General features: G+C 48.0%; 1 protein-coding gene and 1 pseudogene across 1 annotated transcript; both read left to right on the forward strand.

Annotated features, from left to right (window-relative positions):
• Nucleotides 1-12854: 12854 nt before the first annotated feature.
• Nucleotides 12855-37679, forward strand: LOC123130738 (alpha-glucosidase 2). The gene is made up of 23 exons (XM_044550559.1): nt 12855-13078; nt 13184-13448; nt 14469-14537; nt 14637-14774; nt 14855-14972; nt 15797-15879; nt 17896-17991; nt 18715-18883; nt 18967-19109; nt 19228-19314; nt 19419-19604; nt 27261-27428; nt 29319-29439; nt 29719-29788; nt 30062-30149; nt 30237-30357; nt 32557-32750; nt 32838-32946; nt 33046-33201; nt 36237-36339; nt 36460-36633; nt 36968-37113; nt 37228-37679. Exons 1-23 carry the CDS (start codon nt 12954-12956, stop codon nt 37419-37421), a joined length of 3123 nt encoding a protein of 1040 aa, XP_044406494.1. The 5' UTR covers nt 12855-12953; the 3' UTR covers nt 37422-37679.
• On the forward strand, nt 33386-35877 carry LOC123130749 (uncharacterized; annotated as a pseudogene).
• Nucleotides 37680-72089: the final 34410 nt, after the last annotated feature.

Below are 72089 nucleotides of genomic sequence, written 5' to 3' on the forward strand. Positions count from 1 at the left end.
CGGAACTCCGGCAAAAGGCGACGAGGCTGCGGCGCGGGCACGCGCCCGTGGGCGGCGGCGGCGGCAACCGGGCCCGTGCGGGCCCGCGATGGGCTCCGCGGGCCGACGCGGTGGGAGGCGGCGCGCTGGACAGGTGGCACGCCGTGGGTGGAGGAGAGCGGCGGCGGGGCGACGTGGCGGCTTCTGATTTGGTGGAGTGAGGTGGCGCGAGGGGGCGGACATGTCCGGTGCAGCACGGACGCGTCCGGTGGCGCGGGGAGGAGTGGATCTAGGGTTTAGACTGCGAAATGATCCGAAATTTCGGGGAGGGGTGCTCTTTTATAGATAGAGGGAGCTAGGAAGCTCCAAATGAGGTGCGGTTTTCGGCCACGCGATCGTGATCGAACGACCAAGATGATGGAGCAGAGTTAGGTGGGTTTTGGGCCAAATTGGAGGGGTGTTGGGCTGCAACACACACGAGGCCTTCTCGGTCCCTCGGTTAACCGTTGGAGTATCAAACGAAGTCCAAATGGTACGAAACTTGACAGGCGGTCTACCGGTAGTAAACCAAGGCCGCTTGACAAGTCTTGGCCCAATCCGGAAATGTTTAATCCCCACACAAGAAAGAAAGGTAGAAATGATCACCGGAGGAGAACGAAGCGCCGGAATGCAAAACGGACAACGGGGAAAATGCTCGGATGCATGAGACGAACACGTATGCAAATGAAATACACATGATGACATGATATGCAATGCATGACACACAAGCAATGACTAGGCAACACCAGCGAATATCTGCACGACACCTGGCACATCGGTCTCGGGGCGTTACAACACTCCACCACTACGAGAGGATCTCGTCCCGAGATCTAGAATGGCACCGGAGGGAAAACGAAAGGGAAAGAGAAGCGGTAAAACTAAATTGCTTCTTTGACCAATGAGTGAAACCAAAGAACCTTGCTAGGTTGAACAAATTCGAGAAAAGAATACAACGAAGGTGAACAAGGTCGAAAACACTCTGTTAGCAAATAGGGACAAAGAACATTTGCGAAAAACCTTGAGGTTGAAGGGAAGATATATATTGAAAACACGCCGGTTAAGGAAGTGGATCAAGGAAGACCAAATTCGAACAGCACTCCGGTTGAAAAGTGATACAAGACTAGATAAGATGAAAAGAACTTGAGCAGAGGACACGACACTCTGGTTAAATGGATAAGCACGAAAAGAACATGATCTTTGACAAAACGAGATGATGGGTTGAAAAGATGAACATCACAATGCCTCCGGAACAAAAGTAAGAATGGAATGGAGTGAACGAAGGGAAACAAGGTCTCGAGGTAGCATGCTTACAACAAAAGCTAGAATGGAGTTGTTGGAAAACCAACAACGAAAAGAATAAGCTTGATATGGTCTTATGGAATACATCTCAAATTATGAGGTGACAACCTGCCACTCACGGGAAAAGAATTGTATTGATATAGACAAGGAGACGAGAAAATATTTCACCGGGAGGGTAAAAGAAAAACTTGGGTCATTTATAAGCAGCAAAATTAGCAACATTCCTTAGGGAAGGCTATAGGTGAAATATAACCCAAGATAACTCCAAAGAAGAGATTGATGGATTTAAAATGTCTCATTCTTGACAACATGTGAATCATGAAAACATGAACTCAAATTATCAAGAATGACATAATACCACCTCAAACGATACGGTTGAAAGAATTGCACTTCGAAATGCAAGATGAAGAATACTTGAGCTCCTCAAAACAAAACATGTGTTGAGCACCATGTTTATTTTAGAGTATTAGCTTGGCGGGTCATAACTTCGAGAGAAAACCTGAAGAACAATTGAAGAATGAAAGGAATCCTTGATGAACCACCATGTAGAGCCTCCATGAAGAACTCCGGTAATAAAAGGATGATAAAAAGAAAGAGAAGTTGAAACACAAGGTGAAGCCTTGCGATGATTTAGATGGAGCTTCGCGACGAGATAATGCGGAAAACTTAGAACTCCAGAAGAAAGATGAACAACAAGCAGCCAAGAATTTATTCCTCCTGAACAAACTCTGAAGGAAAGGATTAATCACTTGGATGAAACCAGAATAAGAATTATGTTATGCGTATCCTTCACCAATTAAATTGACGACAATCAACGGATTTGGCATACTACTTATTCTCGTAGACAGGATTAAAATAGATATATCAAAACTTGAGAAGGTCTTCAACGAACCACCGGTAGGATTGGAACAACAAATGAATTGATATGATGAACAAGGAAGAGAGATCTTGAAAGAACCACCGTAAGAATTGAAAAGAACGAATAAAAGATAACGAATCACCGGAAGAATTTGCAAATGAACGAGGATGCTTGAGAGGATTTAGATACATGAGAACAAAGAGATCAAGAACTGATTAGAGGATATTCGATAGATGCATCGGCAAGATAGGAGAATGATAACTGACGGCTGAGAATGAATAAACCTGAATTGATGGACTCCGGATGACAAACTGAGAAGACTCTTGAATATCTCCTGATGGGTGAAAAAGATTCTCACAATCGAAAACAATTATGAGAGGATGGCAACAAGCTAGCATCATGAATCTTGAAGAGAATAGAGCAAGATTAAAGAGAAACTCTTCTTCGGTCTTCAAATGACAACGAGAAACACCACCGTGAATTGTTGAGGCACTCCGGAATGAATAATGGAAAGGTTTAGCCAACGATGAAAAGAATTTGAAAGGTTTTAGAGGAGGACATTTGACTGATGGCAATTCATTCTTACGTCACAACTTCGAAAAGAATTTTTGAGGATAGCTCCCGGAGAATTAGAAGAGCCAGGTAAGATCCTGGGAAAAGACCTGTGGGTTAGGGCCCACTCAAAAGAAGCACCGTTGAAATGATTTAAAGAGAGAGATTTTACCGGTTGAATTAAATGACTTGAATAAGATAGGACCTCGAAATAGCTTGAATGGATGCAAAGTGAAAACACAAATCTTCGAAATATCTTCAGCACTCCGGAACAATTAAATAGCGAGAAGTGAATTATTATGAGGTGCACCGGTATGAGAATGTATTTAAAACGAGGAGAAAGATATGATCAACAACGCTTGAATTTAAACCACCGGAGAAGAAAACGAGTGAAGAGTGACGAACTTGAAGCTCCGTTAGAATATACGTGAGAATCACCGGATAAGAATATTGACGGGAAAAGAATGGAGAGATCTCCACCAATAAAATGGATACTTGAATAAGAATCTGGGTCCTTGGAGAAAAACAAAGGGAGGGAGGGTGGGAAAAACAAAGGCAACTTGAAGATGGATGACACAAACAGCGTTGAGAAGAAGTGATAAATGATCTTGCAAATGTTGAAATGAATCGGATCCACTTGAGGAGAGACACACCGGTTGAAAAAGGATTGACAAGACAACTCGATGATCAAGAAGGATTAGTATTCACATAGGAATATGAGAACACCATTTGGAAAAGGTATGGAATCAACATTTGACTTCGAAGCAACTCGAATACCACAACTCAAAACAAAACAAAGGATTGGCTTGCAGAATAAGCCGGAACAAACATATGATAGAGATTTCGTCCGAAGTTTTCGTGGTGGGGCCTACACGGGCTCGATCGTACAGCACCATCATGTACAAGGCAGTGCACATGACATACGAAGCGTCCCCGAGTCGGCATAGCCAAGGACTCTTTAAGACACAACGAGACCACTGTAAAATCGACCGTGAATAGGCGGACCACTAGACGTCGAACCCCAATTTCATATCATACATCCGTCGGAAAGATATCCTAAGAGCTACTTGATTCCCACCTATGAAACTCCCGAAATTTTCCGGTTATGCAATCAGGTGTTGGGGATACAGGGGAAGCATAATATCTCACCCAAACTAGCAAATCCTACATCCAGCTGTATCCATCCTTCAACACATAACCAAGAAACCTTCAGAAATCATCTACCTCAACCTTCGAAAAGCATCCGTTATACAAGTTATGGCGATACTCCCGTACTCACCTCAGTACTGGGTTATCGGGGTTATCTCACCAACAACTGCATAAAAGAGATTTTCGATGTCGGCGTACTAAACTCAGGTATTCCAGAACTGCAACGATAAAATTATGACGACAACACCTCAGAGCTCAACTCCCCGGGACACTTCCACAAAACCCCTGACAGGAGGCACCAAGACAATGCTCTCATCATAAAACCATCGGAACGATTCCAAGATACCCGCGTGATCCTAAAAAAAATTTAGTGAAATTTGAGAAGAGAAGAGTCAAAACTCTACGTCAGGATGCCTTACCAGAGCGATGAAGGAGACTGGGGAGTAAAAAGAATTCCTAAACTCTCCGATATATAATTCCTAAAGGACTCAAAACATTTTTCTAGACACAACTCGGCCGCTAAAAACGATCAATCAGAGGGGGCTCCTAAGGTCGGGGATGGCTCTGATTACCAACTTGTAACACCCTCGATGCGACTATATCTCCCACGTGTCGAGGCACGACTTAGAGGCATAATCGCATTGAAGGCATATGTCGCAAGTGAGGTAATCTTCACACAACCCATGTAATACAATAAGGGAAAGAGATGCATAGTTGGCTTACAATCGCCACTTCACACAATTACATGAATAAAGCATTAGATCATCCAAATACACTCAAGGTCCGACTACGGAACCAAAATAAAAGAAGAACCCCAAATGCGACAAAGGTCCCCGATCGACCCCAACTGGGCTCCACTACTGATCAACTAGAACGGAAACAACATAAAGGACAAGATCTTCATCGAGCTCCTCCTGAGCTTGGTTGCGTCATCTGTACGGACTCAACGGCACCTGCAAGCTGGTTTTGGAAGTATCTGTGAGCCACGGGGACTCAGCAATCTCGCACCCGCGAGATCAAGACTATTTAAGCTTATAGGAAGGATGGAGTAATGAGGTGGAGCTGCAGCAAGCGACTAGCATATATGGTGGCTAACATACGCAAATGAGAGCGAGAAGAGAAGGCAAAGCACGGTCGATAAAAGTATGATCAAGAAGTGATCCTGGACTACCTACGTCAAGCATAACTCCAACACCGTGTTCACTTCCCGGACTCCGCCGGAAAGAGACCATCACGGTTACACACGCGGTTGATGTATTTTAATTAAGGTCAACTTCGGGTTTTCTACAACCGGACGTTAACAAATTCCCATCTGCCCATAACCGCGGGCACGGCTTTCGAAAGTTCAAATCCCTGCAGGGGTGTCCCAACTTAGCCCATGACAAGCTCTCGCGGTCAACGAAGGAATAGACCTCCACCCGAGACATTCCGATCAGACTCGGTATCCCGGTACAACAAGACATTTCGACAGGGTAAAACTAAACCAGCAATACCGCCCGATGCGCCGACATCCTGATAGGAGCTTGACATATCTCGTTCTCAGGGCAACACCGGATGAGCGCTCCGTACAACTAAAACCAACCCTCAAGTTTCCCCAAGGTGGCGCTGCAAAGGACTCTAGTTCGGACCAACACTTAGACAAGCACTGCCCCGGGGGGGTTAAAATAAAGATGACCCTCGGGATGCGCGACTCCCAAGGGAAAAAAGGCTAGGTGGCAAATGGTAAAACCAATGTTGGGCATTGCTGGAAAAGCTTTACTTAAGGCGAACTGTCAAGGGGTTCCCATTATAGCCCAACCGCGTAAGGGACGCAAAATCCGGGAACATAACACCGATATGACGGAAACTAGGGCGGCAAGAGTGGAACAAAACACCAGGCATAAGGCCGAGCCTTCCACCCTTTACCAAGTATATAGATGCATTAATTAAATAAGATATATTGTGATATCCCAACAAGTAAATAAATATCCCAACAAGGAACAACATCTCCATGTTCCAACAAGGAACAAACTTCAATCTTCACCTGCAACTAACAACGCTATAAGAGGGGCTGAGCAAAGCGGTAACATAGCCAATCAACGGTTTGCTAGGACATTGGTGGGTTAGAGGCTGAACATGGCAATTTGGGTGGCTGACAAGCAAGTGGTAGGCATCGTAGCATGGCATAGCAAAAGAGCGAGCAAACTAGCATAGCAAAGATAGTAGTGATTTCGAGGGTATGATCATCTTGCCTGAGATCCCGCAAGGAAGAAGAACGAGTCCATGAAGGAGACAAACGGACGTAGACGAACGGATCCTCACAACCTCGACGTTATCGGAACCAACCCGAAGAAGCAAACACCGGAAAAGAAGCACACAACATAATAAACAACCAACACATCAACATGGCATGATGCACAAACGAGTATGAGGCATGTCCGGTTTAATGAAGCATGACATGGCAAAGTGCACAAGCAGTTTTACAAATTAAGTGGAGATCAATATGCAACGAGTTGCATATTGACGAAACACCACAACAAGTTATTTAGTTTGATCTCGTTTATGTACTCAACAATATTAAATGTTGATTAACATGGCAAGAGGTGAAGCACAACGAAACTACCTATCTAGGCAAGTTTAAATGAGGCCGGAAGTAACGAACAACAATTCCGGTAAATCCCCATAGCATATTTTAGATTTGGTACTGTTCTGCCCTAAACAATATTTTAGAGTTGTTAAACATGCAAATAAAGGTCACCATGATAAACTAGGCAAAATTCTACCCCATCTACATATAAAGTTTATTAAAATCGGAGCTACGGTTATTTAGTTATGAATTAAATCATTTTAGCATGGCATAGGAGTAAATTAATGCAAACAACATTTTTAACATTTCAAACATAGATGAAAGTTGGATATTATTAAACTACACAAAATTCTGAGCAAGTTTCATATATAAAACATTTTAATCCGATGCACGGTTAGTGAGTTATTAAATGCATGAACTAGGGGGACTAAACTGCAAAACTGCTGCTCTCTGGAATAATAGACAAATCGCCGATCTGAAAAAAAAACGACGCGGGCCGAATCTGGGGCAAGCCCATCAGCAGGGAAGGAAAAAAACAACAGGGGGGCGCTGGGGGGGGGGGCTCACCCATGGGCCGTGGCCCATCTGCAGAGGAGCCGGCTTGGGGCACCGGGGCCGGGGAAGCTGGGCTGGCCCACGAAGGAGGAGGAGGCAGGCCGAACGAGGCCGGCTGGAGCTGGGCCGAAGGCGGGGCCCGCGAAGGGTCAACGGAGCCAGGGAGGGAGTGGCTGGATCGGGCTCCTCCCGATCCGTGGCGGCGGCGGCGCTGGGGAACTCCGGCGAGAGGGCTGGATGGCGCGGGGACGCCGGGACGGCCGAGAACGGACGGATCCGGGCACGGGGACCCCGGATCTGGCCGTGGTGGTTGACGACCGCGCTCCTGGAGGTGGGTTCCGGCGTGGTGGAGCTCTCATGGCGGGTATCTCGACGGGGCTCGGCAGGGAGCAAGGTGGTGCGGCGGGGAGGCCAGCGCGGTGCGGCGGTGCCTCTCCGGCGAAGTCAGGTAGGGGAAGCAGTGGCCGGCGGAACTACGGCGAAAGGCGACGAGGCTGCGGCGCGGGCACGCGCCCGTGGGCGGCGGCGGCGGCAACCGGGCCCGTGCGGGCCGGCGATGGGCTCCGCGGGCCGACGCGGTGGGAGGCGGCGCGCTGGACAGGTGGCACGCCGTGGGTGGAGGAGAGCGGCGGCGGGGCGACGTGGCGGCTTCTGATTGGGTGGAGTGAGGTGGCGCGAGGGGGCGGACATGTCCGGTGCAGCACGGACGCGTCCGGTGGCGCGGGGAGGAGTGGATCTAGGGTTTAGACTGCGAAATGATCCGAAATTTCGGGGAGGGGTGCTCTTTTATAGATAGAGGGAGCTAGGAAGTTCCAAATGAGTTGCGGTTTTCGGCCACGCGATCGTGATCGAACGACCGAGATGATGGAGCAGAGTTAGGTGGGTTTTGGGCCAAATTGGAGGGGTGTTGGGCTGCAACACACACGAGGCCTTCTCGGTCCCTCGGTTAACCGTTGGAGTATCAAACGAAGTCCAAATGGTACGAAACTTGACAGGCGGTCTACCGGTAGTAAACCAAGGCCGCTTGACAAGTCTCGGCCCAATCCGGAAATGTTTAATCCCCACACAAGAAAGAAAGGTAGAAATGATCACCGGAGGAGAACGAAGCGCCGGAATGCAAAACGGACAACGGGGAAAATGCTTGGATGCATGAGACGAACACGTATGCAAATGAAATACACATGATGACATGATATACAATGCATGACACACAAGCAATGACAAGGCAACACCAGCGAATATCTGCACGACACCTGGCACATCGGTCTCGGGGCGTTACAGCGTCGTCCCCTTTCTAGGCCTCGCCATCGTCCACCGCCGTGGTGCTCTCGGCATGGCGAGGTCAATATGGTCAACGACCGACTTCCATCGGAAGAGTACTGTACGTGGAGAGGCTGACAGTTGGGTCCAGGGCAGCCGCAAGGAATTGCCTCCTTATTACGTGCAAAACAATTGTTCCTCCACCTGATAGCGGGGACCCACCGGACGGGCCACCTTATTTCATGAAAAAAACGTTTTCCCCTTGACTGCTGGGACCCACCAGCTACATCTTCGCACGCAAGGAAGTGCGTCCGGGCAAAAAAATGATTTTTCCCCCTAACTGCTGGGACCCACCATCTACATCTTCGCACGCAAGGAAGTGTCTGACAGTCGGGACCCACATGGTCGAAGCGTACGTAGCGTTATCATTCTGGTCGTGAACGTGTACATACATACTGGTCGATGTAGAATCGCGCACGTGTCGTAGTAGAGGCGCGCAGGTAGCATGTACATGTACGTACAGCGGCCAGTGTGCAATAAAGTAAATACGGCCACGTACGTACATACGAGCGGGTCTCGAACGCCTACTCGTGCATACGTACGGCCAGGACTAGTGTACATGGCTGGGTCCGAACTGAGAAACTGCGTAGTCGTCGTGTTCATGGGGAGCCAACCGGCTGGGTCGGAACGGAATGCGTCATCGTGTTCATCGGGAGGGCTTGGGCGGAATAACCGATGGAAACGAGGCCTGGCGTACCGCAGAACGGAGGAAACGGACTTGTGTTCGATCGGCCACGGTCGAAACGATCCTGTTCATCGGGAGGGGTCTGGCGTACCGCAAAACGGAGGAAACGGACTTGTGTTGGACCTCCTACGGTCGAAATGGGGTCGTGTTGATCGGGAGGGGTGTGGCGTACCGCAAAACGGAGGAAACAGACTTGTGTTGGAGCACTACGGTTGAAACGGGGGTCATGTTCATCGGGAGGGTGTGGCGTACCGCAAAACGGGACTCCACGGGAAACTGTTCATCTCCACCGTCGACCTCCTCCAGCCTCCACGGGCTACTGTTCATCCACCGTCGACCTCCTCCAGCCTCCATCTGTGACTGTTCATCCATGGGCTCCTGTTCATCCAGCATCCACCGCGTGCTACTCCACCGGCTACTATTCAACGAGCCCTCTCCATGGGCTCCTGTTCAACCACGCCTCCACGGGCTACTATTCGTCCACCCCTCTACCGTTTTACTGTTCATCCAGCCCTCCACGGGGTCATCCTGTTCATCCAGCCCTCCACGGGGCCCGGTTCATCCAGCCCCAACAGGCTCGATCGATCGGGGTCCTGTTCATCCAGAGGCAACACCACGGGGTCCTGTTCATCCACCCCCACCGGGAACTGTTCATCCAAACCTCCCTGCAACGCTCACTGTTCATCCAGAGGCAACATCGATAGACTTCAGTTAGCAGCAGTAGCGAAGGAATCGCTTGATCGGGTTCAGTTAACAACCATCGATCGACCGCTTGGGTTCAGTAATGCGTAGCCTGCAGTGCAATCGCTCGGGTTCAGTACGTAGGTGAACGCCTCACTCGGGTTCAGTTAGAGCCCAATGCCTCGCACCCACGCGCGTGCGTGTACGAGAGAAACACGCAAACCTCCGTGCATCGCTCGGCCCCGACCACCCAACGTAACCGGGAACACCCCGATATTTTCCTCGCCCTCGCTTCTACCATGGTTTTTTCCGTCATGGATGGCCCAAAGAATGTCATGCAACTGCATCTCCGGCCCGCCCAGGACGAAAAGCCCATTTTTTGTCATGATTTTTTGTCATAGAAATAGGAGCCTACCACATCTATGCTGATACCGGGTTTTGTCATAATTATCGTCATAGAAGTGTCATAAGTATGACAGGAAAAAAATTCGTTCGGCCCAAAATGTCATGGATGTGTCTTTTTTTAGTGATTCCTATGGGTAAAAGGGCATTGAGCGGTTAAATTTTTTTACCCATTCAATAGGAGAGTGCATGGAGTAGGCTTATCGGCAATTTAAACGCATAAAATCTTCTTCCTCTCCTTTATATAGGTCGGCCAGAGCTGTCGCTAATGCGGCTTGGCCATTCAACCCCTTTCGCCTATAGCGGGATGCGTCATCCTCCCCGTTGTAGTTCCATAAAGGAGCTATTCGGGATTGAAGTGGTTGGATGCATCTCTTTATTGTGATAGTCATGACTTCTATGATGGAGAGTCCGGAAGGGGTCAATAGCTTGATCTTGTTTACCAAGTTCATCACTTTCGCACTATATTCTTGGGCAGAGGATTTGGGACGCCAATTGTACAACTTCTTCAAGGGGGCGCTGGAAAATTCTGGCAGTCCGCGCCGAACAGGGTCCAGGAGGGGTACATCGTCAATATAGAACCATTCCAAAGACCATTCGACATATCCTTTCTTCGGAGTCCCGACAGGGTAACTGGATCCGCCTATACGCCATACTTCGGCACCGCCCACTTTGAAAATAGACTCGCCGCCCTGATGGCGGGGGACGAGGCAGAAGAACTTTTTCCATAGTTCGAAGTGAGCCTCGCAGCCCAAGAACAGTTCACAGAGAGCGACAAAACCGGAAATATGTAAGATAGAACCTGGTGTAAGGTTGTGTAGCTGGATCCCGTAGTGTTCCAGTAGGCCCCTAAGGAAGGGGTGGATTGGGAATCCCACGCCCTCAAAAGAAACGAGGTGAAACACACCCTCTCTCCTTGACTGGGATTGGAGAAATTCTCTGCCAATGCATCAATACCTATGGTGGCTAGCCCCGCCCGTACGAAGACTAGATCTGGGGGAGGGAGATATCCTTGCGTCTGGAGTCGACTGAGCTGGAGGTGAGATATGGAACAACTCTGCCAGTCCCTCTCTTGAGGGCCATGAGGACGCGAGGAAGAACCAGGGACGCTCGTCATGACTTTTTGTGGCTTGCTCTATTGCTTTTGGGTGCGATGCGAGATGACGGCTTATGAATCTCGCCCCGCTTTATAGGCGCGGTTTGTGCCTGCCAGGAATATTAAAATACAAGGGTCGTTCGCATTCACCCAGGCGCGTGGAAATCGAGGCGATGACAGGGAGGAATCATAAAGACTGGGCGCGAAAGCCAATGCGAGACTATCTTCAATCGGGAGTACAATGGAAGAACCCGTCTTGCAAAGCCGAAGACTCGTGTCCACATACTACATCGACATTGAAGGCAAGTTCGGGGGCTACTGAGTGAGTCCTGGATTCGGGGGTCCTTAGATGCCCGACCTAGGAGTTTGGGTCGGGCTGCATGGGCCGCACAGGATCACGTCGAAGATCATCTACCGTCTCCGGATGGTAATTCTCAACATGTGGACGGCAAGAATAGAGTCCGGAGGTTTCTTTCCCTGATAAACCGACTTTGTACCATCTATAGACCCCCTCCGGTGTGTATATAAACTGGAGGGGTTAGACCGTAGAGGCCAACTTTTTCATCATAACCGGAATCCTCATAGGCTAGCCATCTAGGGTTAGCCAACACGATCTTGAGGTAGATCATCTCTTGTAATTTTCTTATTCGATAATCATAATCAAGCAGGAGTAGGGTTTTACCTCCAGTAAGAGGGCCCGAACCTGGGTAAACATCGTGTCCCCTGGCCTCCTGTTACCATTGATCCTTAGACGCATAGCTTGGGCCCCCCTACCCGAGATCTGCCGGTTTTGACACCGACACCAGTCCTTTGGTGTGACAATATTGGTGCGACATATCTTTCGTCCAATCCAGTGTTCCATGCTCGTACCAAGCACATCGAAGTTGACTATCATTTTGTGAGGGAACGTGTTGCACAAAAGCTTCTTCAACTTTATCTCCTCCAAAGATCAACTTGCTGACATCTTCACGAAGCCACTTCCACAGCCTCAATTCGAAGTTTGTAGACGCAATCTTAACTTGCTTTGCACTTCAGGCCACAATTAACATCGAGGGAGGGTGTTAGACAACGTTTTATATGTAGCTTCTGTATATACCATGTATCTTGTATTTGTACACTTGGTATACCCTTGTATATATGAGATAGCCACATCCCTATTGGGATGTTGTGCAGTTTCCCAAACCCTAAGTCTAATAGGCTGTACCTAGAGGCAGCTGAACCAGGGGTGGAAGGGAGGCGTAAGCAAATCAGGGTTGGAGCTCGGCTGAAGTGGCAAAGGTCCGACAACCGAGTGGGTGGTACAACGGGAGTGTCGGTCTCAAACTACGCGGATACATAGTAAGAGGGAGGGTCGGAGTGAAAAAATCGGGGCTCCGAGTGAGATATTTTGGTCTGTCAGCGGCGTCGAAAGCATACGTGGGAAAGGCTCAGACGCTCGCAAACTTCCAGCTTTACTTCTGGTTTGTTTGATTTTTGAACTTCCAAACCGCACCACAGAACGTTTGATACACAACGTCGGATAATCAAAAGTGAAGACAAAAATGATTGGATGTTTACGGGCGCTTTGATGCTCGGGGGACCTCATTTTTATCGCCTCACATGCCAGGTGTCCTGCATGCCGTGCGTACCACTAGAAACGCCGGAGGCTCCAGCGTCCCATACCGTCAGACACTTGGTCCAAGACAAGTAGACAGGCACTGCCAATCCCATTATAATTTAATTTAACAAATCCAAAACCACGCAAGCAAGCGAGCGAATCGCTCAAGAAGAGATGCTGTCCCCGTGCACCCGCAGGATCTCATCTCCACTCCTTGCCTCCTACTCCCACTCCCGCTTCCACTCCCACCAGCGCGAGTACCGGGGCAGTCCACGCGCCCCACGTCTCCCTTCCCTCAGGTTCGTTCCTCCGATCGACCTCCACCCCGACCCCGAGCGCTCTCCCGGCTCCAGCGTCGATCCGCGATTCGGTTTGGACCCCTCACCGTGCTGAGGTCATCGCAGGTGCTTCCGCGGTACTCATCCGCCTGCGGCCGCGGCGGGGGTGGTGGCGACGATGGCCGCGCCCGTCGGGGAGATGGTCTGGGTGCCCATACTGGAGGAGGGGGTGTTCCGATTCGACGCGTCGGGGGATGCGCGCTCCGCGGCCGGGCCCAGCCTGTCGTTCGTCGAGCCGCGGCGGCGGGAGGAGCCGCGCGAGGGCGGGGATCGTCCCGCGGTCGTGCCGGCGTGTGAGGTGGTGGGGAACGTCCAGAAGGTTGTGATTAAGGTATGCGTGCTTCGCACAGACGTGCTACTGTGGTGAGTCTCTGACCGGTGGATGAGAAGCATGTGAGTGATACTGATGCGCGGGTGCGGTATTGATTTTGGCAATGTCGATGCTTAGGGGCACCGTAAATTTGTTGCGACATAAGATGCTTTTATGTGTTTGATCTGCGGGTGTGGTACTGATTTTGTTAAGGTCATGCTTAGGGATACTGTAAAATTGTTGCGGGACGATAGAACGTTCCGCTACCAACACTTGAAAAAGCTGCTTTCAAGGCATTGTCTCTTCGGTGAATCACTTGGGGCCCTGATACATTTACACTTTCTTCGAAGGATGCTGTGTCCAGGCCCAACCCCTGGTTGTCATCACTTCCTTTGCCTTGCCTAAGTGATTTCTTAGGGACCTTAGACAAACAGCCAAAATTTAGTGAAATGTCGGGATTTCAGAATGAAAACCAAAGCAGTTGAAGTAGTCCATAGTTCTGGAATTTCAGAATTTAGCGAAATATCAGAATTTCAGAATTTAGCAAAATATTTGAATTTCCTGGTTGTCACGCTTAGGTTTAGTGCGCGACGATTCTGTGGATGACATCTAGGCCAGGGTTGTTTGGTGGGTTGGTTGTAATGTCTGTCTGCTGGCTGTTTGTCATGGTCTTGTCTCACATGTTAGATTGTTTGGCCTAGTCTTTGGCTTGAACAGTTGTAGTTCTATTCTTTCTATCAATGTATCGAGGTGCGAGCTTTGTGTTTTCTCAAATAAACAAATAATGAACGTTTAGTTTGGATAGAAGGTGGTAAGTGAACTGTTTTAGAGTTTAGGGGTTTCGGCTGAAAAGTTATTAGGATGCTTTATCTACAAACTCAGCCCATAGTTAAGGAGGGTAATGTGCATTATGTCTTAAGATAATCATGATGTGTTTACCGCTTTACGCGCTCTAATACCATCTCCTTGCAACTGTAATATTGCTCAAATTTTGAATGTATGTAGTTTATATACTAACTTGAATATCCTTTCAACAAGCAGCTTCCCTCTGGGACGTCTTTCTATGGTACAGGAGAAGCTAGTGGTCCACTTGAACGAACTGGGAAACGAGTATGGGTCTTTGATGAACGTGTAATTATGTCCCATTCCTGTTTCTTCAACAAATGAAATAATTTCCTCTCGTGGTTTCTCTTGGTATCTTCCCATTAGGTTTTCACTTGGAACACAGATGCATGGGGTTTTGGGCCAGGGACCACTTCATTATATCAATCACACCCTTGGGTGTTGGCTGTCCTCCCTGACGGGAAGGCATTCGGCGTCCTAGCTGACACCACACGACGATGTGAGGTATGTTCCCTGCATTTCTCTGTAGCTTATGTTATGTACTGATCTGTTTCTCTTAACTTAATTATCGTGTGCTATATCAGATTGACTTGAGACAAGAATGTACTATCAAGTTTTCTGCCCCATCTGCTTACCCTATCATTAATTTTGGACCTTATAATTCTCCAGCTGAAGTTACGATGTCATTGTCCCATGCAATAGGTATTTCTCATCTCATAATCAATCTCTTCCCCTACTAAATGTTTATCAGATGTACCTTTCATGTCCAGTGTTTTGAACTTTAATCATCATACTGTATAGAAACTCTGAAGTTGTATATCTCTGCTCTAGTATGAAAGTAGGTGTGTCTTCTATGAATTTATAATTCCATTTTGACAAGAAAAAGTGTACAAGTTATGGTACTGGTTAGCAAAATATTCAGTTCTAAGTCTAACTGATTTCGCATTATTAGTTGGCACTTGGCACTGTTAAATATATTTGAAGTGAGGTATTCTTTAGAGCAATTGAGCCACTGGAAAATCAAAGTGTTGTAGTAGCTCTTTGGTGGGATCATGCTCTGTATTGTGTCTGCAGTTTGCTCCCAAGAGCCATGCACTATCTAGCACAATTTTCTTGCTTCATTTTGCTAATTAGTAAAAGGGCAACCTGGTGCATGTAGCTCCCGCTTGCGCAGGGTCCAGGGAAGGGTCCGACCACTTTGGGTCTATAGTACGCAGCCTTTCCCTACATTTCTGTAAGAGGCTGTTTCCAGGACTTGAACCCATGACCTCATGGTCACAAGGCAGCAGCTTTACCACTGCGCCAAGGCTCTTGCTTCATTTTGCTAATTAGTAATTACATTTATATCTAACTGGTCATAGCATAACCTAGAATTGGAACTTAGATGTGGATATGTTTTGAATGTCATAAGTGATCAAAGTTTTGAAAGCTTGACTTTGCCGTTGTCCAAAATAATGACATTTAGGGAACCAAGTATTTAACTTGACCTCCACATAAAAGTACAAATACAAAAATATCCATTGCAGGGACTGTGGCCATGCCCCCAAAATGGTCTCTTGGCTATCATCAATGTCGTTGGAGCTATGATTCTTCTGAGAAAGTACGCAAGGTATTTTTCTTGACAGAGTGATTATTTATTTTCTACATGCATTTTTTTCTGAAGGAAATACTAGGGCAACAATTCCTGCCCTTCAGTAAGATGAATAAAAGTGTAATAGTTATTACTGTTTAAGTAATGTCCAGTTCACTATCTTGCATGTTGTGCATATGTGAACTAAGAAGCGGCAGGTGGCGCCTGCTGCAAGAGAGTTCAGTGTAGACTCCATATGTGTTGAGGGCGGCTATTCTCTCATTGTTAATGCATAATCTACAAAAATAGGATTTGCCCACATATTATCTATAATGTTTCCATCTCTTGTAAACCCATTGATGATTGATCTAATCTATGATGGTGGCATCATTGTTTCGCCCAGAAGGGGAAAACACAAGAAGTATGTAATCAAGGTTATCCAAAATGCCTAGTACCTCTTTGATTCGCAGGATTTGTAAAACACAGGAATAGGAAAAACACGGGAATGGAGTGGCATATCATCTTCAATACTACAGGATTAGTATGGACGTTTAATTGTACGCAGGAGAAACATAGGATTCTTCATGAGGTTGGAGTGGATGGAAATTTTCTCATTAAAACTAGTACAGATGAATACCAAGGAAAAAATCATATGGATTGTAATCCTACGAGTCAAACAACCCAGATAGGGAAAATTCCTGTGGACTAGAATCCTCCAGAATTCCTTTAGAAATCCTTTGAATCATGCCAGATGATGTAAACGTTCGGAGGGCCAGCGGGTTTGCTGCGCCAGTGTGATTTATGGAATCGGGGTGTTCCATTTCAAAAAAAGAAAAGAAAAGAAAAGAGGCCCTTAGTGGAAAGACCTCAGATGTCGCATGGTGGGTGGGAGGGGGTAAGTGTTATGAAAACGATTGCAACTTAGGCACTGTTTAATTGTGGAATATAACCAACCAGATTTTTGTTTCAGATCCTAAAAAACTAGGCTGAACTAAGTGCACCAACAAGCCAGGTCTATAAAGATATGCAATCATATGAAGCTAAGAAATTGAAGCACTACCTACACAAGACAGTTTCACAAGTAAGAATATGAAGATATGCAATGCAAGTAAGTAGAGGAGACAAGGGAGAGATGGACGATGTTTGTTACCGAAGTTCAGAGATCCACCGATATCATACCTCCATTGAGGAGGTTTTCAGGTCACAAAGACCAAGGACACAGAGTCTTAGCCGGCTCTAAATTGAGCTCTTCCCTCGGGATCCAAGCACGTAACAAGGACTGCTCACTACGGCTAGCTTGTTCCTCCACTCAGGAGATGTTGAGCTCCACAACCACTCTCGGGCCTCTTCATAACCTTCTTCGAGAAGATCATCGAGCTCGCAACCACCAAGCCATCTAGGAGGCAGTGGCCTCCAAGAGTAACAAGCTCTTGTACTTCCACTTGGACGCAATCAACGTGGAGGCTATTAGGTGTGACTATTGGACACGCATGAACCTCTCCTGACACCGTATGGGACAGTGTTGGCATTTCTGAAATGCACTCTGCAAAAAACAAAGGGCAAACTTGGAGCTACTGAGTTTGAATCTCGATTTTACTGAGATAAACAACACATCCCACAGAGAAGAGCCTCGGGATCACCGAGAAGAATTCCCCAGAGCAAACTTTGGTCGCCCGATTTAAACCACCTCATAACGGAGGTTTAAACCAACTCACTATTGAGGTTAAAACTGCCCTAACAAAAAGGGGCACAACATAACCAAAACTCGGCACCTCAGAGAAAATTCCAAAACCACCGAGTTTGCGGTTTAAACCACCACAACACTCCTGTTTAAACCGACCTCACCGAGCGGTGCAAGATATAACCAAATCTCGGTCCATTTGCTTGCCTTATTTTTACGTTATTTATTTCTGTCAAGAGATTCAGTTGCAGAGCATAGTTCTCGGATAGTTGGTCCAACTGTCACTACCATAAATAAATGGTCTCATGTTTCTTGAGCGCACTCTCTCTCTGAATGCACTTTCAGGCATAATTTTTTTTGTGCTATTTCCACAGGTTGTCAGAACTTTTAGAGAGAAAGGCATTCCTTGCGATGTGATTTGGATGGATATTGACTATATGGATGGTTTTAGATGCTTCACATTTGATGGTGTAAGTACTTCCTGTTCTATCATAATTGCTGCATGAAAATAGTATGACAAACTGCATTAGCTCCCCTGCATGTTAAATATGCATATTGCTTGAAAATGCCAAATAGGGCATGTAATTTGCGATCTTGTTTGGGTTGATATTAACTATATGGATGGTTTTAGATGCTTCACAAATGGTAGTGTAAGTACTTCATGTTCTATCATAATTGGTACATGAAAGCAGCAGCGGATCTAGGGGGGGTGGGGGTGCCATGGTACCCCCTCCGAAATTGCAAAACAGTTTTTACTTTTTATTATGTACTTAACACATATATCTAACAACTTAATGCTAATTTAAGATAGTTTGTTTAGATTATGATAAAATTTAGACCTAATTACACTATTTATAGTGTAAATTTTGACAATTTCTTATTGTGGCACCCCCAATGATAAGGTTCTATGTCCGCCACTGCATGAAAGTAGTATCGGTGAAAACCTGCATTAGCTTCATCTGCATGTTAAAAATGCATATTGCTTCAAAATGGCAAATAGGGCATGTACTTTGTTCTGCCTAGTGCTGTATGAATTGCCATGGAGCAATCTTTTCACAATGCGAACCAGACAATGTTATTCTGAGTGCATTTTGACACGTTTGTTCTGTGGCCATTGATTATATTTGTGTGATATGGCCATTTATTTTGTTTGCTCCTGTTTGAGTAATTTGGCATCTTATCATATGTTACAGAACCGTTTCCCTGATCCGAAATCTATGGCTGATGATCTCCATTCCATCGGTTGCAAATCAATCTGGATGCTTGATCCAGGAATCAAGAAAGAGAAGGGTTACTTTGTATATGAGAGTGGTTCAGAAACTGATGTTTGGATTAAAAAGGCAGATGGCAGTCCATTCATTGGTACATTTCATGACTTAAATCAGCTCCTTTGGTTATCTTGATGAACTTATCAGTAAAAGATCCCTCATGAACTTTAAATCCAGGGGAGGTATGGCCTGGTGATTGTGTTTTTCCTGATTTTACCTGTGAAAGAACACGCACCTGGTGGGCTAGCTTGGTCAGGGATTTTGTCTCCAATGGCGTTGATGGAATATGGAATGATATGAATGAGCCTGCTGTCTTCAAAGTATATGTTCTATCATAATTCATTCTTTTTGCCATATGTTTAGTCATAGCTCCTTATTTATATCCTCTATTATTTCATTTTGTCCCATGTAACCAAAAGTGATGGTGTCAACTTGCAGACAACTACAAAAACAATGCCGGAAAGCAATATACATAGAGGCGATGCAGATATTGGTGGTGTCCAGAATCATTCTTACTATCATAATGTACCATTTTATCCCTTTATCAGTAAAAGTAATGGAAAATGGAATGCAGGCAAATAGTTTGGCTACTTTACATGTTTTATGCTTTGATCTTTATAAATTTTCAGGTCTATGGAATGCTAATGGCAAGGTCTACATATGAAGGAATGGCGATGTCTAGTACAGACAAACGACCATTTGTTCTTACACGAGCTGGTTTTATAGGAAGCCAGCGTTATGCTGCAACATGGACTGGTGATAATCTGTCAAACTGGGAGCATATGCATATGAGTCTGCCAATGGTTCTTCAATTGGTAAGTGAAATATTTATCCTAGTCCCAATAGTTCCATCTAAAAAATGTACGTAAACCTAGTCCTCTTCTGTTTTTGACAGTATCCGAGTTCACCTTAAAAACATGCTCCGTTATTCTAATAAACAAATTAACAATCAAGCAGTCTATGAATTAATCGTGTTGTGAATATAATCTTCTGACCTAAAAGCAACATACAAGTTTTGTTTTTATTACCGAAAAAGGCTTTCGCCCTGCTTTATAAATAAAGCAAACTGCCAGAGAGCACATATACAAGGACTAGTCCACACGCACACACCCAAGTCTCACAAATAAGTACAAAGGTTCTGTTGAGGGCACAACTCAACAAACCCAGGCAAAATAAAAAAGAAAAGCGCCAGAGAGCGGAGAGCGGAATAAGCGTCTAGTCTGGTTCCGGCGGGGGCGGTGGGGGCGGCGGCAACAGACGGACGACCATCGAGCGGAGGTCGGCGATGAAGGCGGAGATGGTGTCGCGGTCCTGAGGGTGGCTAAGCGGCCGCCAAAGCTGCAAGAAACCAGAGAGTTTGAAGATAGCATCAGTAGCTCGTCGAAGAGGAGTGCGCTGGATCACAAGCTTATTGCGGATCGTCCAGAGGGTCCAAGCAATGGCCCCAATCTCAAGCCACCTAATGTGGCGAGACGTCAAGGGGGAGTTTTGGAGTTCGGCAAATAAGTCCGGAAAGTTGGTGTGGCACCAATTTCCACCAACCGCTTTGCGAAAGCAGCTCCAAACGAATTGAGCGGAAACGCAGGAGAAGAATATGTGATTCGAGTCTTCGGGGACACCGTAGAGCGGGCAGATGCCAGTGCCCGGGCCATTTCGCTTGCGAACCTCTACCCCAGACGGGACCCGACCGCGAATCCATTGCCACATGAAGATCCGGATCTTCAGAGGCAGGCGGATGGACCACACCGTTGAGAGGGGGAGAGGGGCGAAGGAGGGGGTGATGGCCAGGTAGAGAGACTTGGTGGAGAACTGGCCAGAGGGCTCCAGGCGCCAACGCACCTGGTCAGGACCACCGTCCACCATTGGTTCGTGGAGGGCAACACAGTCCAGCAACTCATGCCAAGCGGCGGATTCCGGGGGCCCAAATGGCCTCCGGAAGGCGAGGTGCCCTAAGTCAATAAGGGCCCTCTCGACAGAGATCACAGGATCGACGGAGATGGAGAAGAGGCCGGGAAAGTGCGCCGCGAAGGGGGCGTCTTCGGCCCAACGATCAAACCAGACCAAAGTCGATGCTCCGGAGCCGACCGAGATGGAAGTCCCAATGCGGAGAACCGGGAGAAGCTGGACGACCGACTGCCTGAACTGGGAGCCGCCAGATCTCTGGCAGAAGGTGAGGAGCTGTCCGCGCATGTATTTGTTTCGGATGATGTCGAGCCAGAGGCCACTGTGACCTTGCGAGATGCGCCAAAGCCAACGGGAGAGGAGGGCGATATTCATCCGCTTAGAGCATATAATGCCAAGGCCGCCTTGCTCCCTGGGCTTGCAAATGTCCGGCCAACTGACCATATGATACTTCTGCTTATCGTTGTCGCCAGCCCAGTAGAAACGAGACTGGACTTTGGCAATCTCATGGTGCAGAGTCTCGTGGAGGCTGTAGAAGCTCATAAGAAACAAGAGGAGGCTGGAGAGGGAAGAGTTGATGAGAATTGTCCGGGCTGCCTTAGATAACCACCTCCCCTGCCATGGTTCAATGCGCGTTTGGAGCTTGGCCACGGTCGGGCGCAAGTCCGCGATGGTGAGCCGGGAGTCACTAATGGGCGTACCCAAGTAGGTCGTGGGAAAGGAGCCCAGGCGGCAGTTAAGCCGGTTGGCAATGGCCAGACACTCCGCGGGAGAGTAGCCCATCACCATAACATCACTCTTGTCGAAGTTTATCTTAAGGCCAGCCATTTGTTGGAAGCAGAGGAGGAACTTGAGGTTGGAGATGTCCGCCTCCGAGCCTTCGACCATGATGATGGTGTCGTCGGCATACTGGAGGAGGGAGATCCCGGAACCTCCGGCAAGGTGGGGGGGGGGGGATCCCACGAATATGGCCAGCAACCTTCGCCTTATCCAGGATGGAGGCAAGAGCGTCCACGACCATATTGAACAGAAACGGGGAGAAGGGTTCGCCTTGTCGAACCCCACATAGGGTGGGGAAGAAAGGACCGATCTCGCTGTTGATGTTAACGGCCATGCGACCGCAGGAGACCATCTGCATGACTTTGGTGATCCAACGGTCGTCGAAGCCCTTCCGGAGCAAAACTTCCCAAAGGAAGGACTAACTAACAGTATCATAGGCCTTATGGAAATCAATCTTTAGGAAAACCGCCTTGAGGTGTTTGGCGCGGACCTCATGGAAGACTTCATGAAGAACAAGGACCCCATCCAAGATATACCGACCTTGGATGAAGGCGGACTGGTTGGGGTGAGTAACGCGGTCAGCAAGAAGGGTCACCCTATTGGCGTACCCTTTTGCGAGAATCCGGAAAATCACGTTAATAACCGTGACGGGCGAAATTGGTGGATGTCGGAAGCGCCAGGAACCTTGGGAATGAGAGAGATGATCCCAAAGTTGAGGCGTCCGAGGTCGATGGAACCAACGTAGAACTCTTTGAAGATGGCCATGACCTCCGGTTTAATCACGTTCCAGAAGGTCTAGAAGAACTTAACCGGGAGGCCGTCAGGACCCGGCGCCGAGGTAGGGTTCATGCCCCTAATGGCAGCCTAGACCTCGCTCTCGGAGAAGGGTGCCGTAAGGGCCGCGTTCTCCGTATCCGAGACCAGCTGGGGGCCGGTCCAGCAGTCAGGGGCCAGGGAGAGGCCGCTCCTAGGAGCGGCGGAGAACAAAGATCTATAGAACCCATCAACGTGGGTCCGAATGTCGCGGGGGTCTTGAAGGAGGGTCGCACCATCCCACAAGACGGGGATGGTGTTGCGTCTACGGCAGCCATTCGCAATAGCCTGAAAGTAGGCCGTGTTCGCGTCGCCCTTCAATACTCTTCCTCTATGACTTAGAAGATTAGCTCTCTGTCATATACAACGGAGGTCCCAATCCGGGGAAACTAGGACCCTGTCCAGGACGGACCGGGTCGGGGAGTCCTGCCGATTGGTCCAGGTGAACCTGGCACCAATCCTATCAATCTCGTGGAGACCAAGATCAGCAATGAAGTCATTGAACATTTGCATCCGCGCAAAGTTGACATTAGCATTGCTCTTGTCCTCCACAACGCGGAGGAGGTTGAAATCACCTCCAACCACCACCGGAAGGGAGGCCTCAGAAATCTTCCGGTGGAGCTCCTTGAGGAAGGCGGCAGACCGGCTATGGTCTGTCGGCCCGTAGACGATGATAACCTCCCACTTGAAGTTAAGGGTCCGCTCGAATAGCTCCATGCTCACAAAGAATTCACCCCGATCCATGCTACCCACCTCAAAGGTGGCATCCTTAACGCCTAAAAGGATGCCCCCCGAGTGGCCGGCGCTCCCACTAGAAGGGAGCCAATGCCACACAAAGAGGCGGGAGCTCAGACCGTCAAGCTCAGGAAGCGAGAATTCGGAGTGCATGGTTTCTTGGATGGCGACAATGTCAATGTGTTCATCACGCATGTATTCCACTAGTTGGCGACGTCGGCCATCATGGCCGAAACTGCGGATGTTCCAGAAGAGGGCTCGCATTAAGGCGCCATTGGGGGCTGCTTGACCCCAGGACACGAGAGGTGCTTTGGGCACGGAGGGCAGCGGTGCGGGAGCGGGTGCGGGTGCGGCCGTGGATTTCGGCCCCAACAAGCGGGAGAAGGCCACCGGTCCGCCTCGACGGCGCCGAGGAGGGGTCCTCCCCAGCCACGGGGGGGGGGGTGGCAAAAGGAAGGCCGCATGGGCCTCCGCAAGCCTCCCGTCAAGAATCTCGAGGGCCCTAATAGCCTCGATCTGGACTAGGGGGGGCAGTTTCCCCCCTAAAGATGATGGCAGAGTCCGATGCAACCTTCGCGAGGTTGCCGAGGGGGACTGACTCGAGGGCAGAAAAGGAACAAGACGAAGCCGAGGGGGGAACGGCAGGCGTACCTGGCTCCAGGTTCCGAGCAGCAGCACGGAGCTCTGCCCGCTCGGGGATGGGCAGAGCTGACTGCCCTCGGGGTGCGCGGCGTCTAGCCGAGCGCTCCGTCGGGACGCGATCACCGGGAGGAGGCCGACCGACCGCGACGGGAGGTTGCCGAGGGGGACCGACTCGAGGGCAGAAAAGGAACAAGACGAAGCCGAGGGGGGAACGACAGGCGTACCTGGCTCTAGGTTCTGAGCAGCAGCACGGAGCTCCGCCCGCTCGGGGATGGGCAGAGCCGGACTGCCCTCGGGGTGCGCGGCGTCCAGCCAAGCGCTCCGTCGGGACGCGATCACCGGGGAGGAGGCCGACCGACCGCGACGGGAGTAGGCCGCGGACCGGGGGGGGGGGGGAGGGCTGGGCGGCCATGGGGGTGGTCGCCCGTGCCTCCCCATCCGCAACGAGGTCCGTCGCGGGCGGGACCTGAAGAGCGGTCCCCGCTCAGCCGAGGAGCAACGGAGTCGGAGACGAGCACAGCAGGGGCGGAACAGTAGAGGCGACGAACGTGGCCGGGACCACTAGAGGCAGCATCGGTGGAGGCGGGGGCACGTCCGGAGGAGGCAGCACAACCGCAGGGGGTGGGGCCGGAGGAGAGGCAGCCGCCTCGGGCGGCACGGCCTCCTCGGGGGCCACCACCGGGGTCGACAGGAGCAGGCCGGGATCCGGCGTCGTCGTCGGGGGCGGACCCGACTCCGGGTCCGGCGCGGCTGGAGCGGGCGGGGCGGGAGAGCACGGGGAGGAAGCCGGGCAGATGACCAGGCCGACACTGGAGATGTCGCTCGCCTCCGACGACGTAGCCATCGAGTCAGACGGGCCGTCGAGGAGCAAGTCGGGCGCGGCCTGGCGGCCCTTCCCCCCAGCGGCAGGGGGAGGGGGGGGGGAGGGGGACGGAGAGCGGGAGTGGGAGTCCTCAGAACCCCCCTCCTCCTCCGAGCGGTGGGAGCGGGGGCGGTGGCGACCGTGGTAGTCCCCGTCAGTCCCCGGGTTGCCACCAGGAGGACCAACGTCGAAGGAGCGGGGGCAGCCGACGTGGTTGGGGGGCTCGGGAGCGATCCTGAGGTCGAAGCCCTGGTCGTTGAAGAACACACGAATGGTTGCACGGAGCTTGGCCGAGTCAAGGCACATGACCTTGACCCGGACCTCCTCCTCGCGAAGAGAGAGCTCGTCGACCACCACAACCTTGCCGAAGATCTGGGACATCTGACGGATGACGAGCTCGGACCGGGCAATGTCGGGGAGGCCGGCCACAAGAATCCAGGCGGTGTGCAGGACGGCCACGGCCTGGGCATCAAGGATTGGCTCAGAGATGTCGACGACGAGCTGGTTGAGGGCGAGCGTGATCCAGCCACTGCGAGTGGCGTTAACCATAGCTGACAGAATCGGGGAAGACGACGGTGAAGATGTGGCCAGCGGTGGGAGTGACCACCCAGTCCCACTGGCGCCGGTAGAGGTGGTTGAGCTCGGCCTCAATCATCTCCAGGGAGGCCACCCCGTCGACCACCATGACGACCGCCTGGAGGGTGGGAGTGGGAGGCGGCACGTCGGGGACCTCGAGGTGAAAGAAGCCCAACCCCTCGATGTCGTGGCCGTACATCACGAGCTCCGACGCAACCGGTCGATCCGGGCACAGGAGGGCGGGGTGACCAGGGTCTTTGCAGAGGTAGCTGCACTGAGGGTTGATGCAGTCGACTTGCGAGTGGCCCGCCACCCCGCAGTTGAAGCAAGGGGGGCGGGGAAGGCTTGAGACGGGGCCCGGAGCAGCAGAGGAGCCTAGAACCGGCGTGGGGGGGCACGGGCTGGGCGCCATGTCCCGCGCCACGGTGCTTCTTGGAAGGACCGGGACGCCGCGGGCAGGGCCCCCGCCCGGGCCAGCAGCCGCGTGGGGTGGCACGTACCTCCGCGTGGCAGGAGCTGGCAGCGGGGCTGGGGAGGCGGGGTGAGGGGCTGGAGAAGGGGAGCGGCGTGGCGAGGGGCTGGAGAAGGGGAGCGGCGCCGGGCACGCCAGTCCCCCGATGCGGCCGGACGAGGGGAACGGGAGTGGCCCCGAGCGTCGCGGCGGGCAGGGGAGCGGCGGTCATCACGGCGGCCCTCCCGGAGTTCACGCAGCTCGCGACGGAGCTCCTCGCGTCGGAGTGAGTCTGACGACGGCCGGGAGGGTTCACGCCGGTCGTCAGCACGCCGCTTGTGCTGAGCCGCGCCATCGTCCCACTCCTGAGGCATCGACTGCCGCGGCGAGGGAGGAGGGAGCAGGGGGAGCGCAGCAACGGCGGCCAGCCAGAGGGGAGGGGAGGGGGGGGGGCGACGACCAGGGGGTCAGAGGAGCCCGGGGTGAGGGAGGTGGCGGCGGGGGAGGGAAAGGGGGCAACGGGAGGCCACGGGGTAGCCATATCGAATCGACCGGCGTCTTGGGCCTAGGGCAAATAAGCCGCCCAGATCCCGCGGGCCGGCCCAACCGAGGCGAGGGCGGCCCAGCGGGGAGGCGCAGCAGATGGGCAGGACCGGGGCCCAATACGCCAGGCGCGGGAGAGGCCTGGCCCAGCAGACAGGGCGGCCCCGAACCACGTAGGGTTTCCCCCGAGGCGCAGGGCGCCGCCGTCGCCGCCGGCGAGGCAACGGTGCGGACAGGGACGGGGCAGAGTCTAGGGCGAGGCGACCGGAAACGAAGCGACGAGGAGCCAAAAGCAGCGATGAATGGCCGGAATGGCAACGACCGCAACACCGGAGGCGAGGGAGCAGGGCCGTTGCGAGCCGCGGGCGGCGTCGGAGGTGCCACCGGACGAGTCCCGGCCGTCGGGCGGCACCAAGAGGAGCTAGCGGCGCCCCTATCGGAGCGGCCAGCCACTCCCCTAGTCCTCAACCGCCGGCGACGAGCAGCCCTGCTTCGCAAGACCGCGCCTTGGCTCCCACCAGCCCAAGGCGAGCTCGAGGGCGGCGCCGGCAACCGCAGCGGCCGCGAGCCAGTGGCAGAACCCCGCGCTTGAGGGGCTGAGCCACCGGCCCGGCTGGGCTGCGCGGTGCGGCGGGGAGCGACAGCGGGAGGAGAGGAGGGGCCAGCGGGGGAGGGGAGGGGTTCCTCGTCGGCGAGGTCCGCCCAGCGGAGCCGGGAAGCGGGGGCGGGGGCGGACGCGGGGGGGCGGGAAGACGGCTGAGGCAGCCGGTGCCGGCGAGGGGGCCGGGGCCGCTGAGGGCGAGGCGACGCAGCAGCCGGGGGAGACAGTGGAGGCGGCGGCCGCCACGGGCGGGGGCGGGGCGCTAGGGCAGTCGCCGGAGCGAGCGGGCGACTCCATCTCAATTGTATTCTTTCGTGTCGTTTAAAAAGTTGGTTCTTCAGTAAATTGTAATTCTATTTTTATGACAAGTCTGTTTCTTAGCATGTCATTCGTAATCTGTTACATAAGTAATTGCAGCATTTTTAGTATATTTTGACATGAAAAACTATCACAGTGTCAAACTTACTATTACTGGTGTGATTTTGAGGAGACATTAGCATACATTTCTTCTTCGAAAAGGATTAGCATACATTTCTAGGAATCTAACTATGTGGTTATCTTGTCAGGGTCTTAGTGGTCAGCCACTGTCAGGTCCTGATATTGGTGGGTTTGCTGGAAATGCCACTCCAAAACTTTTTGGGAGATGGATGGGAGTTGGTGCATTGTTTCCATTTTCACGTGGTCATTCTGAAACTGGAAGCATTGACCATGAGCCATGGTCCTTCGGTGAAGAGGTACTATTTTTCTTTTTCTTTTTTGCGAGAGGTACTGTTTTCATGCCTGCGGCCCCCACCAATGCACATAAAGAAGCCTAGATCTCTTTGCATGATGCTTTTCTGCATTTTACTTGCCATGATGTATGAATTGCTAGCAAAGGTATTTTTCTATTAATATCTTTTTGCTTAGTTGACATGCCAGCCCTGTTAGAAAAACATGCCAGATCTATAAGTGAGTTATCTTGATATTGAGGTATTATACATTTCCTTCAGCAATCCATTTTGTTGGGTCAGTCAATTAGCCACCCATGACCTTAAGTTTTTGATTCGATAATTGATATACATTATGGGGCCAACTTTTTCTTCATAAAAGGGGTTACTGTCTAGGGACTTTTTCTCATTGTATATGCTGCATACAATCATGGGTCGCTAACCTTGTGATCATTTTGATCTTTTTGGGCTTGTTCCATGGAAGTAATAATATGTTTGGACAGTTTTTCATTTTTTTTAATAATAGTTAAAAATAATCATGTGTGATTATTTTAATCTTTTTGGGCTTGTTCCATTGGAGTAATATATGTTTGGGCAGTTTAAATTTTTTCCAATAATAGTTAACATATAAATCATATGTGATCATTTTACTCTTTTTGGGCTTGTTCCATGGAAGTAATAATATGTTTGGACGCTTCTCATTTTTTTTCCAATAATGGTTACATATAGATCATATGTGGTCATTTTAATCTGTTTAGGCTTGTTCCATAAAAGTAAGCGGGAGCTACATGCACTGGGGCTGCCCCCCCCCCCCCCCCCCCCCCCCCAGGCTTGTTCCATAAAAGTAATAATATGTTTGGACAGTTCACATTTGGCCCTAAAGAACTCCGGCAGAAAGTCCACAGCTTTACCTTTAACTCTGAAAGCATATACTGTAGATCTTAACTACGCTTGAACCAATCTGGTACAGTTTCGAGCCATCTAGATCTCAACTCCAAGGACTAGTGGACCATAAATTACCTAGCTTACACCTCCTAAGTACCACCTAAAGGGTAGCCTTGTCATTTGTCAATGATCCCTAGGCTATAAATAGCCCCCATGAGCATGTACTCTCATCCACTCTCACATAAATCAACAAGGGAGAGGCACCCCTCTCCAAGGGGACCTTGTAAGGCTTGGAGCTGGGTATCGGGATCCGAGGGACCTTTTTAAGTCTCGGATCGTCAAGAGAAGTTGAGCTTCGGAAATGGCTTCGTCTACGGACTTCCGACGAGCTAAGCACTTCTATCGTTGCATCTCCTAATGCGGGAGTACGTCGTGCCCCACGAGGTAACTGAACCTATTTAAAGAAACATTGATGTGTCAACTTTGTCCGTATACGGCGACCTTTGCATAAGGCCCCCTACACACCCACACTAGCTTCACTTTGCAAGTACTAACTGTATCACATCATTATAAAATCTTACTGAAGGGTTAAGCTGAAAGACTAAAAGAGAGTAAACGCCCAAGCCAACACACTTGGCACTAGAGTGAGTTACATCAACCGGAGAAATCTTGTCTATTTGGAGCCTTGATATGAGGAGAGATCAGCTGATGAGTATCCTTCAAGAATTTAGCTTTCGAACTCGCAAACTCCGACCTTGGTATGATAAAAGATCAGCTGAAGATCCTTCAAGAATTTAGCTTTCCAGTTTGCAACTTCAGAGGGTTGTGTATTGGAGTGTCAGAGCAATACTCTTCTCCACTGTGCTATTGTTTGAAGTTGAACAGGTCTTGTGTGTCAGCGTCTGAGAACCTGAACTGAAGTTGACATGGAAGTTACCTTCTTTTGGTTGTCACGTTGATTTTAGCTAATTTAAAGTCAAGCCCCTTCGATTTCTGGCACTGCTAATTTCTAACAGCTCATATATATTTCAGTGCGAGGAAGTTTGTCGTCTTGCGCTGCTAAGACGGTATCGCCTACTGCCACATATCTACACTCTATTTTACCTTTCACATAAGAAGGGTGCTCCAGTTGCTGCTCCACTTTTCTTTGCTGGTAATAATTGCTGTCTCACTGTCCCACTAATGTATCTAAGTAGCGGATACCCATATTCTAAGTCACAGCCTTTGGTTGCTGAACTGCAGAATATGTTTGTTTGGAGAAATCTTTTCTGATTCTAACCAATGCCAGCTATTGAAATTCTGATGCAAAATTACATATCTAAACAAATCTGCCCTTTGTCTTCTTCATTGCTTTGGTGGGCTGATAGAAAATAGTCTTGTTAGGATAGATTTATTTTGTGATACTAAATCATATCCCTTGTTTTCCTTGTAGACTCACAAGACCCAGAATTGAGGAAAATAGAGACTTCCTTTCTCCTGGGACCACTTTTAATCTGTGCAAGGTAATGATTTCACGTCGATGTGCTTACAACAAACTTCTTGCTTTCTTCTCTTCGAAGACCAGATATGTACTCCTGATTTTCTTCTGTATATCTGCTTGAATGTTATTGTGCCAGTGGGCTTGTCTGCAATCTGATTTTGCATCGTCGGCTATAAAATACTTAATGTTCTGTCATGTGTTATTATGTATAGTGAAATAATAGCCAAGTAATGAAATAATTTGTATTTTTCGTCTATGCTTTGGTGTGACTTCAGTTGCTCTGGTATTTTGGCAGCACTTCACCTGATAAAGGTGCTCATGAATGTGCACATAAGTTGCCGAAGGGTGTTTGGTCACGTTTTGATTTTGGAGATTCACACCCTGTAAGTTGGTTGGTAAACTTCCATTGTGCTGTCTGAGTGCTAGTCTGGAGCTGAACTGATTTTATTTACAATTGAATGATTATACAGGATCTGCCGGTGATGTATTTACAAGGTGGAGCCATACTTCCTGTAGGCCTTCCTATTAAGCATGTTGGTGAGGCAAGTTTAGAGGATGATTTAACACTAATTGTTTCACTGGATGAAAATGGTATGCACTACACCTCATGCATTTTGTTCCTTTTAACGTTTGTATGGATGATTTATGTTTGTGGTTTGTTGCGCATCGGTGATCGGTTATGTTCAAGGGAAAATCTAAGTGGGGCATGTTCCCACTTAGTCTTACATAGCTAGTGGATTTACTTTGGTTAAGTCTGTCCTTGTCACTATGCCTCTCCGTCAGCTGGTGGTTCTAGGGCTCAACAAGAAGGCTCAGGAGAAGATTGACAAGATCCTTCGGGGCTTTCTTTGGGTGGGCAGGAGGGCTGCAGCGGGTGGCCACTGCCACGTCAATTGGGTCATGGTGTGTCGACCCCTAAGGCTTGGGTGTTTGGGTGTTCTGGATCTAGGTAGGATGGCGATCAGTCTCAGGGTTCGTTGGTTGTGGAGGATGCGCACTGACCCCATCCGTCCTTGGAGGGGCCTCGACATGCAATTCTCTTGGGAAGAGCACGCGGTGTTTGCTGCATCCACCAGGATGGTGGTTGGTGTGGAGCCTCAGCCTTATTCTGGGAGGATCACTGCCTTGATGGTCGTGCTATTTCGGAGATTGCGCCTGAGTTATTCCTTCTAGTCTCTGGTGGCATCTGGAAGTGGGGACCGTCCAGGATGCCTTGGTGGACCGCCGATGGATCTCTGACATCAAAGGTGCCTTGGCCCTATTGCCTTAGGGCATCTCAAACCGATCCCCAATAAAGTGTTAGAGGAAGAAAAATCTGGTTTTCCTCCGCTAACCGGAACTAACTGAACCCCTAAAACCGTTACCCAAAAAGGCTTCAGGCCCCACTTTATATATAAAGCAAACCACAACCGAAGCACAACATCCAACTGAAAAACGGAGGTCCACAGAAACCGTTAGTGGAGTAAAAAAATTACTCCGCGGCGGCCACGACTCTTAAATATACTCGACCAGCCGGCCGTGGAGTAAAAATTCCCCACCCCATTTCGCCTCACCTCCCACCACCCCCGCCACCCAATCCACGCCGGCGTGCACCTACACTCGTCCGCATCCGCTCCGCCGCCAATAATGATTGGATGCAGCCGCCGCCGATAATGTCTGGATCCAACCGCCGCCGCTCCGCGCTGCCCATCCCCAACATGGATCCACACCGGCACGAGCGTTGCCGCGACGGCGCTTGCATGCATCCCGCATCCTTGACCTGCTGCCGCCGCCGGAGCCAACATACATCGGCGTGCGGCAACGCCGGTGGGGGACGTGGGTTGCGGAGATCATCGACCGCGATACCCACAAGCGGATTTGGATTGGCTCCTTCCACTCCACGGTGCAAGTACCGCGCGATTATAACATCATGTTGGTCCGCCTCCACGGCACCAACGCCTGGCACAACTTCCCCCATGGCCTGCCGCGATTGGAGCCGGTTGACCCCCAGGTGCCCACCGCACGGGACGGGAGATGCGGGAAGACCGGGAGGCCCGCGAGCACTTCGAGGCGGAGCAAGCCGGCGAGGCTGCCGCACTACAATGCACCCAGGACCGCCGCAATGAACAAAAGACACTAGATCCTGATCTGGGCGTCGCCACTGCCTGTGACAGAGAATGAGCCAGAGCCCTCCACCGCTACACCCCTCATCGTCCAGACGACCAAGGGACATAGACACCCCTCTTGGCCCATCTCCTCACCGGTTGGTCCTTTTTGTGGACGGTGTGGCATGAGGTGCACTCCTAGATCCGACCCCCCCCCCCCCTTGTCTGGAAAGTCACATCAACGGCTATAATCTAGGTGCTCGGTGCATCTGAAGCATCGCAACACGATCATCTTTGTCAACGCCCAACTCAGCTTACCTTGACAGCGGCAAGTGTGAGGGGTCTCGTGACATCATGGAGAGTAAACTAAACGCCGCCACTATTGAAAGTAAGAAGAGCAACACCCGCTAAACGCGCTAAACATCACTAGTCAATGCATCAAAACTCGAGGCTTTTGCGTGTTCTTGAAAAAAAACAAATCTCCCATTTTCTCTTTGTGAAGATCATATCTAGTTATATATAGTAATCTGCAAATACTCGTGTATTTTTCTTGGATAAATAATGGAATATGCTGTCCATCTATTTCATTTGTATTTCCATCATCTCTTATGTTTTGCTGCATTGGTTAGTCCATTTTCTGGGTTCAAGCGACTGATTTAAAACATTGTCATACTGAATGATCCACCATGACTGACTTGTTTTATAGGTAAAGCTGAAGGTGTCCTATTTGAAGATGCTGGGGATGGATACGGGTTCACACAGGGGAACTATCTTTTAACATATTATGTTGCCCAAGTTCACTCATCAGTGGTTTCTGTGAAAGTTCTGAAAACCGAAGGATCCTGGAATAGACCAAAACGTAACTTAAATATAAGTATATTACTTGGTGGAGGTGCTATGGTATGTCTATTGACTTCTTTCTTATTTCTCACTTGAAAAGTAAACAAATGTTGGCTGTAGGGTTTTAATGACTTCTTGTGAACTCAGATAAGTTCACATGGTGTCGATGGCGAAGAACTACATATTATGATGCCTTCGGGGTCTGAAGTGTCCAACTTAGTCGCAACAAGTGAACTTGAGCTCAAGAAACGTTTGGGTATCGATCCCACTATTTTAGCATGGCTATAATGTTTTAGATCTAGAAGGGCTTATCTCTGAACTTGTCTTACATTGTTATCTTGTGATGATCATGCAGAGATGATTTCGCCTATACCTGATATAGATGAACCGTCAGGACAGGAAGGTGCTGAACTCTCAAAAATACCTATTGATTTGAAGAGCGGGGACTGGTTGCTTAAGGTTGTACCATGGATTGGTGGTCGTATTATTTCAATGACACATCTTCCTACTGGTATGGTTCACCTCTATTATATTATTAATGGACTCAGACCAGGTTTACAATCTCATTGTACTGATAGGATGTATATGCGGTCAAATAGAGATTGCCCTGAATTGCTGTTGACCAGTACATCTGTTGCAACAGAGTAGTTTAAGGTTGAGGTAATAGCACCCCAGGTACCCTAACTTGCACAGAATGTGATGATTTAGTCCCAAACTTGCAAAACTTCACTCCACCATACCCCAACTTGCACCTCATGTGATGATTTAGTCCCAGGCCAATCACAGCTCGACAGTTGGCGTCCAGGTGGCTGGACCGGTCAGCGCGTGCACTTTTGCAGAAAACCCCCTATAGTTTTCTGTAATCAACCTGCACTCACCTAGTGTAAAGTGGAGTACATCCAAGATTCCAAGTTTGCTTGGAACTACGAATGTTCATGTATTTCGATTCAGAACGACATGTAGTTGCTACTGTTACAAAATAAAATGTGTAGTTTCTACTGAAAACCACATGATAAAACTGTTCAGACTGTAACAGAACAGGTATCAGTGCACAACACCATTTTCTTTCAGTCTTTCAGGAGAAGAGAGGTTGCACCTCGTGAACATCTTTACTGCAGCACAATTTCGCGGCAGAACATGATTTCAAGTTCTCAACGGAGAAAAGAATTAACATTGCTCGATCAAACCAACATACAAATTAATGGTGAGAAAAAAGAATCACGGAAGCAGCATGAATCCTTGGCCGCTACCTGCAAGAACTGCTCTCCTAATCAGCCAGTAACCATTTTTTCTTGCATCGGCGGCGTCAGTTCCTCCAGAACGGAACAAGAACGGCACATTGACGTCGCACGGCCTGGACACCACCTTGGCGCTGGCGGCGAGCCTGTCCACCGTCATGGCGCACCGAACCGTCACCGGCACGGCCCACGTCCTCACGCCGCCGAGCTGCAGCCGCACGGGCACCGTGATGTCCACGTCGAACGGCACCGATCGGAGCCGCTCCGCCGCGGCCATCTGCCCGCGCTCGCGCTCCGAGAACCGTATCCCGGTGCCCTTGGCCTTCGCCATGAACACCGTGATGTTGCATGGCGCCTGGTAGAAGGCCGGCCACGCGCCGTCCGCCAGGCTCACGCCCTCGTACGACACGGCGATGCGGCTCCCGGCGCCGTTGTAGTGCACGCCGACCTTGCCTTTGGCGCTGTTGTCGGCGTGGACGGTCGCGGCGAACCCCGGCGAGAGCGGGCCGGGGGCCGAGGCGTTGCTGACGCCGGCGAGGCCCGACACTGCGAGGGATACGACCGAGTACGCCGGCTGCCTGGGCTTGAAGGCGAGGTAGACGACCCCGACGGCGGCGGCGAGTAGGATGGCGAGGGAGAGGACCTCGACGGGGAGGTAGAGGCAGGCGCAGAGGCAGGAGCAGCCGGCGTGGCGGGTGTAGTGCTGGAAGAGGCGCGCGTTCTCTGGCGGCGGCATGCGGAAAACCTTGTCTTTGGGCACCTGCACCACGTACGTGCCGGGCTGCGGCGCCGGCGGCTTCTGCTGGTGTTGGGGCAGCGGCGGGACGGGCTTCTCAAAGTGGACTGCAGAGCGGGCTGGGGGAGGGGTCGGAGGAGTAAGCGTAAGCGTACTCGCCGGAGAAGTCGGAGCTGGTGGACGCGGCCGTCGTTCATCATAGGCCGCTCCTGCTCCTCACGTCGCGCGTGCGTATCAATCTGCGATATCAAAACCGTCCGTGCCAGAATGTTTTGTGCGCATTGGTACTTCCCAACCGAATAGTACTTCTTTAGCACGGCGTTGATTGCTGATTTGCTTGCTTGCAGTGCTAGTATGCTTATCGTGGACGTCCTATAGCTTTGCAGTCAATAGATGATCTCTTGTTTTTGTACCATGGGACAGCACGCACTACGGGTCCTGTTCACCAGTGCACGTACCCAAACTTGAAGAGAGACCAGCAGCCTCCACACTGGCTGGTTCCAACTCATGACATGGTCCTTCTCGTTGAAGCATCGAACGGCGCCTTCCATGCACATGAAGCTGAAGTCAACCGTGCACTCGAACCAAACTCTAAACCGGTGCCCTGTCACCTCCACGAGGAAAGGAATGGTGTGGCGGAACCATTGTCTGAAACAGTCAACAGCAAAGCAAGCAAATCAGCAATCATTAAGCAAAGTAAACGAATGTACAAATGTACTAAAACGGAGCACGTCACTCAGCACGTACCCGCCGAGTTCCTTCTTGTCTCCGCACTGCTGCACAGCTTCATAGAAGACTAATGACAACTCGTCGTCGCTCTCCTCATGTCCCATGCCAACATCGAACGGTGAAGATCCAAACTCAACGACCATCAGCATCTGGTGCAGTTGGTTGGCCGAAATTTTGTTCATTTAAATTATCGTTAGTTTCCGAACCAAATTACTATTCAAGGATCTGCACATCCCAGTTACAATTTTTTTTTCTCATAGCCTGATAGGCACGCACCTGTGGAGCGCAGGCATTCAGACAAACATTCTAGACCTTGACAGCCGGTGTCATGCCGAAAGCCACAGGGTTACACCTCCTCATCGTGTTCTGTGTGAACAAACCACCCGGGCCGCTACTATAACGGTCGAACATGGGACCGGTTGAGTTGTTTGCTGAGCTCAGATCATGATAGGGAACACCTGGGAACAAAATCATGGGAGGTGAGTGCGGGTTGATTACAGAAAACGGTAGAGGGTTTTCTGCAAAAGTGTGTGCGCTGACCGGTCCAGCCACCTGGCCGCCAATTGTCGAGCTGTGATTGGCCTGGGACTAAATCATCACATGAGGGTGCAAGTTGAGGTATGGTGGAGTGAAGTTTTGCAAGTTTGGGACTAAATCATCACATTCTGTGCAAGTTAGGGTACCTGGGGTGCTATTACCTCTTTAAGGTTATTCTGAGATGCTTCAACATTTGAGTAATGTTCTTGCAGTCCTTGTATGCCGTTGATGATTGCAAATTGATTCTGCATTGACCGAAGTGTTGTTATTGTTAACTTACATAGGGTTTATGCTTGATCACTACAGATTCCCAGTGGCTTCATAGCAGGATTGAAATAAATGGTTATGAAGAATACAGCGGGACTGAATATAGGTCTGCTGGGTGCACAGAAGAGTACAAAGTCGTTAGGTAAAATAAAACATCATTTAGACTGTTTCTTACTTTTGTTTGATGCTCTTTGACTTGTGGGTGAATAGTTTTGTAGTTCCACTTTTGGCAACAAAATAACTGTTAATTAAAAAAATACAGGAGGTATCTTGAGCAATCAGGAGAGGAGGAATCTATTTGTTTGGAAGGTGATATTGGGGGTGGTCTTGTTCTTCAGCGCCACATATCCATTTTGAAAGACAACCCAAAGATTGTTCAGATTAACTCTAGCATTCAAGCAAGAAGTGTTGGAGCTGGCTCTGGTGGGTTTTCAAGGTGAGTGCTAAGTTCTATAAAAAAAGAAGTTATGTTTGTAATCCTTGATCAGGAATTGTGCAGCTGCGACTTATGTAATTACACAATACAGAACACTCATGTGAATGCCCACACAGATTGCATTGGTGCCACAAAACAAAATGCTTTCAGATTTTATTAAATCTTAGATTTGCTGGCATATGTTCTTTTTCTCCTGAGTATGCTTTGTTCTACCGTTCAGCAAGTTTTATAATCATCCCGATCCAACTCGAGTTAAAATTTTAGGCAGAGGTATCTTTGATTATTCAGAGTGAAATAGTATCTCGGAAAACTGAAGTATGTTCCTTCTGTGAAGGTTGGTATGTTTGCGAGTTCATCCTACTTTCACCCTTCTCCACCCAACTGAGGTGGTTGTTGCTTTTACGGCCATCAATGGCTCAAAGCAAGAGTTCTCTCCAGAATCTGGAGAAGTGACATTACAAGGAGACCTCCGGCCAAACGGTAAATTAAGCTGTCCGAAGTTCTGAGATTATTTGACTGATCAGCATTTTTTGTCCTTGAATTGTTTACTTTTCTGAGATTATTTGCTTCATTTGTTATCTTGTAAACTACCAGGGGAATGGATGCTAGTGGACAAATGTGCAGGAGTGAGCTTGGTAAATAGTTTTGATCCCAGTCAGGTTAGCAAATGCTTGGTACATTGGGGAACAGGTGATTTGAACATGGAGCTTTGGTCGGAGGAAAGGCCAGTTTCCAAGGACACACCGTTGACAATTTGCCACCAGTACGAGCTGAGACAAACATGCTGAATCTTGCCTTGCGATTTTCAAAATACATCTTGCTTTGTGCACTGAAACTCATTTCTTTGGTGTCTCGGCGTCGCCTAGCACCAATGTGTTTAGAACTACTACTACTGGACATCATTGTCGAACCAATGTTTCTAAGACTACTGGGCAACATTGTTGAGGTTGGAATTTACGGACAAAGTGCGCTCTGGTGCTAAAACCTAGCTTGTTCATCATTAATAAAGTAGAGGCTGTGATCTCACTTGTTTTCTTCTTCTTCAATAGCACAGTGGCCCATTAAATCATTTTAGAGCATCTCCAGCAGTTCTGAAATAAATCATCCCAGTAGGTTCAACATCATTTGAAATCCATACTTTATGAAATTTATTTCAAATCTAACTAAAACAAATGGTGCATATATGGATTTCATATCAAATTCATCGTCGTTGAAAAACAACTCAACAAGGGAGCTTATGTGCACAATATACATGTTCAATTACAATGACTTTTAGCAAACTCAAGAGATTCATAGTTGCATCACAAAAAAAATTGGCGTGGTGATATGGGGCAAACCATAGGGGTGGCCTGATCTTCTCGAAGAAGCGGAATTGAGAAAAAAATATTTATGAGGTAAAACAGAAACTAGTACAAATGAGCACACAAGTGGCAACTTGTCGGGACCGAAGTCCTAGATATACAAGTCTTGTTGTAGATGTAGAGGATCATACATGAAGCTGAGATTTGTGTCTGGACAATAACAACCCTAACAAACTGGTCCATGGACGTCAAATACTCAGAGAGCCCAGAACATTGGTTCGGTGATCCACACGTCGGGAAATCCATCCGATGGGGGGATCCAATGTTCCACACAAGTTCTAGAGGGGCTAGGTCATGAATTCCCAGCTTATAGACGAGTTGGTTCATCCTGTGTTCGATCGACCGCTAGTAAATGCATGACTCAGATTCTAAGACCCTACACACACCATGCACTTTGTAAACACACATGCACCCATGCACAACGTGTGTTAGACACCACATGAACTCTACGACTGAAGCATGTATATCATTCAAAAGGCTCTTAGAAGAGCAAACATAACAGTTTAATATACACATAGGTCACATGACCCAGCATGCAACATGGAACAACGGAAGCAAACTATTGTGATACAGACCAAGTTAACAAAAACCTATAAGAGGCTTAAAAGGAAGAGACAACGACCCTCCCAAGGAACCAGACTGCCATCTGGGACCTCCAAGCTACTCATCAATGTCAATCTTCACTTACAAACCACCCTTGGATGCGGTGGCTTCCCTTTACAACAAAAATCAATGAAAGTAAGGGTAAGTACAAATGTACTTTTTTTTGCGAGGAGAATATAAATGTACTTCGCAAGACTTACATCAGATCTATCTACATATGTTCCAGTGTCAAAGAGGATGTATGTGGACACATAAAGCCAGTTTTACCTTTGCATGCTACTCTAGGCTACGACTACAAGTAGTTTTTCAACAGGGGTAAGAAGGCATCTAACTCAAGTATCTAGCTTAATCATCACATCAATTACACCACAACGAATCCTCCCTCGACCCAACCACGAGGAACCAATCCATGGCACTTATGCTTATCTTGGCAATGTTAAGGTAACCGTTAAAGTTGTCTAGTCCAAGCTTAGGTCATCGAGTAGCTACTCACATGGACATAACCATGGACACGGCTATTCGAATACATTTAACAGTACATGGGTGAAACTTTGCCCACACAAGTCGACCGTCTCGTAATGCTGGTACCACTAGCACGTTTCACATTGTGTTCCACGGAGGGTTTACGACCATGACTCTGCCCTTATACTCGAATCTAGTCCATGGAGTCGCCCATATGAATTCTATTCGTAATCGCGAGTCTGACCGAGTATCGATCTCCGATACAAACTCAATGTTGTGAGACATGCCCCAAGCCCGTCAAGTAGGATAGTTTGCCCACTTGACAAGCTAGCCCACTCCTAGACATGATATGCTCAGTGTATTTTCCATGTATATGCCAAATGGAAAGTACAAATCTAGGTGCAACTCATGGACCGTTCTAAGGCAACATAGGTGAAGAGGTGATCTGTTTGCCCTCGTGTAGTAGTACACTTAATCTTGGATTGAAGAAACGAGACCTCGGGTCCTAAGAGCGGCGCAAATAAGATAACCCACCATGTTCTCCAACATGGACTCTCATGTTCACCTTTAGTTATATTCTACATCACCCCCTTTTTAACTACCTCTGTCATGAACATGACAACTACCACCTTCAATTCATTGTCCATGATGGAACAAGACTTGCACACACCAAGCATGGCTAAGCATGACATTAAGTAGGGTTACATCAAGAATGTATGAAGCAACTCCTAATCATGCTAGGATCATTAGTAAAGCCATATGCGGTTAAGGATTGGTCATGCGGAGGATAGGTTCCATCCAGCTATCGAACAAGAAGTAGTTGAATCAATAAACCTAATGCTATTGAACGGGAATGTAAGTTCCAAAAGTAGGATTTATTTACATGTTCAAGGGTTTTTTGCTTGCCTTGAAGCTCTTGATACTACTCTTCATTGATGTTGAAATCTACGTGCAACGCTGGATCTATCAAGAAGAAGCAAACAAAAAAACAAAGGACAAATCAACACATCATTGCAATGCTCAAAGTTCTTGCGAACATCCACGGGTACAAGCACGAGGGCAGTAGTGAGTTTACTTTTCAGTGCCTGAAAACTTTCCTCGCACTTAGGAGTCCACTCGAATTTCCTGTCTTTCTTGAGGAGTTCAGTTAGAGGTTTTGCAACTTTGGAGAAGTTGTCGACAAAGGAACAACAATAACTTTCTAGTCCAGAAAACTCCAAACTTGCCTGAACAATTCAAGTGGAGTCCAATTAATAATAGACCGAACACTCTCTGATTGAAAGCAATGCATGTTACAAAAATCATGTGACCTAGGTAGGTCACTTCTGGCAATTAGAATTCACACTTAGAGAATTTGGCATACATACGACACTCGCAAAGTTTTCTCAATACCAACCTTAGATGCTCAGAATATTGTTCTTCAGTTTTAGAGGAGATAAGGATGCCATGGAGGTATACCACTACAAACTTGAGGTGGTAGGGGCATTGGTTAAGCCAAAGTACATGACAATATACTCGTAAAGACCATAACGAGCAGTGAAAGCCGTCTTTGAGATGTCCTTGTTCCATTTTTTTGATTTGATGGTAACGTACCCTAGTTCCATCTTGAAAAGATTGAGTATCCAGCCAAGCCAATTGATCATAAAGATATTTGATCCTAGGATGTGGAGATTTGTTCTGTATCATCACTTGATTAAGCATGATAGTCAGCAAACATCTAGTATGTTCCATCCTTCTTGACGAAGAGGACGTGGCAACCACATGGCAACGAGGTAGGGTCAATATAGCCTTTTCCTTCCAACTATTCGAGTTGTTTCTTAAGCTTAGCTAACTCGTTTGAGGCCATGTAAGGACATTTGGAGATTGGAGCAGTTCCTGCGATCAGCTATATGAAAAAATCTACCCATCTGTCAGGTGGCATGCATTCCTGGCAGTTCCTGTGGAAAGACATCATGAAAGGCACAAACCACCGGTACATCTTCAAGGTCAAGAAGGGGATGTTCATAGAGAGCATAAAGCCGCGGTTCTGAAGTGTGAGATAAGAAATGGAATATTTGGCCAGAAGGATGAGTAAGTTGTATAGACTTAGTTGCACGATCAACAATGGCATGATTCTCTACTAACTTATCTATTCCTAGAATTTATATCCGAGGATTTGGGGGCTTGCCACAGATCAAATTTCACAAATTGGACCTCCTGACTTTTTTGGTTTTTCTATGGATATTCTTTCCTTTGGATTTTCTGTCAGAATTTAATTGCAGAAATTGGTTTCAGCATTTTCCTTGGCTCAAATAAGTTGGAGTTATACTAGTCAATTTTCTCGTGCCTATTATCCTTAACATATGTTCTTCCCATGACCAGCCTTGTTGATTTAATATTACTTTTTTTAAAAATTCCTTTTAAAACCCCTTTGTGAAGGAGCGGCATTTTAGCCAACTTATTTTCTACCAAGAAAATTAAGGTAGTATCTCATGATCATGTATGTTTCACGTGTGCAAAAACATGACCTACCCTACTTCAATATATTTTTTTCATTTGAAAACAGTTTTAAAAAATTGACCAGAACCTCCCATCAAATGTGTTATGATTTTCTAGGCATTCCCTTCCCTGAAACTTTTTGGAGGCTCTCTAACTTCTTAGGGAAGCTATCATTTTTTGCTAGCCCCAGACTTGACCATTTGAACCACTTAGAAATTCATTTTCATTCTTGGACAGAGGGAGATTTGCGCCATGTCAGTGAAGCGGACATTTTTTTTTTTGCAAGAAATTTTTTGATCTATTCATCTTCAATCATGGCAGTACAACGAATACCAAAAATAATAAAAATTACATCCAGATTTATAGATCACCTAGCGACGACTACAAGCACTGGAGCGAGCCGAAGGCGCGCCGCTGTCATCGCCCCTCCATCGCCAGAGTCGGGCACAACTTGTTGCAGTAGACAGTCGGAAAGTCGTCGTGCTAAGGCCACGTAGGACCAGCTCACCAGAACAGCAACCGCCGCAGATGAAGAATAACGTAGATCAGAAGGATCCAACTCGAAGACATACGAAGGTAGACGAACAATGACGAGATTCGATCAAATCCACCAAAGATAGATCCGCCGAAGACACACCTCTACACGTTCACCAACGATGCTAGACGCACCGCTGGAATGGGTTCTAGACAGGGAGATCTTTATTCCACCTTCAGGGAGCCGCCGCCGTCTCGTCTTTCTGAGCAGGACACAAACCCTAGCAAAACTGAATGAAACAACTAAAAACGGAGCTCTCCCGCCGGCCCCCGAGATCCACCGCACCCCCATGGCCCTAGGGCCATAGGAAAGGAGCGGATCTGCGGCGGCGGCGACGGCGACGGCAGGCAGAAATCCTAGCTCTTTTGTGGAGGAGGAGGAGGCGGCGGCTAGCACTTTGGTTAGTTGCCAAACAACTCAGTGAAGCGGACTTGATCCATTTGGTCTCAAACTTTCACGGTATGTCAAGTGCACTTAGGGACGCGACCACACTAATAAGTTTTAATGCCTTGGCCTAGAGCGTCGACTTGGCTCCATGCCGACATTGGCATGTCTATTTAAATTTTAAAGAAAATCATTATTATAGACAATATTCACAAATCAAGTTGAATTTGATGAAGATGACATAACCACTATGAAAATATTTCAAAAATGTGAATTTGGAAATCTCATCCATAACATATGACAAAATGTGAATTATCAAACATGATATATAACATATGGTTGAAAAACCGATACTTGCTATCCCCCGACCCTATCCCCTCCCCCGCCGCCACCCGCGGGGCGTCGGGGAGGGCCTCTGATCTCCGCCGCCAGCAACCTCCCCCTCCCTCCTCCAACCTCGCCGCCGCCAAAGGGCGCGGTCGGGCGAAGCCTGACCGGTGCCGGCGGGGCTTGCCTTCTCCCACGTGTGGTGGAGTGATGCGGGCCGACCTTCCCGTGTCAAGGGGCGGCGCGGGCGCGGGGTACCGCCGCGCGGCGGCATTCCGGCGTGCATCTCTGGCGCGGACGTGGCGGCGGCGTGAAGGTCCATGCGACGGAGGTGAAGAAAATATGGCCTATAGGCAATAATAAAGTTATTATTTATATTTTCTTATATCATGATAAATATTTATTATTCATGCTAGAATTGTATTAACCGGAAACTTAGTACATGTGTGAATACATAGACAAAACAAAGTGTCCCTAGTATGCCTCTACTTGACTAGCTCGTTAATCAAAGATGGTTATATTTCCTGACCATAGACATGTGTTGTCATTTGATGAATGGGATCACATCATTAGAGAATGATGTGATGGACAATACCCATTCGTTAGCTTAGCATAATGATCAATAAGTTTTATTGCTATTGCTTTCTTCATGACTTATACATGTTCCTCTGACTATGAGATTATGCAACTCCCGAATACCGAAGGAACATCTTATGTGCTATCAAACGTCACAACGTAACTGAGTGATTATAAAGATGCTCTACAGGTGTCTCTGAAGGTGTTTGTTGGGTTGGCATAGATCGAGATTAGGATTCATCACTCCGTGTATCGGAGAGGTATCTCTGAGCCCTCTCGGTAATGCTCATCACTATAAGCCTTGCAAGCAATGTGACTAATGAGTTAGTTGCGGGATGAAGCATTATGGAACGAGTAAAGAGACTTGCCGGTAACGATATTGAATTAGGTATGAGATACCGACGATCGAATCTCGGGCAAGTAACATACCGATGACAAAGGAAACAACGTACGTTGTTGTGCGGTTTGACCGATAAAGATCTTCGTAGAATATGTAGGAGACAATATGAGCATCCAGGTTCCGCTATTGGTTATTGATCGGAGATGTGTCTCGATCAAGTCTACATAGTTCTCGAACCCGTAGGGTCCACACGCTTAACGTTCGATGGCGATTTGTATTATGAGTTATGTGTTTTTGATGACCAAAGTTTGTTCGGAGTCCCGGATGAGATCACGGACATGACGAGGAGTCTCAAAATGGTCAAGAGGTAAATATTGATATATTGGAAGGTGGTATTCGGACACCGGAAGGGTTCCGGAGTGTATCGGGTACAAACCGGAGTACCGGAAGGGTTACCGGAACCCCCCCGGTGGAAGATATGGGCCATATGGGCCATGGGAGGGCCATTGGAAACTCTCCCTCGACCCTCTGCTGGATCAAGAGTTCGAGGGACCTCATCGAGCTGAACATGTGCTGAACTCGGAGGTGTCGTGCGTTTGGTGCTAGATTGGTTGGATCGTGAAGACGTTCGACTACATCAACCGTGTTAACATAATGCTTCCGCTTTCGTTCTACGAGGGTACGTGGACACACTCTCCCCCTCTCGTTGCTATGCATCTCCTAGCTAGATAGATCTTGCGTGATCATAGGACTTTTTTTTTTGAAATTGCATGCTACGTTCCCCAACAGTGGCATCCGAGCCAGGTCTATGCATAGATGATATGCACGAGTAGAAAACAAAGAGTTGTGGGCGATAATAGTCATACTGCTTACCACCAACATCTTACTTTGATTCGGCGGTATTGTTGGATGAAGCGGCCCGAACCGACATTACATCACCGCGTTCATGAGACTGGTTCTACTGACGTGCTTTGCACACAGGTGGCTGGCGGGTGTCTGTTTCTCCAACTTTAGTTGAATCGAGTTTGACTATGGCCGGTGCTTGTTGAAGGTTAAAACAGAACACTTGACGAAAAATCGTTGTGGTTTTGATGCGTAGGTAAGAACGGTTCTTGCTGGAAGCCCGTAGCAGCCACGTAAAACTTGCAACAACAAAGTAGAGGGCGTCTAACTTGTTTTTGTAGGGCTTGTTGTGATGTGATATGGTCAAGACATGATGAGATATAAATTGTTGTATGAGATGATCATGTTTTGTAACAGAGTTATCAGCAACTGGCAGGAGCCATATGGTTGTCGCTTTATTGTATGAAATGCAATCGCCATGTAATTGCTTTACTTTATCACTAAGCGGTAGCAATAGTCATAGCAGCAATAGTTGGTGAGACGACAATGATGCTACGATGGAGATCAAGGTGTCAAGCCGGTGACGATGGAGATCATGACGGTGCTTTGGAGATGGAGATCAAAGGTACAAGGTGATCATGGCCATATCATGTCACATATTTTGATTGCATGTGATGTTTATCTTTTATGCATCTTATTTTGGTTAGTACGGCGGTAGCATTTTAAGATGATCCCTCACTAATTTTCAAGGTATAAGTGTTCTCCCTGAGTATGCACCATTGCTACAGTTCGTCGTGCTGAGACATCACATGATGATCGGGTGTGATAAGCTCTATATTCACATACAACGGGTGCGAGTCAGTTTTGCACGTGCAGAATACTGGGGTTAAACTTGAAGAGCCTAGCATATGCAGATATGGCCTCGGAACACTGAGACCGAAAGGTCGAACGTGGATCATATAGTAGATATGATCAACATAGTGATGTTCACCATTGAAGACTACTCCATCTCACGTGATGATCGGACATGGTTTAGTTGATTTGGATCACGTATCATTTAGACAACTAGAGGGATGTCTATATAAGTGGGAGTTCTTTAGTAATATGATTAATTGAACTTTAATTTATCATGAACTTAGTCCTGATAGTATTTTGCAAATTATGTTGTAGATCAATAGCTCGCGTTGTAGCTTCCCTATGTTTTTTATATCTTCCTAGAGAAAACTAAGTTGAAAGATGTTAGTAGCAATGATGCGGACTGGGTCCATGGTCTGAGGTTTATCCTCATTGCTGAACAGAAGAATTATGTCCTTGATGCACCTCTAGGTGACATACCTATTGCAGGAGCAGATGCAGACTTATGAATGTTTGGCTAGCTCAATATGATGACTACTTGATAGTTTAGTGGACCATGATTTACGGCTTAGAACCGGGACTTCAAAAATGTTTTGAACGCCACAGAGCATATGAGATGTTCCAAGAAGCTGGAATTGCTATTTCAGACTCATGCCCGTGTTGAGAGGTATGAGACCTCTGACAAGTACTTCGCCTAAAATATGGAGGAGAATTGCTCAGCTAGTGAGCATGTGCTCAGAATGTCTGGGTACTACAATCGCTTGAATCAAGTGGGAGTTAATCTTCCAGATAAGATACTGATTGACAGAGTTCTCTTGTCACCATCACCAAGTTACTGGAACTTCATGATGAACTATAGTATGCAAGGGATGACGAAAATGATTCCCGAGCTCTTCGTGATGCTGAAATCGACGAAGGTAGAAATCAAGAAAGAGCATCAAGTGTTGATGATTGACAAGACCACTAGTTTCAAGAAAAGGGCAAAGGGAAAGAAAGGGAACTTCAAGAAGAATGGCAAGCAAGTTGTCACTCCTGGGAAGAAGCCCAAAGCTGGACCCAAGCCTGAAACTGAGTGCGTCTACTACAAAGGAAATGGTCACTAGAAGCGGAACTGCCCCAAACATTTGGCAGATAAGAAGGATGGCAAAGTGAACAAAGGTATATTTGATATACAAGTTATTGATGTGTACCTTACTAGTGTTCGTATTAGCCCCTGGGTATTTGATACTTGTTCGGTTGCTAAGATTAGTAACTCGAAACAGGAGTTACAAAATAAACAGAGGCTAGTTGAGGGTGAACTGACGATGTGTGTTGGAAGTGGTTCCAAGATTGATATGATCATCATCGCACACTCCGTATACTTTCGGGATTAGTGTTGAACCTAAAAAATGTTATTTGGTGTTTGCGTTGAGCATGAATATGATTAGATCATGTTTATTGCAATATGGTTAATCATTCAAGACAGAGAATAATTGTTATTCTGTTTACATGAATAAAACCTTCTTTGGTCATACACCCAATGTTAATGGTTTACTGAATCTCGATCGTAGTGATACACATATTCATAATATTGATGCCAAAAGATGCCAAGTTGATAATGATAGCGCAACATACTTGTGGCACTACCGTTTAGGTCATATTGGTGTAAAGCGCATGAAGAAACTCCACGCTGATGGGCTTTTGGAATCACTTGATTATGAATCATTTGATACTTGCGAACCGTGCCTTATGGGCAAGATGACTAAAACTCCGTTCTCCGGAACAATGGAACGAGCTAATAACTTATTGCAAATAATACATACCGATGTATGCGGTCCGATGAGTATTGAGGCTCGTGGCAGGTATTGTTATTTTCTGACCTTCACAGATGATTTAAGCAGATATGGATATATCTACTTAATGAAACACAAGTCTGAAACATTTGAAAAGTTCAAAGAATTTCAGAGTGAAGTGGAGAATCATCGTAACAAGAAAATAAAGTTTCTACGATTTGATCGTGGTGGAGAATATTTGAGTTACGAGTTTGGCCTTCATTTAAAGCAATGTGGAATAGTTTCACAGCTCACGCCACCTGGAACACCACATGTAATGGTGTGTCTGAACATCGTAACCGCACTTTATTGGATATGGTGCGATCTATGATGTCTCTTACCAATTTACCACTATCGCGGGGTTATGCATTAGAGACGGCTGCATTCACTTTAAACAGGGCGCCATCAAAATCCATTGAGACGACACTGTATGAACTGTGGTTTGGCAACAAATCTAAGCTGTCGTTTCAGAAAGTTTTGGGAATGCGATGCTTATGTGAAAAGGCTTCAGCCTGATAAGCTCGAACCCAAATCGGAGAAATGCGTCTTCATAGGTTACCCTAAAGAAACAATTGGGTACACCTTCTACCACAAGTCCGAAGGCAAGATTTTTGTTGCTAAGAACAGAACCTTTCTAGAGAAGGATATTTCTCTTGAAAGAAGTGAGTGGGAGGAAAGTAGAACTTGATGAGGTAATAGTACCTGCTCTCAATTCTGAAGGTAGCTCATCCGAGAATTCTGTTCCCGTGATGCCTACACCAATTGGAGAGGAAGCTAATGATAGAGATCATGAAACTTCAGATCAAGTTACTACAGAACCTAGTAGGTCTTGCAGAGCACGATCCGCACCAGAGTGGTACGGTAACCCTGTTCTGGAAGTCATGCTACTTGATCATGATGAACCTACGAACTATGAAGAAGCTATGATGAGCCCAGATTCCGATAGATGGCTTGAGGCCATGAAATCTGAGATGGGATCCATGTATGAGAACAAAGTGTGGACTTTGGTGGACTTGCCCGATGATCGGCAAGCCATAGAAAATAAATGGATTCAAGAAGAAGATTGACGCTGACGGTAATGTTACTGTCTACAAAGCTCGACTTGTTGCGAAAGGTTTTCGACAAGTTCAAGGAGTTGACTACGATGAGACCTTCTCATCCGTAGTGATGCTTAAGTCTGTCGGAATCATGTTAGCAATTGCCGCATTTTATGATTATGAAATTTGGCAAATGGATGTCAAAACTGCATTCCTTAATGGATTCCTAAAAGAAGAGTTGTATAGAAGGTTTTGCCGATCCAAAAGGTGCTAACAAAGTATGCAAGCTCCAGCGATCCATTTATGGACTGGTGCAAGCCTCTCGGAGTTGGAATATGATACATCTCCAATGTATCTACTTTTCCAAACACGTTTGCCCTTGTTATGGACTCTAACTTGCATGACTTGAATGTAACTAACCCGGACTGACGCTGTTTTTAGCAGAACTGCCATGGTGTTATTCTTGTGCAGAAATAAAAGTTCTCAGAATGACATGAAAATCCACGGAGACACGTTTTGGAATTAATAAAAAAATTGGTGAAAGAATCAGCATCAGGGGGCCCACACCCTGTCCACGAGGGTGTAGGGCGCTCTCCCCTAGGGCATGCCCCCTGCCTCGTGGGCCCCCTGGGACTCCACCGACCTCAACTCCAACTCCATATATTCACTTTCAGGGAGAAAAAAATCAGGGAGAAGCTCACATTTTACGATACGGAGCCGCCGCCAAGCCCTAATCTTCCTCGGGAGGGCTGATCTGGAGTCCGTTCGGGGCTATGGAGAGGGGAATCCCAGCACCTACTCCTCCAGCTCCATCCACATCAACTGAAGTCTTCGTCCAAGAAGCCATCTCTACACCACCACCTAAATATCAAGCCTGAGAGTCGATCTAGTACTATGCATTTTCTATGAACTTTTTGGTAACTTGTTGCCAAAGGGGGAGAAAATTGTATAGATCATAGCCTTCGAGAGAGAGTGTTGCTTTTTGTTCTCTCTTGCTTTTGTGGTTGAACTTTATTTGCTTTTGCTTGCTTGAGATACTAACTTATTATCTGTGTGAAACAATGATGATCCTGTGTTTGATCATATGCTACATTTATGCTTGTTGGATGACATTATCTCATTTATCTCTATATGATCATTCACTTTGCTTGGTGATGAGTGCATGTATTCAATATTTATTATTTTGAGCGCTCCACCAAGATGTATGTGACATGGAAGAGTAACCCATGAGCCTAACTCCTTGTGCATTTGCAGTCCAAAGCAAATCTTAAACTATGCACAAATTTAGGGGGAGCTCTTGCTTATCACATACTTCTCAAAGCGACAATGTTTTTTCACTCTTATTATTATTTGTCGAAGCTTTGATCTATATGTTGTCATCAATTACCAAAAAGGGGGAGATTGAAAGTGCAACTATCCCTAGGTGGTTTTGGTAATTCCTAACAACATATAGCTCATTGAGCTAACATCATTCCAAGATGAACATTTCAGGAAAAGCTCAATGAATGGCATGGCATGGATGAGGCAAGTGGATCCCTCAAAATACTAAGGATAAAAGGATTGGCTCAAGCTCAAAATCTCAAGACTCTTCATTTTACATTTCAGTGATCCAAGATCACATTGAGTCTATAGGAAAAGCCAATACTATCAAGGAGGGATGAGGTGTTGCTTAATGAGTTTCTTGCTTCAAGTGCTTAGTGATATGCTCCAAAAACCCTCAACTACTTTATCATATCCACATATGACCTAAACCTAAAGTCAAACTCGGCCCCACCAATTCTTTCTATCCGGCGCCACCGAGTTCAGATGTCATAGCCACTGCCACAAACCCTAGGCAAATCGGTCTCACCGATAGGGATCTCGGTCTCACCGAGATGGGATTGTAATCTCTCTGTTTCCCTTCGTAACGTTTCGGTCTAACCGAATTGAGCGATCGGTCCCACCGAGATTGCAATGTAAACTCTCTGTTTCCTTTTCGTAACATTTCGGTCTCACCGAAAAGAGCGAACCGGTCCCACCGAGTTTACCTGACCAACTCTCTGGATATCTTATTACTAAAATCGGTCTCACCGAGTTTGAGTAATCGGTCTCACCAAGATTACGTTATGCCCTAACCCTAACCATATCGGTCCTACCGAGTTGCATGTCGGTCCCACCGAAAATCCTAACGGTCACTAGGTTTACTAAATCGGTCTGACCGAGTTTGTTGATTCGGTCCCACCGAGATTGGTAAATTGTGTGTAACGGTTAGATTTTGTGTGGAGGCTATATATACCCCTCCACCTCCTCTTCATTCATGGAGAGAGCCATCAGAACGAACCTACACTTCCAACTTACCATTTCTGAGAGAGAACCACCTACTCATGTGTTGAGGCCAAGATATTCCATTCCTACCATATGAATATTGATCTCTAGCCTTCCCCAAGTTGATTTCCACTCAAATCTTCTTTCCACCAGATCCAAATCCTGTGAGAGAGAGTTGAGTGTTGGGGAGACTATCATTTGAAGCACAAGAGCAAGGAGTTCATCATTAACACACCATTTGTTACTTCTTGGAGAGTGGTGTCTCCTAGATTGGCTAGGTGTCACTTGGGAGCCTCCGACAAGATTGTGGAGTTGAACCAAGGAGTTTGTAAGGGCAAGGAGATCACCTATTTCGTGAAGATCTACCGCTAGTGAGGCAAGTCCTTCGTGGGCGACGGCCATGGTGGGATAGACAAGGTTGCTTCTTCGTGGACCCTTCGTGGGTGGAGCCCTCCGTGGACTCGCGCAACCGTTACCCTTCATGGGTTGAAGTCTCCATCAATGTGGATGTACGATAGCACCACCTATCGGAACCACGGCTCAAAAATCACCGTGTCTCCAAATTGTGTTTGAAATCTCTAAACCCTTCCCTTTACATTCTTGCAAGTTGCATGCTTTACTTTCCGCTGCTCATATACTCTTTGCATGCTTGCTTGAATTGTGTGAAGATTGCTTGACTTGTGCTAAGATAGGTAAAATCTGCCAAAGACTAAAATTGGGAAAATGTTAAGTTTTTAATTGGTCAAGTAGTCTAATCGCCCCCTGAGGGAGTCCTGGACTAGGGGGTGTCCGGATAGCCGAACTATCATCATCGACCGGACTCCAAGACTATGAAGATACAAGATTGAAGACTTCGTCCCGTGTCTGGATGGGACTTTCCTTGGCGTGGAAGGCAAGCTTGGGGATACGGATATATAGATCTCCTACCATTGTAACCGACTCTGTGTAACCCTAGCCCTCTCCGGTGTCTATATAAACCGGATGGCTTTAGTCCGTAGGACGAACAACAATCATACCATAGGCTAGCTTCTAGGGTTTAGCCTCCTTGATCTCGTGGTAGATCTACTCTTGTAACACACATCATCAATATTAATCAAGCAGGACGTAGGGTTTTACCTCCATCAAGAGGGCCCGAACCTGGGTAAAACATCGTGTCCCTTGTCTCCTATTACCATTCGCCTAGACGCACAGTTCGGGACCCCCTACCCGAGATCCGCCGGTTTTGACACCGACATTGGTGCTTTCATTGAGAGTTCCTCTGTGTCGTCACCGATAGGCTCGATGGCTTCTTTGATCATCAATGACGATGTAGTCCAGGGTGAGACCTTCCTCCTCGGACAGATCTTCGTATTCGGCGGCTTTGCACTGAGGGCCAACTCGCTTGGCCATCTGGAGCAGATCGAAAGCTACGCCCCTGGCCGTCAGGTCAGATTTGGAAGTTTGAACTTCACGGCTGACATCAGCGGGGACTTGATCTTCGATGGATCTGAGCCACAGCCAAGCACGCCGCACTGTCAGGACAGGCATGATTTAGCTCTGCAGCCGGACAGTACCCTAGAGGCCGCACTCGAGCCCGCTCCGATCTTCAATTCGGAGCCGGCTGCGCAGATCGAGGACGGATGGCTAGACACCGCCTCGGGGGCTGCAACCTCTATAGAGCCGAACACTGACCTTGTCCCTCACAAAGCTCGTGACTCCAAGGTGCCGGACTCCTTGCCGGACTCCGAACCTCCTGCGCCCCCTCCAATCGAATCCGATTGGGCGCCGATCATGGAATTCACCGCTGCGGACATCTTTCAACACTCACCTTTCAGCGACATCTTGAGTTCGCTAAAGTATCTCTCGCTATCAGGAGAGCCCTGGCCGGACTGCGGTTAGGACGGTTGGGATGCGGACGATGAAGAAATTCAAAGAGATACTTTAGCGATGGGGTGGTTCCTCCTGACGCTTTAATGTGATCTAACCCAGGACGGGCATGATTAATGTGGCGCACAGGGATGTATACGCGATGGAGCCAGTTGCCCTGAAGTTCAATCCATGGTCCTCCTGCCCGATCACTTTTGACCGAAGGGACCACCCCACCAGCATCTGCCACGGCGGATTCGCCGCATTGGTTTTAGACCCAATCGTCGATGGATTTCACCTCACCAGAGTCCTGATGGACGGCGGCAGCAGCCTGAACCTGCTTTATTAGGATACAGTGCGCAAAATGGGCATAGACCCCTCAAGGATTAAACCTACCAAGACGACCTTTAAAGGCGTCATACCAGGTGTAGAAGCCAATTGTATAGGCTCAGTCACACTGGAAGTGGTCTTCGGATCCCCGGATAACTTCTGAAGTGAGGAGTTAATCTTCGACATAGTTCCGTTCCGCAGCGGCTATCATGCCCTGCTCGGATGTACCGCATTTGCAAAGTTCAACGCGGTGCCGCACTACGCATACCTCAAGCTCAAGATGCCAGGCCCTCGAGGAGTCATTACGGTCAACGGAAACACTGAACGCTCTCTCCGAACGGAGGAACACACAGCGGCTCTCGCGGCAGAAGTACAGTGCAGCCTCTTAAGGCAATTCTCGAGTCCGGCTGTTAAGCGACCGGACACGGCTAAACGTGCCCGGAGTAACCTACAACAAGACCACCTGGCATGTTCCGAGCACGCGTAGCAGTGCGGCACCAACCCCAGCCCCTGTAAAAAGTCAACACAGATCCTTCGCGTACACCATTATGCTCTGAAGATACCATGGGCATGGGGAGAGGGGCACGACCGCGATAGGCCCAGAATGCGGCTCAACCACACCAGGGGCTCTCAAGTGTGTCGTTCTTTTTTTCTCTTTTTATTTATTTCTTACCCACAGGACTCCGTTCGTCAGAGGCCCTGTCCGGCAGCAGACCTGCTGAACTCACGATGCAACAGCCAGGGAAGGAGAAAGGCTACAACGAATATCCAGGTGGTCTCCATTACGAGCATTAAATCTATTTTACGCACCATTCTGCAGCCTACCCCTGGAGGGGGACATGTTTAATAGTCCCACCCCTTTCTTATCGCACCATTTGTATCGTTCTGCATTTACAGCAGTTTTTCTTGAATAAGTAATGCAGCACCTTCTTGCTTCCAATTGCATTTCTTTCTTATACATATGTTCATTTATGACATGTTGCATCCGTACATTTTGGTACGGCTAAAAACACCAGGGGCTTATGTTTCCCGCATCATGGTGTGATAAGTCCGAACACTTTCACAAGTGCGGCACTCCGAACTTATAGCATTATATGCATCGGCTCCGAATCATGTCTTGGGTCAATAGTTGGGTTTGCCCGGCTCCCCTGTTTTGGTACCTTACGTTCCGTCGTATCGGCTAAGGTAGCACTGGGAGAACCACTGCGATTGCGCCCCAGTTGAGCTGGGCGAGCGCCTCAGTGGAGAAAGCTAAAACTGACTGTCATGATGAGGCGAGAGCTGGTCGCTGTTCGAGAGGTTTTTTGCGAGTCCCTAAAGACTTATGCCGCTTAGAGCGAGGAGCCGGTTTTTTGTCCGGCCCAGGCATGGATAGCGCCCCAAATCCGGCCTTCCGAAGACTAGGGGCTTCGCCGAAATTTAAAATTATAGAATTCTATGGCTAAGTGAGAGTGTTCAAGCATTATAAGTCCGGTTTCCTTGTTCGCTGTGTTGAGCGCCTCCCTAGATGGACCCAGAAAAGGGAACAAGAGTGCTCAAGTTTATCCCGAACACCCCAACACTCGTGGCATGGGGGCTGAAGCCGACGACTTGCCATCTCTCAGATTTGATAAACAGCCGCACAGAAGGTAATATTTTAAATTAACAAGCGCTGCTTAGCGCATATGAACTAAGTTTTCAGCGCACAGGATAACAAAATGCGAGTCTTACTCAAATATTACATCTTTGGAGCACTCACCCGCAATAATGCGGGCACCCTTCAGGACACTCTTATAATACATCTCGGGCGTGCGATGCTCCTTGCCCTACGGTGGCGGGTCCGTCACAAGCTTCTGGGCATCCATCTTGCCCCAGTGCACCTTTGCGCGGGCAAGGGCCCGACGGGCACCTTCAATACAGGCGGAGTGCTTGATGACTTCAACCCACGGGCACGCATCCACCAGCCGCCGCACCAGGCCGAAGTAGCTCCCAGGCATGGCCTCCTTAGGCCACAACCGAACTATGAGGCCCTTCATGCCCTGTTCGGCCACCTTGTGGAGCTCGACCAGCTGCTTCAGCTGGTCGCTAAGGGGCACCGGATGTCCGGCCTCAGCATACTGAGACCAGAAGACCTTCTCCGTCAAGCTCCCCTCCTCGGCCCTGTAGAAAGCGGCAGCATCGGACACGCTGCAAGGCAGATCTGCGAACGCTCCTAGAGAGCTCCGAATTCGGTAAGTGATATGTAATTCACACTCACATGCTTACTTTGCATGAAAAACGCCTTACCCGCCGCTATTTTCTTCAACGCCTCGACTTCCTGGAGGGCCTTATAGGCTTCGGCCTTAGCGGCTTTGGCACTCTCAAGAGCCGTCGCAAGCTCGGACTCTCGAGTCTTCGAGTCACGCTACAAACTCTCATGTTTTTCCATGAGAGCCTGGAGCTCTTGCTGTACCTCCGCCACCCTCGCCTCCTGCTTCTCTCGCTTGGTGCATTCCACGGCCACATTACGTTCGGCCGCGGACACCGCCTCCTTCAGGGTCGCCACCTCGTTAGTGGCCCCTGCAATACCCACGTTATCCTTGTCATTCTTCTTGCAACCAAAATCCTTTTCTGTAAGGTACAATTTTAATAAGGTGTTACTCACCTTCCTTGTCCTCGAGCTGCTTCTTGGCACGGCCGAGCTTGTTCTCGGACCGCTCGAGGCTTTGCTTCAAAGCATTGACCTCCGCAGTTAATGCGGCAGAGGTCAGCAGCGCAGCCTGCAATCCCATATTGACATATTTTTTATGACTCCTGCGTATATCTTTTTAGATCCTCAGTCCGGCTTTTCTTTTCGAACACCGAACCGAGCATCAGGGGCTACTATCTATGCGGTACTATTTTACATATATCAAAATTCTTACCTCAAAGCCTGTTAGAAGGCTGCTGCAGGCTTCGGTCAGCCCGCTCTTGGCGAGCTGAACCTTCTGAATCACCGCACTCATAACAGTGTGGTGTTCCTCTTTGATAGAGGCGCCATTGAGCGCCTCCAACAAGCTATCCGGCGCTTCTGGTTGGACGGAAGCTGCCGGTGTCACGGTCTTGCCCTTCTTACGAAGGGGCCGCCCGCCGGACTCCGGAGCCACTATGGGTTCCAGGGCCGAGTCCGGTGCAAAGTCCGGGAGGTTGTTCTGCGACACCTCTGGGGCCTCCTCCTCCTGGCGGGTCCCTTCCCGGGATCCCACCTCGGCATCGTCCGCATCATGGGGGGTGGAGGCGGTCGGAAGAGAATCCATATCCGATGCACCCAAGGACTCGCTCGACGAAGCGGGAAGATCATCCTTGGGCGGACTGTAGGCTTGTATGCGGCATTAGAAAGACATTATGTGGTGAAAAGAAAAACCATGAAGTTATTCGGGAGTCCGGATACTTACGATCTCGCCAGGGGCTTGGCCCTTGGAGGCTAGTCCTAGTCGTCGTTGCTGGCGTTGGCAGAGCAGTCCGGGGAAAGAGTTTTTCCCTTCTTGGACCCTTCGGCCCCCCTCGTTGGGGAGGCCTTCCTTTTCTTCCATCCCCCCGCTGGGGGAGGGGCTTTCTTCTTCTCCTCCTCACCTTTGTGAGAGGAGTCTGCCTCGGAGTCATCATCCGATAGCACCTAAAAACGGGAACTCTTCCGAGTGCCCGTGGCCTTCTTCTTGGCCTTCTTCTCCGGCACCACGTGGGGTGCCGGAGCCAGCAGCCCCGTTAAGCGGGCGTCCGCTGGGTCCTCTGGTAATAGGGCCGGACAGATAGTCTGTTCGGCCTTCTTCAGCCAGCCCTGTCAAAGGAAAGGGAGTTTAGATCCCGCATAGAGTCAAACTATGGAAAACAAACGTCCCGTAAAGGCCAAAATCACTTACCTCGTCAGCCGGACGCTGCAAGCTGAATCTGCGATCTTCGGTAGCGGATGCGGGAGCCTCGGCGCCCTTGAACAGTACCTTCCAAACATCTTCGTACGTAGTGTCGAAGAGCCCGCTCAAAGTCTGGTGCTGCGCCGGATCGAACTCCCACATGTTGAAGCCCCGTCGTTGGCATGGGAGAATCTGGCAGATGAGCATGACCTGGACTACGTTGACAAGCTTGAGCTTCTTGTCCACTAGCTTTTGGATGCAGGCTTGGAGTCCGGTCAGCTCCTCCGAATCACCCCATGTCCGGCCGCTCTCTTTCCAGGAGGTGAGCCGTGTGGGGATGCCAGATCTAAATTCAGGGGCCGCTGCCCATTTAGGGTCATGCGGCTCGGTGATGTAGAACCACCCCGATTGCCACCCCTTAATGGTTTCCACAAAAGTGCCTTCAAGCCAAGTAACGTGGGACATCCTGCCCACCATGGCGCCTCCGCACTCCGCTTGACTGCCCTTCACAACCTTCGGCTTGATACTGAAGGTCTTGAGCCACAAGCCGAAGTGGGGCTGGATGCAGAGGAAGGCCTCACACACGACGATAAACACCGAGATGTTGAGGATGAAATTCGGGGCCAGATCATGGAAATCCAGGCCATAGTAGAACATGAGCCCCCGGACAAAGGGATGGAGTGGGAAGCCCAGTCCGCGGAGGAAATGGGGAAGGAATACTACCCTCTCATGGGGCCTGGGGGTGGGGATGAGCTCTCCCTCATCGGGGAGCCGATGCGCGATGTTGCTGGACAAATATCCGGCGCTGCGCAGCTTCTGGATGTGCCCCTCTGTGATGGAGGAGGCCATCCACTTGCCTCCCACTCCGGACATAGTTGGAGGAGGTTGAGGTGAGATGTGCGGACTTGGGCGCTGGAGCTCGAGTTCACGGAGATGGATAAGCCAAGGAGGAAGAAGGCGCAGGTAAAAGGGTTGGATCTTTATCTCCTTATATGGGCGGACAAAAACATGTGTCCCCACCGGCCTGATAAAACTCGCTTATCTCCCAAGCGCCGCGATCAATGGCGCGGTTGGGTTACCCACGTCCGTATTGATGGGAATCCCGGAATAAGGGGAACATGATCTCTGCTTCGACAAGACGTGCCAAGGAAACTGCTTCGCTAAACGCGCTGGGGTGGTACGATAAAGACAATTCGAGTAAAGGCTTGATAGTGGTGTGACATCACGCCACCAAATACGTCAGCAGATTGAACTTGTGTAAATATTATTCTCCCTACGGTTGTACGTGGAATTTATTTTGCAGAGCCGGACACTATCCTGGCGTTTACAATCTTCTGTAGATTATTCGGAAGAGGAATCCGCCTTGCAATGCCGAAGACAATATGTGCGCTGGACTCGTCGTCATTGAAGTCTGGTTCAGGGACTACTGAGGGAGTCCTGGACTAGGGAGTGTCCGGATAGCCGAACTATCATCATCGGCCGGACTCCAAGACTATGAAGATACAAGATTGAAGACTTCATCCCATGTCCGGATGGGACTTTCCTTGGCGTGGAAGGCAAGCTTGGCGATACGGATATGTAGATCTCCTACCATTGTAACCGACTCTGTGTAACCCTAGCTGACGGTGTCCTGGACTAGGGGGTACTCAACGCATCGTCTCCCTATTAGTTGGATTGGGCCGAGGACCCCCATGGCCGTATACTCATGGGCCTGTCCGGATAGTTGCCGCATACAAGGAAGATTCCACAAGACTTGGCGATCAAGACAAAGACTCCTCCCCCACCGGCGTATTCGGCTAGGACTCTTGTTATCCTAGGCCTCTGGTGCATTATATAAACCGAGGCCAGGCTAGTCGATAGATATACAATATACAATAATCATACCATAGGCTAGCTTCTAGGGTTTAGCCTCCTTGATCTCGTGGTAGATCTACTCTTGTAACACACGTCATCAATATTAATCAAGCAGGACGTAGGGTTTTACCTCCATCAAGAGGGCCCGAACCTGGGTAAAACATCGTGTCCCTTGTCTCCTGTTACCATCCGCCTAGACGCACAGTTCGGGACCCCCTACCCGAGATCCGCCGGTTTTGACACAGGTATTGGTGCTTTCATTGAGAGTTCCGCTGTGTGTTCCGCAAAAGGTCGATGGCTCGCCTGCAGATCAACTGCGACTTCGGCATCTTCGTCACCAGCTCGACTGGTCATCTTGGTTCGACCAAGGACTGTGCCCTACCTCCGATCTTCATGTTCGGATGAGGGCCTTCATCAACATCAACTCCGATCTCTGTCAAGATCATGGAGGAATCATCCAGGGAGCCCGGGGGCTCAACGTCAACATTGACCTCGGGCGGCCGTGCTGTTTTTCTGGACAGCAAACTTGCATCCGCCGTCACCGCCTCCTCGAGTGTCGCTTTGACGATTACTTCAGTGGAATTGTGCGGAATTGAGTCTACAACAACCCTGGAAAATTTCGTCGAGTTCCGATGGAGGAATCTGTGGCAATTTTCGATATACCGGAGCCGCATTGAATCTGGACGAGAATCCGGACGAGTTTAGGGCGTGGTGTCCAGCTTCTAGCTCGGACTTCCTTTGGAAGATCCAACCGTTGATCGGCTGCGGAATTCCTATATCTACCACCCCTCAAAATTTCAGCTCGATCCGACCGTCCAAACTCCAGGAACCTTCCGATTAGTGCATCACTTTTCGGATCTGTTTTTTGCGCGAAAACGAATCCGACCCGAGTTCGTCTTTTTTATGAACGTGATTTCGGACATCCTTTTTGAAGGAAGTTTTGTATGGGGTATTGTGTTTTGTTCCCGAACACATCCCACTAACTCTAAGATCTTTTGAACATGATCTTCAACATCATGCTAGTGTCAAACCAGTCCGGCAATATTACTCCACGGCTGCCGACCTGCGCTAGACACGTCGTCACTTTGTTGAGCCGAGCTCAACTTCTTCGGATCATCATCTCGGCAAGCCGAACAAGAGTCCGACATTGCGAAGGATAAATCATCACCAACATCGTCGCCCCACGGATTACACGGAGCGGGCATACCGGCATCGCCGCACGGTCGCTTCATCAAGCCGACATCGACCACGTCACGACCTGCATCGGCAGGGCCGCACTATTGCTTCTTCAAGCTGGTGTCCAGCATGCCGACCTACTTCGACATCTCGGCTGGACCGGGGGCTTCGCCATCTCTTCATCAACCTACTCCGGACACTTCGGCGTCACTAGCCGACCAGGCATGGGTGCGTGGATCGAGTCTCAATTTTGGGAATCACCTTCCTTCGGATTGCTACAACAAATAAACCAGGTGCTATTAATCCTAGTATTTCTTTTTGCTTGTTTGGGTTAAATTTTTCCCAAGGAATTATTACTCTGGTTTGTCCAGCATATGTACACAGGTCTATCAAATGGTGGCCGCATTATCGCATTACGCCGACGACCTGCATCGACATTGACTTGGGCGCCAGGCCATATTTCTTTTATTACTCACTTTGCATAAATTATTTATTATGCAACATTTTTTTAATTCCTATTATTACTATTATCCCCGGTCTGCACTATTTTTTGTGCACAGGAAAATGATCCAGCCAGACTATATCCTTTGACGTCACCTCGGCTGGACGGGGGGCTTCGTCAACACTTCATTACCCCATGCCAGGGACTTCGGCATCACTCTGTCATCCTGCACTGACCGTGCTATGTCACCACTTCGGAGTGCCGAGCTCCTTGCTCCGCCACCTCGGGACCGGCTTGGGGGATGGAACCTTGTCCCGCATCAAGCTCGGACCGCATCGTCAATACCGAACACATTAACCAGCTAAGTTGCCTTCATGCTCAAAGTTTTAAATTTTTGACTTGTGTTCGGCTCGACCAAGCATTATACTTTTTTGGAAAAAAGTTGCTTGTAAAATTTTTTCCTTGTCCAAACTCTGTTCGCACACACTTGACGCGCTACCCGCGCTCATTATACCTGGGGGCTTCTTTAACAGAAGCTTATTAATACGGGCTTTATGCCCAACACATGTGTCACACTTCCGCATGTACCTTTTATTCACCATTATATGCATCGATATGACTTAAGTTTTGGCCAAGCTGGATTGCCTGGCTCCTGTGCTTACCCCTACATTCCCGATTGTTCGGCTAGGTGGTAAAGGGAGCACCTCTGCGATTGTTACTGCCGGGTCAGCCAGATGTGTACCTCAGACTGGGTGAAGGCGAAAGCTAGCGTTCTTAAGGGAATACTCGGTCGGTGAACTAAAAGATGATTTCTTACCTATTTATTTACCTGCCCCCAGATGTTTTTCTGCTCTTTTCGCAGTCCAGACATGCACTTTAGGGCATGCCTCCCAGGGAAAGGAACCCCTAACGGAACTATTCTCCCTGGAAGATGTTTCTTACTAACCATGTAATATAACATAACTAGTTGGGCACTTGTCTAATAAAGCACTAATGACCCCTACGCCTGGTCTCCACGCATGCCCCGGTTTTTATAACCGTGAGGGTATTTGGACGCACTCCGGACTATTGGGTCCAGAGGTTGAAGCGAAAAGGTCCGCTACGACAAACGATCTACAATCCGGCTAGAAGACATTCTACATGTCACCTTACATTTTATAGTCAACTTTTACCCAAGTCGCTTGGGGGCTCTTAAATTTATATGAGCCGTTTTATGATAAGTGTTTTTCTTCTTAGTCGTTGCAAAGTTTTTATTATTATTTATCACTCCTTTTTTTGACACAAGTGTGCGGTCACTAGCGGGGAGCCTAATTTCTCTCTCAAAGCCGCTAGAGTTTAGTTTGCTAAACTGGCCTAGTAAGAAGTACTCCACCTTCGGGATAGGAGGTTGAAGTCGTAGGCTGACCTGCTTGAAGTTTTGAGATAGGATGTGTCATATTAAAGCACGCCAGAAGCACCTTTTTTTTCTTTCTAAAGTCCAATTTTCGGATTGGCACCGAACACTTGATCTAGTTCGGACATTAGCCTTTTGAATAAGTTTTTTTGGCTTTTCGAGCCCATGGCACTTTTAAACTATTTGTGTGTTTTCAGCACAAGTCTCGTAGTGCAACGCCGGACACCTTTAGAGATTCGGCAAAAACATTCTTGGATATTGCTATATATGCATCGGTTTTGAATTGTGTCTTCGGTCAATAGTTGGGTTGCCCGGCTCCTGCGCTTGCCTCCTATGTTCCGCTTTGTTCGGCTAGGTGTGCAAAGGGAGAACCACTGCGATTGTGCTTCCAGCTTACATGGTTAAGCACCTCAGTGGAGAAAGCCAAAAACTGACTGTCACAATAAGCGTAAACTGGTCGGCGATCCAATGACGGTGTTAAACGACGGGCCATTCATAACAATGGCCGAAGTGTTTACGGCTTGACCTCGACTGTCGCCGAACACTACCGGGGGCTATTAACTGGCCTCCCAAACTAAATCCTCAATATTTTGCTCTTACATTGGAGCTGAGGTTTCATGATCATGCTTAGCATGACAACCCAAAGAAAGGAACCGATAGCGGGACTATTTTCTTTGGAAGACATTTCTTCTGTTAAATAGTAATATAACATGTCTCTCCGCGTACCTTTGTTTATAAAACCGTATGGCCAGATTGCCTTGTTTGTTGTAAATCTTTGCCCTCATAAAGGCTTTATAAAGTAGGACAAACACTCCTCGACTATTGGCCGAGGAGGTGGAAGCCGATGGTCGGTGAAAAAAGTTTTGTACAATGCGGATCCGAGCATTAATGACGTAAAGTACTTGGATACATAGAGTCATTACACATAATTTGTGATTTTACTATGGATATCGATTCTCAATTCGGCCTCCCGTGCCCGCATTAAGGCTCGAGGGCTACTGGGCTTCGGGCTTATTATTTATAAATATTAAAGGGGCACATCGATCCCCTGATCTGGTGTTGCCACCCGACCAGTGTCTCGGGGGCTACTGCATTGCCTGTTCTATGCAGAAAATTTTAAGTGCAATATAGTTTCCGAGGAGATTTTGATCCTCAGGTTGGTCGGCCGCACCCAACCTGAGTATCGAGGACTGAGCACGCCGCTTTTTGTGTCCCAAAGTATTCTGCCGAGCTAGGACTTGATCCTCAGACCGATTTTGCAAATCAACCTGAGTCTTAGCGGCTACGGGGATCAGCGGTCTTATGTCATCCTTCATGTGCATCTTGGGTTTTCGAACGATACACACCTTGAGGGCTACTGGCTATATATCTCGTCAGAGAATACATTGCATCAACAAAAAATATTGACAAAAATTGGCCCACATTCGGGATGGTGCACCACCTCAGAAGCAGTCCGGCATAAAGCTCAGGCGCTAGTGGCTGGCTCCATAGAGGGCATTTCCGACATTAAGCTCGGCTAAACTCCTTCAAACTTCTTTGAACCAAGGTGATTTACGACACCTCGGATATAGTCCGGCGTTGGAGCTCGGATACATAGTCCGGCGTTGGAGCTCGGATACAGTCCGGCATTGGAGCTTGGATACAGTCCGGCGTTGGAGCTCGGATACATAGTCCGGCATTAAAGCTGGGAAGCAGTCCGGCATTGGTGCTCGGCTGCAAAAGATACCTCGAATGCAGTCCGGCGTTGGAGCTCGGACGCAAGAGGACACTGCCTTCTGGGAATAACTTCAAACCCGAGGCATGGCATAAAAATAACAAGGCATTGATAAAGGCCGGAAACTTAAAGGGGCTCCTCGGATACATGACGTGTAAACTTGTCGAATGCATTTCGGCGATCCTCAAGATCGAAGATGAGAAGATTTGTTGAACCAGTTTTCAAGACCGGCAACCGAAGATGAAGAACAGTTCGGAAGAATCGAGGAGCGTCCCCAACTTGAAGACCGGTTCAGGGGCTACTGACGGTGTCCTGGACTAGGGGGTACTCAACGTGTCGTCTCCCGATCAGTTGGATTGGGCCGAGGACCCCCATGGCCGTATACTCATGGGCCTGTCCAGACAGTTGCCGCATACAAGGAAGATTCCACAAGACTTGGCAATCAAGACAAAGACTCCTCCCCCATCGGCGTATTCGGCTAGGACTCTTGTTATCCTAGGCCTCTGGTGCATTATATAAACCGAGGCCAGGCTAGTCGATAGATATACAATATACAACAATCATACCATAGGCTAGCTTCTAGGGTTTAGCCTCCTTGATCTCGTGGTAGATCTACTCTTGTAACACACATCATCAATATTAATCAAGCAGGACGTAGGGTTTTACCTCCATCAAGAGGGCCCGAACCTGGGTAAAACATCGTGTCCCTTGTCTCCTGTTACCATCCGCCTAGACGCACAGTTCGGGACCCCCTACCCGAGATCCGCCGGTTTTGCCACCGACACTAGCCCTCTCCGGTGTCTATATAAACCGGATGGCTTTAGTCCGTAGGACGAACAACAATCATACCATAGGCTAGCTTCTAGGATTTAGCCTGATTGAACTCGTGGTAGATCTACTCTTGTAACACACATCATCAATATTAATCAAGCAGGACGTAGGGTTTTACCTCCATCAAGAGGGCCCGAACCTGGGTAAAACATCGTGTCCCTTGTCTCCTGTTACCATCCGCCTAGACGCACAGTTCGGGACCCCCTACCCGAGATCCGCCGGTTTTGACACCGACACCCCCCCTCTAGACATACTCCTGATCCTACAAGTGGTATCAAAGCTTTGGTCTCCATTTGCTTTGATTTCCATAGCTTTTGGTGGTCATAGCCTTGGTTTCACAACCTAGGAGAGTATGGCGTCTAGCGAGGGAAGTTATCACTGTAGAGGTCCTTACTTTGATGGTACGAATTTTGCTAGTTGGAAGCATAAGATGAAAATGCATATTCTCAGACATAACCCCGCCGTTTGGGCTATTGTGTGTATTGGCTTGCAAGGTGAATTCTTTGATGGGAGGGAACCAAACCGTGAAGCTAGCGCGGAAGAGTTGAAGATGCTGCAATACAATGCTCAAGCTTGTGATATCCTCTTCAACGGATTGTGGCCCAAAGAATTCAACAAAATCAGCCGTCTTGAGAATGCAAAGGAAATTTGGGATACTTTGATTGACATGCATGAAGGTACCGACTCCGTCAAGGAATCCAAGTTGGATGTGCTCCAAAGTCAACTTGACAAGTTCAAAATGAAGGATGGTGAAGGTGTCGCTGAAATGTACTCTAGGATTGCTCTTATCACAAATGAGATTGCGGGCTTAGGAAGTGAAGAGATGACTGACAAATTCATCATCAAGAAAATCCTAAGAGCATTGGATGGAAAATATGATACCGTGTGCACATTGATCCAAATGATGCCCAATTACAAGAATCTCAAGCCAATTGAGGTCATTGGAAGAATTGTTGCTCATGAGATGTCACTCAAGGATAAGGAGGAACTTCACAACAAGTCAAGTGGTGCTTACAAAGCCTCATGTGAAGCCCCTACATCATCAAGTGAGAAACAAACCTTCAATGAAGAATTGAGCTTAATAGTGAAGAACTTCAACAAATTCTATAAGAGTAGAAGCAAAGAGAGAAGCTCCAAGTCAAGGTCCTACAATGACAAAAGATCTTCCAGTCGAGAGCGCAATTGCTAGAATTGTGGGAGACCCGGACACTATTCCAATGAGTGTACGACACCCCACAAAAGAAGAGAAGAATCACCCAAGAGGAGAAGTAGAAGAGAAGAATCACCACCAAGAGAGAGGAGGAGTACAGATGATCGTTACGAACGAAGAACATCCCGGAGAAGCAAGGATTCGGAAAGGAAGGACAAGTCATCAAAGAGCTACACGAAACGAAGACATCAAGCTCATGTTGGTGAATGGGTATCCGGCTCTGACTCCGACAATCACTCCGAGAGAAGCTATCACTCCGACTCCGAACATACTCAAGATGAAGGTGTTGCCGGTCTAGCACTTGTGTCAACCAATTCCTACGACATATTTGATTCACCAAATGAAGGACTTGGAAGATTCTTCATGGCTAAAGGCCCAAAGGTAACACACCCCGGGTATGTTGATTTCAATAGTGATGAAGATGACTTGTTAGGTGATGATGATTTACTTGTTGACAACTCTAGTGATGAATACTATGATGAAACGTCAATTAATCATGCTAATCAAGATAAGACGAATGACAATGATAAGGAGAAGATTGAGCTTCTTGCTAAAGAACTAAACACTCTTAAGTTAGCTCATGAAACTATCTTAGAAGATCATCGAGAACTTTTAAGGACTCATGAGAAATTACGCTTTGAAAAGCTCAACCTTGAGCAAGAGCATGAGTTCTTAAAGGCAATTAACGATGATCTCCGTAAGAAAAGTTCTTCTTACATTGCCAAGCATTTACTCTTATCTACTTACATGCCTCAAGTCAAGTCTAGCAACAAAAACAAGAATGATTCTTCCTCTAGTAGTAACAATAATCATGCTAAATCCAATATTGTTGCTTCTAGTAGTTCTCTTGATTCCACTAATGATTCTCTTAGCCAAGTTACACTTGAGCAAGAAAATAGCTTATTGAAGGGAATTATAGAGAAAGGCGTTTACAAGAGCCTTGCCGAGAGTAAGCAATTCGAGGAAATTGTACGCAAGCAAGGAAGGCACCGGAAGAACCAAGGTGTTGGTTCTGAATGAAAGTTCAATGCCAATGGAGTTGAGTGGGAAGAAGATCAATACCCCAAGATGAAGTCTGCTCCTCAACAAGAGAAGTATGATCCTACTTCCTTCAAGGGGACACAAGCTCAAGATGATATTCCACCACAAGACCACGAGCAAAAAGGCAAGGACAAGCTTCAAGAGGAGATTGATGCATTTGAAGAAGCTCCTAAGGCCTTGGTCAAGTGGGTTCCCAAGACTACGTCAAGTTCTACTTCATCAAGTATGACTACAACTCCAAGGATTCCCATCAAGATGATGTGGATCCCGAAGAAGAAGAACTAGAGAGTTCTTGAGGGTGACTCCACCAACATTCTTCACTCATATCATTTTGGCAAGGACAAGTGCAATCAACTTCCACATCTTGCACTAGTTCAAGGAGTCACAAACCCTCATGTTGGTAAGACAAGGGACAAGGTAACCTAATGCTTTCATGGACATCATCTTGTGTGTGCATCACTCTATGTCTATGGATACACTTGTTTGTTCCTTGTGGGACTAACCTGTGTAGGTATTGAAAGTGCAACTCACTCCAAAGGATTGCCCCAAATGATCTTCATCAACATTGAGCATCCACATCTTCAACACCTACATGAAGTCATCATCGACAAAACCCAAGGTTAGTTCATCCCTCTAAGGGGGGATCTCACATCTAGGGGGAGCTTAACTCTAAGAATTGAGTCAAAGCAACTCTAATGGTGTGAAAATATCAATGCATTATGTAAAAGTGGTAACCCCACTTGAGCTTAAATGATGAGTATGACCTATGATCAAATGTTCTCATTTGACTCCTAAGTCAATATACTCATATATAGATGACCTAGTCATCACCAATTGTTTGATAGATGCTAGAATTTGTTGTGCATGCTTTGCCACATATTTCATTTGCCATTTTATTGTGTGAGCATGTTGGTTGCATATTTAACTCATTCGAGGACATCCACTTGTTGCTTTGATTGATTGGCTTCTTTTTCTTTTTCCAAGTGGATGAACAAGAATGCCTAAGAACCTTCTCTAGCTATCTATGCTTTTCTTGTCTCAAACTCTATTCATGCTACATCACAAAAATTGATCAAGTCAGATTCGAACCACTCTGTGCGAGGAGCACTCGGAGTCCCCGGTTCGTCCTAGACTTAAACTTCCAAAACTTCTTTGTGTGTTTTGGTCTGACCGATTCTTCCATTTCGGTCATACCGAGATCACTAAGTCGATCTAGGTTTTTAATCTCGGTGCAACCAATTTGAACATTTCGGTCACAACGAGTTGCTGTAACTGTCAACAGTTATGCATCTCGGTGCCACCGAGTTGTTCCACTTGGTCACACCGACAGGGTCGGGCTATATATACTCACGGGCAAAAATTTGGAAACTTTCTCCCAACCCCTTCGCCCGCGCATAGCTCGCTCTGCCTCCAGGGTCTCCGGATCATCGTCCTAGTCGCCAGCCGCCTCCAGTCGCTGGTCTCCACCGCCGTCAACGGAATTCAACACCGCCGTTGCCGTCGTAGCAAGTTCATCGCCAAGCTAGGGTATGGACTCGATCACAGTGCTATCCCCGTCCGATTCCTAGCACATTGTATTCATCATGATTCTTGCCACGATTGAAACGATTCTATCCAGTCAAAACAATCCATAGATTAGATGTGAATTGAAAATTTAGGGTTAGGTTTCCGCCGAAACCATCTCGGACCCACCGAGTTGTAGAACTCGGTTCCACCGATTCGGCTAAGGCCATTGCACAAGTAATTCTCGGTCTGACCGAGAATTGCAAATCGGTGTGACTGAGTTCAGGACTTTGTGAAACCCTAGCAGTCTCGGTGCCACTGAACTATGACTCAAGTCTGACCGAGTTCACTAGTTTAGGGTCCAAAAGCTGCTTCGGTATCATCGAGTTTACAAATCGGTAGATCCGAAATGCTTTCTGTGGAAAACTAAAACTAAGTTTTTGAATCATTCTTTTGCAAAAACCTCTGTATTTCGTGATGCTTATCCATTCTATCTCATCTACATCTATTCACAGGGTCAGTAGTCAGTGTTTGCAGCATGTCTGATCAAAGTGACAGCCAGAACCAGCCAGAGGAGCAGATTCACATGAGTGAGGGCACTAGTCCCTCTAGCACCTCAGATGAAGGCATCAGGAGCACCCCAAGCAACTTGCCCAAAGCTGCCACCAGGGCCAAAAGGAAGAGAACTTCAGACTCTGAGGATGAAGACTATGTGGCAGCTGAGGATGAGGCCACTTCCAAGAAGAAAGTGCTCAAGAAAGAATCTGGCACAGCTGCAGTAACCAAGCCAGGACTAAACAGGAAGGTCCCTGCCAAGAGGACACCTATGCTAAAAGTCAGAGCATCAACTCAAGTACCTGAGAAATCTGATCCCAAAGAGGCTGCTGCAGAAGAGAAGAAGAGGAAGGAAAGGGTCAAGAAGACCATGGCCAGAGTTGTTGGACAGCCTTCCATGATGGAAGAGGAAGAGGAAGAAGAGGCTGCTGCTCTAGCACCCAAGGCACAAAAGCTTATGGGTGATGCTATTAGGTCAGGGCTGCATCATCAAAGCCCAAAGAAGCACCCAAAGCTGCCTCCAAGCCCAAGACTGCACCTAAAAGGAATACCAGGAACATACCAGCTGCTGAGAAAAACAAGGCCCCAGTGCCTGAAGTTGCTGAAGAAGAAGAAGATGAAGGACAAGTTCTGAGAAAGCTGAAACCTAAGATTCCAGACCACAATGATGCTCATCCGGTGGCTGAGAACATGAAGATGAGGAAGGATGCAGGACTCAGACAGTGGAGATTGTCTGATCCTTATGCAAGTAGGAGAAGGACTGATGTTGACTACAGGTTCCACACTAAGGAACAACAGGATTTCTATGAGACTGTGCTGCTGGACAAGAAACCTATAGTTTGTGACATAAGGTGGGTGGACTGGAAATACATGAAGGAGAATGAGGAACACTACCCAGGTGTGTTTGACAGCTTCAAGGGTTGTGGAGTTGATTACTTTGTTGGACAGAAGTTCACAAAGTGGAACGATGAGCTCATAATGCAATTCTATTCCACAGCTCACTTTTATCCTGATGGCAAAATAGTTTGGATGTCTGAAGGTACAAGGTACCAGTCCACAATTGAAGAATGGGCCAATCTGATCAATGCACCACAGGAGAAATAAGGAGACTTGGATGTCTATGCAAGAAGAAAATGGATCAAAACTCAATGGCACACATGTACAAGGAGATACCAGATGATGCTCTTGAGACTCACAAGTTTGGGTCTGTCCATTTCCTTCTGTCAGGACTGCCAACGATCAACTGGATCCTAAGGCACACTCTCTTGCCCAAGTCAGGTGACCACAACATGATCAGAGGCCATGCAATAAACTTGCTACACATATTTGATGTGCCACAGAAGTTCAAGGTCATGAGCCTCATAGTTGAGACTATCAAGAGGATAGCAGCAGACCAGAACAGAAGTTGTGGGTATGCCCCACAGATCCAGGAGCTGATCAACTCCAAGATGGGCACAGACACATACTTGTTGGACAAGGAACACTTTGCTATCTATCCAGACTTTGAGTACAACCAAGTAGTCATGAATGAAAATGAACCATCTACAGTGCAAGCACAAGTGAAGAAGGAGAAGGCAAAGAAGGAGAAGGCTGCCAAGATGCCAACAATTGGTGAGGCATCTGAGTACTTTCTGAAGAGAAAGTGGGACCTGCTTGGTTACTTGATAGCATCCACACTGAGGATTGAGAAAGGCTTGTCCACCCTAACTCAAAACCAGGAGAGCCTGGAAAGAATCATGGAACAAAAGTTCTATGACTTAGATGTGAAAGTAACTGAGATCCAGTCTGTTGTGGAGCAGCTTCAGGATGATATGCAGGAGAGGAAGGGCAAGACAACCACAGATGCATTTGACAGAGTGCCTAGAGCTCAGAGATCAGTTGCAGTGCCAATGACAGACACCAGAGCCACTTCATCTGCACCAGCTACAGCTCCTACAGCTCCAATGCAACCAACTCCAGCACCTACTCCTCCAGCTCCATCCACATCAACTGAAGTCTTTGTCCAAGGAGCCATCTCTACACCACCACCTGAAGATCAAGCCTGAGAGTCGATCTAGTACTATGCATTTTCTATGAACTTTTTGGTAACTTGTTGCCAAAGGGGGAGAAAAATGTATAGATCATAGGCTTCAAGAGAGAGTGTTGTTTTTTGTTCTCTCTTGCTTTTGTGGTTGAACTTTATTTGCTTTTGCTTGCTTGAGATACTACCTTATTATTTGTGTGATACAATGATGATCATGTGTTTGATCATATGCTACATTTATGCTTGTTGGATGACATTATCTCATTTATCTCTATATGATCATTCACTTTGCTTGGTGATGAGTGCATGTATTCAATATTTATTATTTTGAGCGCTCCACCAAGATGTATGTGACATGGAAGAGTAACCCATGAGCCTAACTCCTTGTGCATTTGCAGTCCAAAGCAAATCTTAAACTATGCACAAATTTAGGGGGAGCTCTTGCTTATCACATACTTCTCAAAGCGACAATGTTTTTTCACTCTTATTATTATTTGTCGAAGTTTTGATCTATATGTTGTCATCAATTACCAAAAAGGGGGAGACTGAAAGTGCAACTATCCCTAGGTGGTTTTGGTAATTCCTAACAACATATATCTCATTGAGCTAACATCATTCCAAGATGAACATTTCAGGAAAAGCTCAATGAATGGCATAGCATGGGTGAGGAAAGTGGATCCCTCAAAATACTAAGGATAAAAGGATTGGCTCAAGCTCAAAATCTCAAGACTCTTCATTTTACATTTCAGTGATCCAAGATCACATTGAGTCTATAGGAAAAGCCAATACTATCAAGGAGGGATGAGGTGTTGCTTAATGAGTTTCTTGCTTCAAGTGCTTAGTGATATGCTCCAAAAACCCTCAACTACTTTATCATATCCACATATGACCTAAACCTAAAGTCAAACTCGGCCCCACCGATTCTTTATATCCGGCGCCACCGAGTTCAGATGTCATAGCCACTTCCACAAACCCTAGGCAAATCGGTCTCACCGATAGGGATCTCGGTCTCACCGAGATGGGATTGTAATCTCTCTGTTTCCCTTTGTAACGTTTCGGTCTAACCGAAGTGAGCGATCGGTCCCACCGAGATTGCAATGTAAACTCTCTGTTTCCTTTTCGTAGCATTTCGGTCTCACCGAAAAGAGCGAACTGGTCCCACCGAGTTTACCGGACCAACTCTCTGGTTAGCTTATTACTAAAATCGGTCTCACCAAGTTTGAGTAATTGGTCTCACCGAGATTATGTTATGCCCTAACCCTAACCATATCGGTCCTACTGAGTTGCATGTCGGTCCCAGCGAAAATCCTAACGGTCACTAGGTTTACTAAATTGGTCTGACCGAGTTTGTTGATTCGGTCCCACCGAGATTGGTAAATTGTGTGTAACAGTTAGATTTTGTGTGGAGGCTATATATACCCCTCCACTTCCTCTTCATTCATGGAGAGAGCCATCAGAATGAACCTACACTTCCAACTTACCATTTCTGAGAGAGAACCACCTACTCATGTGTTGAGGCCAAGATATTCCATTCCTACCATATGAATCTTGATCTCTAGGCTTCCCCAAGTTGCTTTCCACTCAAATCTTCTTTCCACCAAATCCAAATCCTGTGAGAGAGAGTTGAGAGTTGGGGAGACTATCATTTGAAGAACAAGAGCAAGGAGTTCATCATCAACACACCATTTGTTACTTCTTGGAGAGTGGTGTCTCCTAGATTGGCTAGGTGTCACTTGGGAGCCTCCGACAAGATTGTGGAGTTGAACCAAGGAGTT

Source organism: Triticum aestivum, chromosome 1B, assembly GCF_018294505.1.
Source record: "Triticum aestivum cultivar Chinese Spring chromosome 1B, IWGSC CS RefSeq v2.1, whole genome shotgun sequence".
Classification (NCBI taxonomy): domain Eukaryota; kingdom Viridiplantae; phylum Streptophyta; class Magnoliopsida; order Poales; family Poaceae; genus Triticum; species Triticum aestivum.

Coding starts and splice junctions, on each gene's coding strand:
- LOC123130738 (XM_044550559.1), top strand. CDS start 12,954: ATGCTGTCCCCGTGCACCCGCAGGATCTCATCTCCACTCCTTGCCTCC. Junction 19,315..19,418: donor ATCATTCTTACTATCATAAT/GTACCATTTTAT, acceptor ATAAATTTTCAG/GTCTATGGAATGCTAATGGC. Junction 32,751..32,837: donor TACTTGGTGGAGGTGCTATG/GTATGTCTATTG, acceptor TTGTGAACTCAG/ATAAGTTCACATGGTGTCGA.